The 70478-nt window shown below is 44.8% G+C and overlaps 5 protein-coding genes and 2 long non-coding RNA genes across 7 annotated transcripts; 5 read left to right on the top strand and 2 right to left on the bottom strand.

The window, feature by feature from the left end:
* Positions 1–6801: 6801 nt before the first annotated feature.
* LOC139831360 (uncharacterized) lies at positions 6802–7640 on the top strand. Its single transcript, XR_011746070.1, has 3 exons — positions 6802–6935; positions 7038–7148; positions 7266–7640. It is a non-coding gene; the product is annotated as an uncharacterized lncRNA (long non-coding RNA).
* A 2447-nt stretch (positions 7641–10087) lies between these two features.
* Positions 10088–12259, top strand: LOC127298216 (serine carboxypeptidase 1-like). Its single transcript, XM_051328135.1, has 8 exons — positions 10088–10460; positions 10551–10658; positions 10763–11037; positions 11116–11376; positions 11528–11634; positions 11734–11820; positions 11900–12005; positions 12104–12259. Exons 1-8 carry the CDS (start codon positions 10088–10090, stop codon positions 12257–12259), a joined length of 1473 nt encoding a protein of 490 aa, XP_051184095.1.
* A 10606-nt stretch (positions 12260–22865) lies between these two features.
* On the top strand, positions 22866–38116 carry LOC127301892 (serine carboxypeptidase 1-like). The gene is made up of 9 exons (XM_051332186.1): positions 22866–23247; positions 23377–23484; positions 23605–23662; positions 36701–36920; positions 37018–37278; positions 37395–37501; positions 37608–37694; positions 37785–37890; positions 37976–38116. Exons 1-9 carry the CDS (start codon positions 22866–22868, stop codon positions 38114–38116), a joined length of 1470 nt encoding a protein of 489 aa, XP_051188146.1.
* LOC127301893 (uncharacterized) lies at positions 24287–25197 on the bottom strand. Its single transcript, XR_011745497.1, has 4 exons — positions 24982–25197; positions 24784–24894; positions 24626–24695; positions 24287–24545 (listed from the first exon to the last, which is right to left on the bottom strand). It is a non-coding gene; the product is annotated as an uncharacterized lncRNA (long non-coding RNA).
* Positions 38117–39699: 1583 nt separating the features above from the next.
* On the top strand, positions 39700–42650 carry LOC127301894 (serine carboxypeptidase 1-like). Its single transcript, XM_051332188.1, has 8 exons — positions 39700–40091; positions 40228–40338; positions 40618–40892; positions 40985–41242; positions 41803–41909; positions 42014–42100; positions 42181–42286; positions 42387–42650. Exons 1-8 carry the CDS (start codon positions 39704–39706, stop codon positions 42525–42527), a joined length of 1473 nt encoding a protein of 490 aa, XP_051188148.1. The 5' UTR covers positions 39700–39703; the 3' UTR covers positions 42528–42650.
* Positions 42651–44410: 1760 nt separating this feature from the next.
* LOC127298215 (serine carboxypeptidase 1-like) lies at positions 44411–46591 on the top strand. Its single transcript, XM_051328134.2, has 8 exons — positions 44411–44795; positions 44918–45025; positions 45110–45384; positions 45476–45733; positions 45867–45973; positions 46056–46142; positions 46238–46343; positions 46436–46591. Exons 1-8 carry the CDS (start codon positions 44411–44413, stop codon positions 46589–46591), a joined length of 1482 nt encoding a protein of 493 aa, XP_051184094.1.
* Positions 46592–55820: 9229 nt separating this feature from the next.
* On the bottom strand, positions 55821–56839 carry LOC127301891 (heavy metal-associated isoprenylated plant protein 20). The gene is made up of 3 exons (XM_051332185.2): positions 56679–56839; positions 56436–56511; positions 55821–56336 (listed from the first exon to the last, which is right to left on the bottom strand). Exons 1-3 carry the CDS (start codon positions 56763–56765, stop codon positions 56044–56046), a joined length of 456 nt encoding a protein of 151 aa, XP_051188145.1. The 5' UTR covers positions 56766–56839; the 3' UTR covers positions 55821–56043.
* Positions 56840–70478: the final 13639 nt, after the last annotated feature.

The following is a 70478-nucleotide window of genomic DNA, read 5'->3' as shown; positions in this document are numbered from 1 at the left end:
GGCTATGGAAATGAGGAGGTAATTGAGTTTTGTGTTGACTTTGTTCCTGACCTTAAGCCGATTGGTCTTCCTCAATCGCGGCACGAGGGAGACTAAGTGGAAAAGGCACGATCGGAAGGAAATCAATGATATGTATGGACGGCCATTCTCTGATGAAGCACACCACACGATTCTGACCAATTCCAGCTTGGTTGCTCCGTACTTTGAGAAACACAAGAATATTTTACGCTCGGACAACCCTGGGAAGCCTGAATCCTGGATTAGGAAGGCCCACATGGAGACTTTCGGCAGTTGGTTGAGAAAACATTTAATGAGTGACAATAAGGTTGTAGATCAGCTGTACATGTTGGCCAAGACACCATCTTCGACTATAACGACTTTCCAAGGGTACGAGATAAATGGGAATACATTTTACACGATCGCCCAAGATAAAAAGAGCACCAACCAAAACAGTGGTGTCCGCTTTGATGCAGCAACCGAGAATGGGCAAAAGGTCACATATTATGGTTACATAGAGGAGATATGGGAACTTGACTATGGACCCTCCTTTAGGGTCCCTTTGTTCCGGTGCAAATGGTTCAAGCTAACAGGAGGTGGGGTAAAGGTGGACCAGCAATACGGAATGACAATGGTGGATTTCAACAATCTTGGTTATCTTGACGAACCATTCGTCCTAGCGAAAGATGTCGCTCAGGTTTTCTATGTGAAGGACATGAGTAGCAAACCGAGGAAACGGAAAGATAAGAAAATGATCGGTACATCGTTCGATGATCCAAAGCGCCACATTGTTCTTTCGGGGAAAAGAAACATCGTGGGAGTGGAGGACAAGACAGACATGTCAGAAGATTATAATATGTTTGCTGAAATTCCGCCCTTCAAAGTGAACACCGACCCAAGCATTAAGTTAAATGATGAGGATGCTCCATGGATACGGCACAATCGTAAGCAAGCGGGGACACAAGGGAAGAAATGATGTGTAATAATTTATTGTACCAAACTTTGTTGAATGAATCATGTGAATTATATTACCCGTGATGTGTTTGGTGTCCATTTTCGAATGATTCAATTGACTCGAGATAGCACTGATGATACATGAAATTTGGAGTGACTAAGTCATACTCCTGCATACATGAAATTTGGAGTGACTAAGTCATACTCCTGCATACAGGAAATTTGGAGTGACTAAGTCATACTCCTACATACTTGAAATTTGGAGTGATTTAGTCATACTCCTGCCTAGGCGTATAATATGCATACTCGTAGTCTTCATAGCCGCCGCCATTGTACGGTAGTCGTCGCCTTCTAAGTTCTTGCTGCGTCGTCGTCGCCTCTTGTCGTCGGCTCGTCGGGCGGCGCTCGTGGCTCGAATCGAGGGTAGCGCGGGCGGGGATATCGCCGGCCGTGATGTAGTCCATGACGCTCTGCAGAGTCCGGCCGTACCACCATAGCCGACGGCCGGCCTCGTGGAAGTTTCCGGGAGGCGGACCGTCCTCCTCATACAGCGAGCGCCCTCTCACGCCGATTGATGAAGAAGGCGTCCCAAGTATGCTGGTTATCGGGATGCCAGCGGATTCATCCGCTGCTCCGGCGTGAGGTCGAGGTAGTAGTGGTTCGTGATGGCCGCCGGCGCGCGGTACACGAGGACGGGAGGGACCGGCACGCCGCCGGCGCTTAGGCTCCGGCAGCGGGGGACGCGGTAGCCCGGAGGGCAAGGGTAGTTCGAGGCGCAAAGCTCCTCCACCTGCTGGTAGGTTAGAGTGGGTGCGGTGGAAGCCATGAGAGAGTGATGAGAGATTGTAGAGATGTGATGCTGGCCAAGCCGGGCTACCTATATGTAGTGACAAATGGCGGGAAAAATGGGAGCGGGAAGACAGGAGGCGGGAAGAAAGAGGCGGGGAGAAAGTGGCGGGAAGAAATTGGCGGGAAAAAATTGGCGGGAAGAAAGAGGCCGGAAGAAATTGGCGGGAAACAATTGGTGGGAAGAAAGAGGCGGGAAGACAGGGAAGAAATGGCGGGAAGACGAGGAGGGAAGAGGGGGTCGGCGGAAAGAGGCGGGAAGAGGGGGCCAACGAACTTTTGAATTGAATTAGTTTTATTTTTTTGAATTTTTGATAATTTGTATTTTTAAGATTTTTGAATTGAATTAGTTTTATTTTTCTGAATTTTTTGATATATTATTTGTATTTTTAAGATTTTGAATTGCATTAGTTTTTTTTCTGATTTTTTTGATATATTATTTGTATTTTTAAAATTTTGAATTGAATTAGTTTTATTTTTCTGATTTTTTGATATATTATATGTATTTTTAACATTTTGAAATGAATTAGTTTTATTTTTCTGAATTTTTTGATATATTATTTGTATTTTTAACATTTAGAAATAAATTAGTTTTATTTTTCTGAATTTTTTGATATATTATTTGTATTATTAATATTTTGGAATAAATTAGTTTTATTTTCCTGAATTTTTTGATATATTTTTTGTATTTTTAAGAATTTTGAAAATGATAAGTATTATGAAAAAGACCTTTAGTCGCGGTTGGCCTCGCCAACCGCGACTAAAGGGTATTTCCGCGGGAAATCTCGAAACCGCCGAAAAATGAGCTTTAGTCGCGGTTGGGCTCACCAACCGCGACTAAAAAGGCTACTTTAGTCGCGGTTGGTGACCCCAACCGCGACTAAAGCTCAATGCCTATAAAACGAGCGCGCCCGCGCGCCGGTTCACTTCATCTTCTTCCTCTCGAACGCCGACAGGCTGCGCCGATCGACTCCTCCGCTGCGCCGCGCGCGCCGACTCCACGCGCCGCCGAACGTCTGCGCCCTCCTACCGCCGCCGCTCCTCTCGTCGCTGCGTCTGCGCGCGTCGGCCCCTCCTCCGTGTACGTCAACCGCCAGCCCCGGCCCGCGTACGTGCACGTCGTCTCCACGCCGCGCGCCTCCTCTCCTCTGCGCCGCGCTACACTCCCACAACGCCGCGCGCGCGGCGGCAGCCGCCGAGGCGCGCACACCACGCGCGCCGCCGCCGCCGCGCACACCTTCGCCGACGCGGGCGCACAGATACACGGGATCGAGCGCACAGAGAGAGGGAGAGAGAAGGAAAAAGGACGCCGCCAGTTTTTTTGAGTTTTTTGTCTTTTTAATTTTAACTACTTAATTAATTAACCAAAACTTTGGAATGTTATTAAGTAAAAATAAAAATATAATACTTTGGAATGTTAACTGAAAAATTGACTTAATAAAAAATCTCTCTCTTTTTTTACTTAACAAAAAATTAACTTAACTAAAATTTTGACTTAATAAAATTAAAACTTAACATATTATGACTTAACTAAAATTTTGACTTAATATGACTTAAAATTTTGACTTAATATGACTTAAAATTTTGAGACTTAAAAGAAGACTTAAAATTTGAGACTTAAAAATTTCAGACTTAAAATTTTAGAGTTAAAATTTAAGACTTAAAATTAACTAAATAATTGAGACTTAAAAGTTTGAGCCTTAAAAAACTAAAAGAAGACTTAAAATTTCAGACTTATAAATTTCAGACTTAAAATTTGAGACTTAAAATAGCTAGGGCGGGGGCGCGCGCCACACACGCACACATGCAATAGCTAGGCGGCGCCCGCCGGCGCCCGGCCCCTCAATCTCTCCCGACGCACACACGCGCTCTTCCGCGACACCCTCTCCCACCCCTTCCAGCTCGCCGGCCCCCTCCTTTTGGCACCGCCCTTTCGCCACCGCCACCGCCCCCCTTCTGCACTTAATTAATTTGTTTTGACTACATGTTTTCAGGACTGACATATGGCGGACGATAGAGCTGACCCGATTCTGGACAACTATGATCCGGACGCTGAAGACCATATGTTCGGCATCATAAAAGGCGATATTCCATATGTGCCGACCGGAGAAGAAGAAGATGATATCTCTTCTTATCTGAACCTTGAGGGTGAAGATGAAGGGCATGGTCAGCAAGATGGTGCCGAAGAAACGTCGATAAACGACGATCTTCAGTTGGAAGTAGCAACCACCTCCGGCGCCGAGGTATATATATATATGTACATATTGAGCGTCTGATTTGAATAAATGTGTGTGTACTAACGCGCGCGACTCTCTTTCTTATTTTAGCCCTCGGCCGGATCGTCGAAAAAATCGAGTACGTCGTCAAAGCGTGGCGCAACCAAGACGATGAAAGCAGGAGAAACATGCACCATCGATGTTGTCGATGAAGCAACCGGCAGGCCGCTGGAGCCCAGCAAGAACGCCACCAAGTTTGTCAGCCAATGCGGAGCCGTTGTTAGAGACAACGTCTCGATCACCCGCCGAAGTGGAATGAGCCAAAGAAGGCACGTGTTGGTTTCACTTTTTGTCGATAAGAGAGAAAAAAAGATTGCTTCAACAAGCTTATGGAACATTTCGTTCTACCTCCGGAATACCGCAAATACGATGAGGAGGGTAACAAGATTGCGGAAAACAAGGAGAGGCGCAAGCTAGTCAAACAGTTCGCTCTTTCTAGGATGGCCAACGCATTCCGGAAATACAAGCAAAATCTAGCCCATGACTTTGTCAACCAGGGCAAGACTCCGGATTTCATAGGACAATATGAGAAACCGCAACATGATTGGCCAGAATTTGTGAAGCAAAAGAAATCGGAGCAGTTCCTTGAACTATCGAGAAAAAATAAGGAAAATGCGGCCAAGAAGGAGTACAATCATAAAATGGGGCCAGGAGGGTATCGCTTTTGGCAGCCTAAGTGGGAGAAGATGGAGAACGAGCTGAGGGCGCGAGGAATCCGTCAGTACGGAGGGATGGGACCCAAGGGCCAAAAGCTGGTGGTACGGGCATGGGGGATCGGCTGAACCCGGAGACAGGAGTGTGTTTATCGTGGCAAAATAATTACACCCACCCAAAAGCTTATTGAGGCAATGAGGGAGGCTCAAGAGGGGAGGATCAGGTTCAACGGAGAACGACGCCCCGACAAAAGCCCTCGGGAATCCTGAACACGGAGGACGTATACGAGGCATGGGGCCCATTCCGTGGAAAATAGGGTTCCCCGGAACGATGACCCGTACGGTTCTGAAGCCGTAAGAGAAAGATGGATCGGGATGCGAGATGTTGTGGCGAAGTTGGTAACTGAAATGGATGTGATGAAGAAAACCGTGAGTGTACTAGTCGCCGAAAGAGATGCAGCTCGGGCGCAGCATGCTGAAGATCATCCAATGGATCTCGGAAGCCAGCAGAGAAGAAGCAGCGTGGCTTCCACGGAGGCCTCACCGGCTGGTGCACCGACGATAGAAATTATCGCACCGGAGCCTCTGGTGGTCGAAATTACTGCACCGGAGCCTCCTCGCTACCCCGTGGACGATATAAAGGAGATGAAAGCATGTCATCTCGTATTATCCTATCGGGAACATGTCCATGAAGGTAGCCATCGGCAGTGCTTTACCACAGAGCACTCCACCACAACAACCCCATTCAAGATGGCTATGCTCGTGTGACGGTGGAGGAGATAGTCCAAGGGTTTGAGAACCTGGACATTGACATTGCTACACCTGAAGGGGTGAAAAGACTTGGAGATGTCAAGCGCCAGTTCATTCTATGGCAGAAGAAATTTATCAAGTTTCCAGGCGAGGCGCCAACAAGTCCACCCCCGTACGGTGGTGGTGGTGGCGGTGGCGGTGGCGGTGGCGGTGGCGGTGGCGGTGACGGTGGCGGTGGCGGTGACGGTGGCGGTGGTGCTTCACCTAATACACCTCATTCACGTCAGCCCACGCCGCCGCCCCCGATCCTCGTCCGGCGGGTGATCAGACACCGGTACCGCCCCCCAATCCACCTCCGGCGAAGAAGCAGAAGCAGTCCTGGGTTATTAACCCGGACCCTTACGTACCTAAGAAAACAAAGGTACCGGAGGTATCACTGAAGCCTCTCCCCACGAGGCCTTGGGAAAGTAGTGCCGAGGAAGTCGAGGCGGGCGCGGCTGCTGATTTAGAGAAATGGAAGGCGAGCGTCAAGAGGAAAATAGAGGGCGAGCCCAAGCCAGTATATTCTGACAAGGAAAAGCAGTGGGCTAAGTCATTTTTGAACACACCGTCCCAAGCCGCGAAGAATCTGCCTGACGACTATTTACGTGAACTTCGTGAGGCAAGCACTCGCGTTCAAGAACAGGAAAGAGTTGGCGGAGAAGAAAGCCGTGAAGGACGAGGCCGAGTCAAAATTAGAAAGGGGGAAAGAAGTTGCCCAGCTCGGGGAACAAAGTAAACAATCGATCGCCCGCTCATAGTGCAAGCCGCCGATCCTGATGCCCACGATATCATAGCAGCTGCGTCATGACATGGATTTACTGTAACGAGTGCCAGAGAACAAGCGGCCGAGTTAGGTATCACTCTTAGTGCACTGCTAGGCCTTGATGAGGCGCCAATGAAGTACGTAGTATTTACTTATGTTAAGAATGGACCTCTGGTCGAGGCTGCGCTGGAAGGTGATCTACCTCGACAAATGCTAGGTCTGCTAAATTGGTACAAGGGTTACATAAAACATAAAAACGCCAAAGACTATATCTATGCGGAAGTTAGATATGAGCATCACTTCAAACATTACCGGGTACAAATTCCTCTGAGTGAATTGTTCCAGCTGTTCAATCTGCGCGACCTCGACAAATCTATCATCGGTTGCTACGTTACGTAAGTGATTTATTAATTTCTACCCCATCTCGTTCATTGCACACTTGCTTGTCCTAACTATCTTGTTGTGTACGCTATTATGCAGAATGAAGAAGCGGGAAATGCGAATAAGGAACATCCATGATGTTGGGTTCATTGACCCACACATCGTTAATTCACATGTGTTAGAACACCACCCCGCCGACGTGGAGGATGACCTGTGGCGGTTTATTAGAAAACAGCAACAGAAAAGTGATATTCTATTTCCTTACCATTTTGGGTGAGTGTTTCTGTCTTGAGCACATTCTCTTTTGTTTACTCCATGCATGGTATGTGGCTAATCGATGAGTTATGCATGATCGTGCATGTATCGTGTCCGCAGGTTCCACTGGATTCTTATGGTAATTAAAGTTCAGACCTCCTCAGTTCTCGTCCACGACTCTCTGAATATGGATCCGGCGCTTTGGGGCGACATGAGAAAAATGTTGCAAAAGTAATTATTTTCATTCATTTGCGCTCTATATCGATCGGCCTATTTCGTTCATCATTTCCTAATATCAAGTAACTAATTAATAACTCTCTTGCTTATTTAATTTTCTTTGCCTCGTAGGGTTTGGAGACGGTTCGTAGATACCAAGGTCGGTGAATTCAAAAAAGAGCTATCTTTTAAAATGGCAGTGCGGACGACTGGGGATACTCAGCCACCGGGGACCAATCTATGTGGATACTATGTTTGTGAGAGGATCCGGAGATACTGCAATGAGCGGGACCAGACGTGTGAGAACAACATCCTGAGGAATAACCTCCGGAAGACGCTTAGTCCAGAAGCTCGCTTCCGACCACTTCAAGAGGAACTAGCTGGATGGTTGGCGAGGGAAGTCATCGATCCTAGAGGAGAACACTATTACGATGACGTAGAACTTTATATGCACCAGAATTTGTAACTAACTTGTTCAAAATTGTATATGGTCATCCGATATTGAATATATATTGTATATGGTGATCCGATATTGAATATATATTGTATATTCCTCTTGAATTCTTTTTGGTTCTAATTTCAAATTTGTTTGAAATTGTACATTCATATGCATGTATGTATACAGTACCGTAGAATATGTGAAACTCCTTCAAAATTAAAACCCAAAAGAAATAAAACAATACAAATTAAAAAGAAACCAGATTTAGGGGGAGGGGGGCTAAAACCCTAAACCCTGCGGAGGCCTTTAGTCGCGGTTGGCCAGAAGAACCGCGACTAAAGGTCCTCCGCCCTGGCGCTCGCCTGCGGCCCACGTGGACGGGCCTTTAGTCGCGGTTCGTAAGGAACCGCGACTAAAGGGGGGGGCCTTTAGTCGCGCTGCTTTGGTCGCGGTTGGGCCACCGCGACTAATGGCAGTTGCCAACCGCGACCAAAGCCCTTTTTTCCACCAGTGCGCGGTAAGTTCATACATCAAATTGGCGTTTTCATCTAAATTATATATTTAATTTAACAAAGCGAGTGCCCTTTATTGGTTAAAAAACGAGCCTAGACCTCTTGAAGGCATGGTATTCCTTCGGTGAACTACAATGTGGTGGGGAGGACCTTGACGTTTAGTAATTTGTGCTTTTTTCCAAAAATTTCTGTTAAGTTTTTTTTTTCTCACTCCTCTCTATATCCAGTATTTGAATAAAAGTTCTTGTATTTAGGTCAATAAACCCTCTAACTGTTTCTGCAGATTGTGTGGACTTGCATCTGCGTCCCACATGTTGGAATTAAGTACTGTCTAATGAAAGCGAATCAGGTTGTCCATAAGATAGCTAAGTTATAAAAAAATTTGAATAAAAGTTCCTGTATTTGGGTCGATGAATTCCCTAGCTTTCTGATTAGTAGTATCATAAATGATGTAACAACTTTGTGATCTTGGAGCAGCAAGTTTTAGACATACTTTTTTTCTCACCATGTTACCGAAGGAGATTGGAAGCTTTTTAACGAGACGGCTTACTAGCTTAATATATTATGCTTTTACCTTAAAAAAAGCATTGGAAGCTGATCTAAAAACAATACCACTACATGAGTATGACCTCGTCTAGACTTCCATTTGGCACTCACATATAAACATTATCGAAATGCAAATTTCGTCGCTGTCGTAGGCACAAGGCACGCACAGAAGCTGCCCTTAACGATCTCTCGAAATCATCGTATTAAATAAAAAAAGTGGGCATAAAAAACTGGCTAATAAACCTGTACAATAATGCCATTTCGCTGTCAATTCAACGAGTTGTGGCCGTCTTGACGAAGCACAACACTGGTGGAAGCGACCACGCTGCAGGATTGTGAGTCTAGCAGCTGGGACTCCCTCTCTCGAATCCTCCCATCCTCTTGAGAGTCGTCCATCTCCTCAGTCGCCCGGCTCCTCTGCCCTCCTCCTCCGGCAGCGTTGCTGTCGCGAGTGAGCTTGGGAGAGGCAGCCAGGTCCCCCTGTATAGTAGGATTAGATTTAGGTTTAGAGTTGTGTCTCCCAAAGTGGGGTTTGGCGTCATGCCGATGCGGTGTCCGCCTCGGCTGCCAGCGAGCAGTAGCTGGGGTCTGGTGAGGATCTTTCTTCTCTTTCTCCGGTGGTGGAGGGAGAGGGAAAAGGTCGGATCTAGAAGGACGACTTCAAATAAGCTCGGGAAAGCAGGGATTCTTGCAGATCGGGAGGCTCTGCCTTCTTTTTCTTGCCGTCATGGAGACGGGGGGAAAAGTGAGGGGATCCTCGTGGAGATGCTCGATCCTGTCGCTATGCGGGAAGAAGGAGTACAAATCCTCTTGAGTACTCCTGAAGCACTGATCTACGGCGGAGTTCATCAGCGGAAGCCTCGTTTTGCTGAAGCTATCTATGGCCACGGGAGCCGCTCCGCGCGGTTGCTGGAAGAGCCCGGGCTTCTTCCTCCTTCACTGGAGGATCTTGGATCTCGGCGTAGGGTTTCTTGCTGGCTACACTCCAAGTGGTTACGTCCCCGGAGGTGCTGCCGGTGCCTATGCCTCGAGGTCGTTGGCGATGCGCGGTGAAGAAGAAGCCCTTGATTGCTTTCCTGCTACTTTTTCTAAGGGCTTAGTTGCAAAGTGCATGGACCAAACTGTATTTTCCTTTACATTTAGGGTCCTATATGTAATTGTGTTATCACCGCTGAAGTAATATATGCTTCTGGGCCCTTCGGGGCCTATTCCCGTTCAAAAAAAAAAAAAAAAAAAAAAACACTGGTGGAAGCCGGATTTGACCGAAAACGTGAACGTAATAAACATACAAGAGCACAGCTGCAACCTGCAAGCCGGCAAAACTTGTCCGGCTGTTCGTACGGAAAACATACATAGGGAAGATTCCAATACTCCTCGTTTCAAATCGCATCTGCCCCTATATAAGCCCTTCATACCCATATCTCTCACCTCAGAGATCAACAATCATCTCATCAAAGATGAAGAACATTTCTTTTCTCTCAATGCTTCTCATTTGCCTGGCTGGGCTGCAGCTACACGCCAATGCATCCCAGGAGGCTCAGCTGAGAGCCTTCATCGCGTCTAGGAAGAACACCGCCAGCAGTACCAACGCGTTTAAAGTGCGTAACATAGCTGATAGGGTTTCCAGCAGCCTGAGTGCAGAGATCTCCGTCTCTGACAAAGCTACCGACAAGATCACGGCGTTGCCCGGGCAGCCCGAGGGCGTCGACTTCAATCAGTACGGCGGGTACGTGACCGTCGACGAGGAGAATGGCCGTGCCCTCTTCTACTACCTCGTCGAAGCACCTTCAGGTGCTGCAGAAAAGCCACTCGTCTTGTGGCTCAACGGAGGTTAGAATTTATAAACTTATTACATAATAGTTGGAATTTTTTCTGATGAATTATTAATTAATCGCACTGGGTATGTATGCACACCCACAGGGCCAGGATGCTCGTCGCTAGGCTACGGTGCAATGCAGGAACTCGGCCCATTCCGCGTATCCCAAGACAACAAAACACTCGTTAGGAACCTCAACGCCTGGAACAACGGTAATTCTTTCCCATATTTGGGCTGCCTCCCTTGGCAGAGGTTGGATATATCACTGATAATAGAACAAAAACTCTGATACTTTGGCCATGAAAAACAATGACAGTCGCTAACGTGATCTTCCTGGAGTCGCCCGCCGGCGTGGGATTCTCATACTCGAACACGTCTACTGACTATGATCTCAGCGGAGACGAGAGAACGGCTGATGATGCATACGTTTTTCTGGTGAAATGGCTCGAGAGGTTCCCGGAGTACAAGGACCGTGCCTTCTACATCTCCGGGGAGAGCTTCGCCGGCCACTACGTGCCAGAGCTCGCCGCCACCATCCTGCTCCACAACACTTACAACAACAGAACCATTGTAAACCTGCAGGGCATCCTGGTACGTCAAATTTACATGTTATTGGGAAATATGGTTTAAAAGATCTGTAATGACAGGGAGTTTCCTCTTGTCTTGAAGGTTGGAAATCCGTACCTTGATGCGAATAGGAATATTATGGGGACGGTTGACTTCTTCTGGACCCACGCGGTGATGTCGGACGAGGTCTACGCCAATGTCACCAAGAACTGCAACTTCGACAGCGTGGATGGTAGTACACTCTCAGAGGCAGCATGCAACGGCGCATTAGAACCATTCGAAGAAGGCAATATTGATGACTATAACATATATGCTCCAGTTTGCCTTATCGCGTCCAATGGAACGTATTACCCGAGCGGCTATGTAAGTAAGACAACAACTCTTGTTTTGTTTTTCTTTCAGTTAGACAACAACTCTTGTTTTGTTTTTCTTTCTGTTAGACAACGATTCTTTTCTGTGGACATTAGTCCATGATCCAATTGCTTACCACGCTTCTTTTCTCATCAAATTTCAGCTTCCTGGGTATGATCCATGCAGTGATTATCCGACCAACGCCTACCTCAATGATCCGGCGGTGCAGAATGCTTTCCACGCTAGGGCGACAGAGTGGCAAGGCTGCACGTGAGATTCATGAGATAATTTGGACGCTAACATAGAACTACCCGGTTACCAATTTGTCTTGTTTTCACCCTCACTTAGAAAACTCGTTTCATTTCGCAGGAACTTGAACTGGAAAGATTCGCCAATGTCCATGCTTGCAACCGTCAAATTTTTAATCGAGAACAAGCTTCCGGTTTGGATATTCAGGTAACAAATCATGACTCAATATTCTTACACACTTCACAAGTATTGCAGACTTGCAGTAACAAATTTACATCTTTTGCAGTGGTGATTTCGATTCTGTGTGCCCGCTTCCTGCGACGAGATATACGATCCAAGACCTTGCCCTCCCTGTCACCACTCTATGGCGCCCATGGACAGCAAAGGAGGAGGTAAATTCTATTTTCCAAATAGTATATTCAACTACACATATGATATATTGACGTTTCACCTCTAAATTAGCTCATGACTTCACTGGTTACACTCGCAGATCGGAGGATATGTTCAGCAGTATGCCGGTGGGTTTACATTTCTATCTGTTAGAGGGGCTGGCCATTTGGTTCCATCCTTCCAGCCTGAGAGAGCCTTGACAATGTTGAGCTATTTCCTCCAAGGAGTGCTCCCACCTTACATCGAACAGCAGTGATCCATGACAAGTCCTACGACACTGAAAGGAGTCGATTGAAGTTTACCTTCCATTTTTTTTTTGCTTAATTTTGGTTTAATATTCACATGTACCCAACCGTTGAGTGAGGTTCATGTTCCTGTGAGAGGACATGGATTTTTGTAATGACTCCATGATGTAACTCCTATAAAGAAAAATGCTATGGTTCAACTCTACAATTTATTGGTCACAATCGCAATTTAATTTTAATATTTCAAGAAGACAAATACGGTTACTTGTAAATTATAATTATTTTTTGAACTCACAAACTCTTTTTGGCAAGGAAATAGTAGTTTGATTGATTAAAATAACAAAATTTAAAATAAGATTGATCATTTTGGCAAAAGCATTTTCTATCAAAAGAGAGTGCCTTACAAAACATGTCCAACTCCCAGATAAGGAAGAAAAGATCTAATCTCCCGACATGATATTACCGAAGTCTTCAGCGCCAGCCAACGCCCACATGGACACCTCCTCCTTGATGCGGAAGAAGATGTTACTCCCATATTACTGCAGGGAATCACATCTTCCCGCGGTTCATGTCCCTGTGAGTGGACACGGATTTGTGTAATGACTTCATCTTGTAACTTCAATAAAGAAAAAATGCTATGGTTCATCTCTATTATTTATTTTGCACAATCGTGGTTTGTGATTTTCCTTGAATACAAATACTGTTCCTTATAAGTTTATGATTTTCTGCCGAACTCATAAACGGCTGTTGTAGGTTACGTGACCGTTGTTGAGGACTTCGACTCCACCGGAGCCGAGGAGATTGGATCCGTGATTGATGCGTGTGGTTGGCACGTCCGTTGGGAACCCCAAGAGGAAGGTGTGATGCGCACAGCGGCAAGTTTCCCTCAGTAAGAAACCAAGGTTTAATCGGACCAGTAGGAGTCAAGAAGCACGTTGAAGGTTGATGGCGGCGAGATGTAGTGCGGCGCAACACCAGGGATTCCGGCGCCAACGTGGAACCTGCACAACACAACCAAAGTACTTTGCCCCAACGAAACAGTGAGGTTGTCAATCTCACCGGCTTGCTGTAACAAAGAGTTAACCGTATTGTGTGGAAGATGATTGTTTGCAGAAAACAGTAGAACAAGTATTGCAGTAGATTGTATTTCAGTAAAGAGAATTGGACCGGGGTCCACAGTTCACTAGAGGTGTCTCTCCCATAAGACGAACAGCATGTTGGGTGAACAAATTACAGTTGGGCAATTGACAAATAAAGAGAGCATGACCATGCACATACATATCATGATGAGTATAGTGAGATTTAATTGGGCATTACGACAAAGTACATAGACCGTCATCCAACTGCATCTATGCCTAAAAAGTCCACCTTCAGGTTATCATCCGAACCCCCTCCAGTATTAAGTTGCTAACAACAGACAATTGCATTAAGTATGGTGCGTAATGTAACTAGTGACTACATCCTTGAACATAGCACTAATGTTTTATCCCTAGTGGCAACAGCACATCCGTAACCTTAGTGGTTCTTGTCACTCCTCCAGATTCACGGAGACATGAACCCACTATCGAGCATAAATACTCCCTCTTGGAGTTACTAGCATCAACTTGGCCAGAGCATCTACTAATAACGGAGAGCATGCAAGATCATAAACAACACATAGATATAACTTTGATAATCAACATAACAAGTATTCTCTATTCATCGGATCCCAACAAACGCAACATATAGAATTACAGATAGATGATCTTGATCATGTTAGGCAGCTCACAAGATCCGACAATGATAGCACAATGGGGAGAAGACAACCATCTAGCTACTGCTATGGACCCATAGTCCAGGGGTAGACTACTCACACATCACACCGGAGGCGACCATGGCGGCGTAGAGTCCTCCGGGAGATGATTCCCCTCTCCGGCAGGGTGCCGGAGGCGATCTCGGGGGATCCAGGAGATGGGATCGGCGGCGGCGGCGTCTCTGGAAGGTTTTCCGTATCGTGGCTCTCGGTACTGGGGGTTTCGTCACGGAGACTTTTTATAGGCGGAAGGGCAGGTCAAGAGGCGGCACGGGGGCCCCACACCACAGGGCCGCGCGGCCAAGGGGGGGGCCGCGCCGCCCTAGGGTGTGGCCCCTCCGTGGCCCCTCTTCGTCTCTCCTTCGGACTTCTGGAAGCTTCGTGAGAAAATAGGCCCCTGGGCTTTGATTTCGTCCAATTCCGAGAATATTTCCTTACTAGGATTTCTGAAACCAAAAACAGCAGAAAACAACAACTGGCACTTCGGCATCTTGTTAATAGGTTAGTTCCAGAAAATGCACGAATATGACATAAAGTGTGCATAAAACATGTAGATAACATCAATAATGTGGCATGGAACATAAGAAATTATCGATACGTCGGAGACGTATCAGCATCCCCAAGCTTAGTTCTGCTCGTCCCGAGCAGGTAAAACGATAACACAGTTAATTTCTGGAGTGACATGCCATCATAATCTTGATCATACTATTTGTAAAGCATATGTAGTGAATGCAGCGATCGAAACAATGTATATGACATGAGTAAACAAGTGAATCATATAGCAAAGACTTTTCATGAATAGCACTTCAAGACAAGCATCAATAAGTCTTGCATAAGAGTTAACTCATAAAGCAATAATTCAAAGTAGAGATATTGAAGCAACACAAAAGAAGATTAAGTTTCAGCGGTTGCTTTCAACTTGTAACATGTATATCTCATGGATATTGTCAACATAGAGTAATATAATAAGTGCAATAAGCAAGTATGTAGGAATCAATGCACAGTTCACACAAGTGTTTGCTTCTTGAGGTGGAGAGAGATAGGTGAACTGACTCAACATTGAAAGTAAAAGAATAGTCCTCCATAGAGGAAAAGCATCGATTGCTATATTTGTGCTAGAGCTTTGATTTTGAAAACATGAAACAATTTTGTCAACGGTAGTAATAAAGCATATGCATCATGTAAATTATATCTTATAAGTTGCAAGCCTCATGCATAGTGTACTAATAGTGCCCGCACCTTGTCCTAATTAGCTTGGACTACCGGATCATCACAATGCATTGTTTTTACCAAGTGTCACAAAGGGGTACCTCTATGCCGCCTGTACAAAGGTCTAAGGAGAAAGCTCGCATTGGATTTCTCGCTATTGATTATTCTTCAACTTAGACATCCATACCGGGACAACATAGACAACAGATAATGGACTCCTCTTTTATGCATAAGCATATAACAACAATTAATAATTTTCTCATTTGAGATTTGAGGATTGTTGTCCAAAACTGAAACTTCCACCATGGATCATGGCTTTAGTTAGCGGCCCAATGTTCTTCTCTAACATATGCATGCTTAACCATATGGTGGTAGATCTCTCTTACTTCAGACAAGACGGACATGCATAGCAACTCACATGAAATTCAACAATGAAAAGTTGATGGCGTCCCCAGTGAACATGGTTATCGCACAACAAGCAACTTAATAAGAGATAAAGTGCATAATTACATATTCAATACCACAATAGTTTTTAAGCTATTTGTCCCATGAGCTATATATTGCAAAGGTGAATGATGGAATTTTAAAGGTAGCACTCAAGCAATTTACTTTGGAATGGCGGAAAATACCATGTAGTAGGTAGGTATGGTGGACACAAATGGCATAGTGGTTGGCTCAAGTATTTGGATGCATGAGAAGTATTCCCTCTCGATACAAGGTTTAGGCTAGCAAGGCTTATTTGAAACAAACACAAGGATGAACCGGTGCAGCAAAACTCACATAAAAGACATATTGAAAACATTATAAGACTCTACACCGTCTTCCTTGTTGTTCAAACTCAAAACTAGAAATTATCTAGACCTTAGAGAAACCAAATGTGCAAACCAAATTTTAGCATGCTCTATGTATTTCTTCATTAATGGGTGCAAAGCATATGATGCAAGAGCTTAAACATGAGCACAACAATTGCCAAGTATCACATTACCCAAGACATTTATAGCAATTACTACATGTATCATTTTCCAATTCCAACCATATAACAATTTAACGAAGGAGAAACTTCGCCATGAATACTATGAGTAGAAACCAAGGACATACTTGTCCATATGCTACAGCGGAGCATGTCTCTCTCCCATAAAGTGAATGCTAGGATCCATTTTATTCAAACAAAACAAAAAACAAAAACAAACCGACGCTCCAAGAAAAAGCACATAAGATGTGATGGAATAAAAATATAGTTTGAGGGAGGAACCTGATAATGTTGTCGATGAAGAAGGGGATGCCTTGGGCATCCCCAAGCTTAGACGCTTGAGTCTTCTTGATATATGCAGGGGTGAACCACCGGGTGCATCCCCAAGCTTAGAGCTTTCACTCTCCTTGATCATGTTGCATCATACTCCTCTCTTGATCCTTGAAAACTTCCTCCACACCAAACTCGAAACAACTCATTAGAGGGTTAGTGCACAATATAAATTGACATATTCAGAGGTGACACAATCATTCTTAACACTTCTGGACATTGCATAATGCTACTGGACATTAATGGATCAAAGAAATTCATCCAACATAGCGAAAGAGGCAATGCGAAATAAAAGGCAGAATCTGTCAAAACAGAACAGTTCGTATTGACGAATTTTAAAATGGCACCAGACTTGCTCAAATGAAAATGCTCAAATTGAATGCAAGTTGCGTACATATCTGAGGATCATGCACGTAAATTGGCTTAATTTTCTGAGCTACCTACAGGGAGGTGGACCCAGATTCGTGACAGCAAAGAAATCTGGAACTGTGCAGTAATCCAAATCTAGTACTTACTTTTCTATCAACGGCTTAACTTGGCACAACAAAACACAAAACTAAGATAAGGAGAGGTTGCTACAGTAGTAAACAACTTCCAAGACACAAAATAAAAAAAAATACTGTAGGTAAAAACATGGGTTGTCTCCCATAAGCGCTTTTCTTTAACGCCTTTCAGCTAGGCGCAGAAAGTGTGTATCAAGTATTATCAAGAGATGGTGCATTGTTATCATGAGCTCCCCCATCCATAGTGGTACTAAGGGCTTTGTCAATTTTAGGCCTATAATAATACTTCTTTGGTCTAGGCACTTTAGAGACATACATAAACTTTTGCTCCTTACCCACATAAGCTTTCTCCTTATATTTAAGAGAAGAAAATGTTGAACCCAAGGTTCCCATAGCTTTTTCAAGTTCGTCAATCCTATTGATTTGATCATCATGGACAGCATTAGTTCCTAGGACACTAATTCTTTCATCAATTCCTCCTAAGGATTTATCAAGTTCATCAGTTTTATCAAGTAATATTTCCAATTTAGCTTCAATACTTGGAAAAATTTTCTCTATGGTTTCCAATTTTTTCATAACATCTTCAAGAGAGATTTCAGTTTTAACTTTATCAACAGGGGGTATTCCAAATAAGCTCTCAATAATGCAACTAGCTTCTAATGCAGGAGTACTTAGGAAGTCACCTTTTGCGAGACTATCAAGAACATATCTATTCCAGCTAGAGATACCAACATAAAAATTCCTGAGTAAAATAATGGTGGAGTGCTTCTTAGTGCATCTATTATGAGCATCGCTAATTCTATACCAAGCATCTCTCAAACATTCTCCCCCTCGTTGCTTAAACATGCGAACTTCAACTTCAGGATTACTCATTTTAGTAGTAGTAAATAAAGCAAACTAGATAAAGTAAATGCAAGTAAACTAATTTTTTTTTTGTTTTAGATATAGCAAACAAGATAGCAAATAAAGTAAAACTAGCAACTAATTTTTTGTATTTTGATTTAGTGCAGCAAACAAAGTAGTAAATAAAACTAAGCAAGAAAAAAACAAAGTAAAGAGATTGAGAAGTGGAGACTCCCCTTGCAGCGTGTCTTGATCTCCCCGGCAACGGCGCCAGAAATTTGCTTGATGCGTGTGGTTGGCACGTCCGTTGGGAACCCCAAGAGGAAGGTGTGATGCGCACAGCGGCAAGTTTCCCTCAGTAAGAAACCAAGGTTTAATCGGACCAGTAGGAGTCAAGAAGCACGTTGAAGGTTGATGGCGGCGAGATGTAGTGCGGCGCAACACCAGGGATTCCGGCGCCAACGTGGAACCTGCACAACACAACCAAAGTACTTTGCCCCAACGAAACAGTGAGGTTGTCAATCTCACTGGCTTGCTGTAACAAAGAGTTAACCGTATTGTGTGGAAGATGATTGTTTGCAGAAAACAGTAGAACAAGTATTGCAGTAGATTGTATTTCAGTAAAGAGAATTGGACCGGGGTCCACAGTTCACTAGAGGTGTCTCTCCCATAAGACGAACAGCATGTCGGGTGAACAAATTACAGTTGGGCAATTGACAAATAAAGAGAGCATGACCATGCACATACATATCATGATGAGTATAGTGAGATTTAATTGGGCATTACGACAAAGTACATAGACCGTCATCCAACTGCATCTATGCCTAAAAAGTCCACCTTCAGGTTATCATCCGAACCCCCTCCAGTATTAAGTTGCTAACAACAGACAATTGCATTAAGTATGGTGCGTAATGTAACTAGTGACTACATCCTTGAACATAGCACTAATGTTTTATCCCTAGTGGCAACAGCACATCCGTAACCTTAGTGGTTCTTGTCACTCCTCCAGATTCACGGAGACATGAACCCACTATCGAGCATAAATACTCCCTCTTGGAGTTACTAGCATCAACTTGGCCAGAGCATCTACTAATAACGGAGAGCATGCAAGATCATAAACAACACATAGATATAACTTTGATAATCAACATAACAAGTATTCTCTATTCATCGGATCCCAACAAACGCAACATATAGAATTACAGATAGATGATCTTGATCATGTTAGGCAGCTCACAAGATCCGACAATGATAGCACAATGGGGAGAAGACAACCATCTAGCTACTGCTATGGACCCATAGTCCAGGGGTAGACTACTCACACATCACACCGGAGGCGACCATGGCGGCGTAGAGTCCTCCGGGAGATGATTCCCCTCTCCGGCAGGGTGCCGGAGGCGATCTCCTGGATCCCCCGAGATGGGATCGGCGGCGGCGGCGTCTCTGGAAGGTTTTCCGTATCGTGGCTCTCGGTACTGGGGGTTTCGTCACGGAGACTTTTTATAGGCGGAAGGGCAGGTCAAGAGGCGGCACGGGGGCCCCACACCACAGGGCCGCGCGGCCAAGGGGGGGGCCGCGCCGCCCTAGGGTGTGGCCCCTCCGTGGCCCCTCTTCGTCTCTCCTTCGGACTTCTGGAAGCTTCGTGAGAAAATAGGCCCCTGGGCTTTGATTTCGTCCAATTCCGAGAATATTTCCTTACTAGGATTTCTGAAACCAAAAACAGCAGAAAACAGCAACTGGCACTTCGGCATCTTGTTAATATGTTAGTTCCAGAAAATGCACGAATATGACATAAAGTGTGCATAAAACATGTAGATAACATCAATAATGTGGCATGGAACATAAGAAATTATCGATACGTCGGAGACGTATCAGTGATAAGGATGGAGCCTACTGTGTTGAAGTGGAACCGAAAGCGTCCGAAATCCATCTCTTCTCCCTCGTTGAAGGAAGCAAAAGTTGATCGTGTAGCCAGCCGGTGTGGCCTGAACACCACGGACAGAAGCAGATTGAATCTCTGAGAACCGCCGGGCTGTAGATTGCTGTAACTGAAACCGCAGAAACCATAGATCCAACACGCGATTTTCTCATAGACGGCACCAATTGACGCAGGGTGACCATGGCAATAATGCCCACACTTGATGGACCATTGGTTTAAGGAAATCGGCATGGTGGTGGTTTCGGCGGTGTACAAAAACAAAGCATAGGGAACAACGAGGGTTTTACCCAGTTTCAGACCTCCAAAGAAGAAACCCTACGTGCAACTTGTAGTTTGTATTGATGATGATGTTACAAAGTCGCCGAGATTGGCTATGTCTAGCTAGGCTAGGGTTTATGTTGCGCGGTGTTATGCTCTGGCATTGCTTAGAAGTCCACTCTGGCCTTTATATAGGAGGTCAGGTCTCGGCCCGTACCACGTTATTTGATTCATATAAAAACTAATTGTTCTTTGTACGAACTTTTCTTAGCCTCCACGTCCAAGGTGTGTACGAGCTACATTTCTTGTTATGGGCTTCATGGGCCTCCAGTTGTATAGAACCAGGTATGGTATTATCAGGTACTCGATAAGGTATTCTCAAGACACCGACTCTACTAAAAGGCGAGGACATGTAATATTCTCTTTGAAATTTCTCTTGTAAATAACCATTTGATGATTTTATTATGAATGGTAATAAATTTCCAAGTATTGTCAACTTTTCGTTGTATTTTCTGATTTTTATTTTATTTGTTATGAACTATTGAATTTGAACTCAAGTTTGAATAATTCAAACGTCCATTTTTAATTCAATTTATATGTGATGTATGTGATGGTCTATTTTTTTAGAAACATAGTACAAAAGCACATACACAGGAATACACTCACCCTTATTTGTATTAATAGTTGTATGATTTCATACCAAAGTAGGTCTTGGTTTTAAAATTTTAAGTATTGAATTTCCTCCCTATTTTGAAATGAACAAGGTCTTGTTGAAATTTGAATTCAATTGCTAATGATGACCTTGCTCAATTTCATTACTTTTTTTAGACGGGAGGCTCGAGCAGAGGTCGGTGCTTTAAATCAATGAAGCCTCGACCACACACATATCAAGTCAGGGTACAACATCCAGATCAAAGATCCAAAACAGAAAAAAAAAATGAGAAAAAAGATAGTAGCAAGGATGGCAAGCATGCCACACAAGTCCGAAATAGGCAATGCGCCCCTACACATGCCTAGCTCACAGGATACACACAGGTAGACGACGACCTAGAGCTCTATGAAGACGCCCTAGTAGCAGCATGGAGCATATGAATCCTACCAATCATCAGCTTCACTGTCTTCTGTCTTCTGATCCTGTCTCCTAGCCACTGGCTTCCACACTTGTAGGAGCATTGACATTTTGTATAGGCAGTTAGCAGGATGAGATGGGAAGCACCCCTCGATGGAAAACTTGTTTCGCGTGTTCCATAAGGTCCAGCAGAGCGCCGCACAATTAATCCAGAGGACCTTTTTCGTTTGACCCACGCTCAGTTTCATTAGTATATTTCAAACTCAACACTCGTAACTTAAATAAAAAAAGTTTTAAACTCTCGCTAGTAGTGTTAGTGGCTTTATGTAGATGCAAAAGGTATTTGTTATAGTGGCCTTATATATATAACAGGAAGGAGTAATTAAAGCTGATGTATTTGATTAACAAAAATAAAAAACGTTGATCACAAGGGAAATGATCTCTCCCTTAGCTATACATTTTTTTTTGAAGGAAAGGTGGGCATTAATATCAAATAGAAATGTTTACACAATCATGCTCAGCCAGAACCGACACGCAGGAAGGTACCGCCCCAAGCAAAAGACCACTCAACTCACGCTTTCCCATCTGCGCTAAACCATGCGCAACTTTATTGCTAGATCTCCCGATCTTACAAATTTGAACGTCTGGGACCTCAATCATCATATCCTTGGCTTCTTTGTATAAACTCCAACAGACTGATCTGTCTTCGGTATTTGTTGTAAGCACCTGAACCACTCTCAAGCAATCAGATTGCACGATCGCCGGCTTGTCAATGTGCAGCTCCGCAAGTCTGAGCCCCTCTAGCATGGCCAATACTTCTGCCTCCTCCGCGCTAGCACAAACATCAACACGCTTCCACACAGATAGAAGGACTCTCCCGGTGTGATCACGGGCGACCGCCCCAGTCCAGCAACTCCCTTGGCTATACATTGTTAGGTAGTGTTAGTAACTTTATGTAGATGCAAAACGTATTTTTCACAGTGGCCTTATATATAAAACAAGAAGGAGTAATAAAAGCTGGGATATGTCTTTGATAAACAAAAAGAAAAAAGGTTGATCAACTGGAAAATGATCTCTCCCTTGGCTATACGTTGTTAGGTAGGATGAGACTCTCCCTACGCTAGGATAATAACCCGGTTTAAAAGTTCGTCCCTTCCTGTGATATTACCGTGAGATAGGAATTTGAACCCGGGTGGACTAACTGCGCACTCGCTAGTCTTGCCCAATTGTCAATTAACAAAATGAACATCACTACATAAGTCTGAGGTCTGACCGCAACTAGACTTCCATTTTGTACTCGCATATAATCCCCTAGCTGTCAGTTCAACAAATCTTTAATCTTGACCGTATTCTCTCACGAAGCATAACACCGGTGGAAAGAAATGGTAATCTTCGCAAGATTTTAGCGAAAACGAGAACGTCCACATACAAGCGCACAGTTGTGTAGAAAGATAAGTCTTGTTACTCCCAATCTATACAGCTCACGTACGGATCAACTTGCTATAACAGATGTAACAAGACTGTTGGCATTCCGTATTAGCTAACAACCTTGTAACAACACCAAATAATCTCACCGATTTCCCATCTAGTCAGGGTTCGTCCGTTCTATTCCTTTCCTCCCGAGCCTATATAAACCCCTCGGTGGCTGCATGCCATCGATATCTCTCATCTCATAGATCGACAATCACCATCACCTCATAAAAGATGAAGAACATTTCGTTCTTCTCCCTGCTTCTCTTTTGCCTGGCTGCACTGCAGCTGCACGCCGATGCATCCCAGCAGGAGGATGCGCTGAGGGCCTTCATCTCGTCCAGGAAGAAGGGCGAGATCAGTTCCGGCACTTTCAAAGCGCGTAACATAGGTGACATGGTCGCCAGCAGCCTGGCTGCAAAGAATAGCTCTGCAGTCTCGCACAAGGCGGCCGACAAGATCCGGGCGTTGCCGGGCCAGCCGCAGGGCGTCGACTTCGACCAGTACGGCGGCTACGTGACCGTCGACCAGAAGAACGGCCGCGCGCTCTTCTACTACTTCGTCGAAGCACCTTCCGGTGCTGCCGAAAAGCCCCTCGTCCTGTGGCTCAACGGAGGTTTGATTTAACTGCAGGATTAACTCACAGTCGAACATTTCTTGTCTGCAGGATTAACTGTATTGATACTTGCATATATATATCTACTCCTTAATTGATCACGCTGGAGATGTGTATGTAAATCCACAGGTCCAGGATGCTCCTCACTCGGCTACGGAGCAATGCAAGAACTTGGCCCGTTCCGCGTATCCCAGGACAACAAAACGCTCACCAAGAACCTGAACGCATGGAACACCGGTAACCTATTGCTTCTCTACCAGCTAATTATTCCTTCGTCTTTACCATGTTAGATTGATCACAGCTGGTTATAAGACTAAACTCTCATATATATAGCTTGCTTGTGAAAAATTATGGCAGTGGCTAACGTCCTCTTCCTGGAGTCGCCCGCCGGTGTTGGGTACTCCTACTCCAACACGTCACTAGTAGAAAAACGGTCATCTATACCGGTTCCAGAGGGCCATTCGTACCGGTTTTGCAACCGGTACAAATTATTCGGCACTAAAGCCCCCCCCCCCTTTCGTACCGGTTGCTTACGAACCGGTATAAAACGGGCCTCCACGTGGGCCACCAGGAGAGCTCAGGGCTGAGGATCTTTGGTACCGGTTGGTAATACGAACCGGTACCAAAGGTTCCCCCCGCGGCAGGGAATTTTCCCAAATCTCTGCCGCGGCAGAGAATTGGCTTTTTAGGGTTTTGGAGAGGTTTAGGGATATCGGTTTGATTCATATCGCGTCGATGCACCAGAAACGCGTTTGGGTTTAGGTAGTACATGAAGATCAAGATGATGCATAGCAAGTTGGTGCATATAATATAACACACATGTTATTGCATGAGATCGCAAATTAAGTAGCACTATGCATGAAGATCGATCTTCATGCATAGTGGTGCTCTCCGAGGCGTACTCTATATATGTCTATTACATGTAGCATAGTGGTACTCTTCGAGTCAACGATATATGTAACATGTACATCTTCATTCATTGTGGTGCTCTGCGAGTGGTGGTATGACGTCCCGAAGGAAAAATCCCGCCAATTCCTCGCCTATTGCTATGAAGCGGTCATCGATTGAGAGCTTGTTCCGCTTTCTTGCCAACTATAAAAGAATAAGATACAAATGAATACATGAAACAACTATTACTGAAACTCGGCACAACTTATGATAACAAAACAAATTTGTGAAGATTGTTTTTGTACCTCTTTATTTCTCTCATTATTCGTTCTCTCGTTGACAATTCTGCGGATGAACTCGCAAACGAAGAATCCACAGAGATCGGTCCCCGGAGGTTGTTGCGGGCATTTCTTTACAAGAATATAATTCAATCAAACAATAGTCAAGTATGATAATTGAAAGGTGTGTGGACCTAGGTAGTACTACTTACTTTCGCACGCCATCGCAGCTTCGGTGGCCATTCACGGGACGTATCTTCCTTGATGAAAGTTTGCCATACGCTGCTCGACAAAAGAAAATGCATAAAAGAGTCATCAATTAGTTCAAAGCAGGAAATTAACGAAACAAACCGATAAGAATTCAAATTACCTTCTGAGCATTAAAAAACAAGACACGTATAGATCCTTTTCTTTGGTTAGTGAGTCCAAGACTTCAACTTCTCCAATTTCCAAATTGATGACGAGAAGAATAAAGTGAAACCTACGCACGTTTCAATATGTAGTCATTAGTTAAAATTTTGACATACGGTGAGCAAAATATAATGTGTTATAAGACAGTAAGACTCACTCGAAGTTGTAAGGCCAAAGTATTAGCTTTTTGTCACGTTGTCGCTTCAAAAACCTTAGCAAAGTCTGCGGTGTATCCTTGTTATAGAGGGGATCATCTATGGTTTTGACATGCATTGTGTTCGGGTCAATGAACCCAATGTCTGTGATATCGTCCCTTTTGCATTCGAGCATCTTCGATCTGCATAATATAGCGCACAAAAGATTATAATCTGCAGACAATGAACGACTTCTCAAATTAAATAAATAAATCACTTACAGACAATAGCAACTGATGATTGATTTGTCGAGGGCCCGGAGATTGTATAACTGAAAGAGTTCGGCGAAGTCAACGTTCACACAGTACTCATGGAAGTAGTGCTCTTCCCTAACTCGCACCATGATAGTCTCGATCCCTTCCTTTGAGGCCTTAAGGTACCACGAATGCAAGTTACGCATACATGTTGGTACCTTCCTGAGATTCTCGACCAAATCTTTCCCTTGAACAAACTGATATGCTCGTTCAGCTAAGGCGTAATCAGTTGCGTCTTGTCGAGAACTTTGAACGGTCTTCCCGTCAAACACCTTGAGAGGGGCGACCGATTGAACGGGTTGTTGTCCGAGCTGGTAGACACTGTGTATCCCTTTTATCTCCCTGATACCCGATTTAACGGGTTTTGTCGCCTCGATCATCTTGTCATACGACCTTTCAATAGAACGCGCATAGTCAGATGGCGGCGATGGTACAGGGTCATATAGATTGTCAACGGTACGCACAACTTTCTCCCGATCTAGTGTCTTCTCGAAAGGTATCTCTGGCACTTTCGGTGCAAAAAATTTCTTCACCTCGGCCTTAACGGCCTCCGCGTTTTCCTCTGGAGTTTTTTCCCAAGGTAACTTCTCAGGAGGCGGCAGTTGTTTCTCCTTTCTAGCTTTCTTCCTAGGCGGCGTACCGTTCCGCTTAACGGACGCTGTCTTACGCGGAGGATCTCGAGATGGTGGACTCACGCCTGGGGTCCCTCTCGGTAGGTGTGGACTTGGCTGCTCACCAGGACTGCCACCAGGAGGAGTCGATGGCATTTGCTGCTCATGTGTAGGAGTCGGTGGCCTTTGCAAAAGGACGACGTACTTCTTCGGCCATAGGGCGAAACCGTGCTTGACATCGCCCGGTGTCCTCTCATCTTCACCTCTAGGAATATCAAGCTCCACTTTTTCAAACCCCGAAACAACTTCATCCACCCCGACACGAACACAACCAGGTGGAATGGGCATATGATGGTGCATTGCTCCATCTTCACTTGGGTACACATAGCCGACCGCCACCTTAACGAGACGCGGTCCTGATTAACATATGTAGCTCGCAATCTGTCTTCTCCGTGACATAATCCACGGGGTAGCTTCCTCCACATCCGTCAAGATGCGAGGAACCGACATCGCTTCTTCGCTGAGATGGGGCAGCATCGGCTTGTGGATCCTGTAGAAACAGCGGCTGATCGGGTGCCCTCGATTTCTCTCAAGAGCCTCCACCCTAGATAACAACTCCGTTACAATGTCGGCGTCCTTCTTCTTCTTTCGCGAACGGCTTCTATAAGTGTCAGCGCTGTCCGGCCACGCTTCCTTCATGGTGAGACCTGGGCGAGCTCGTGCCGTCCAACATGTTCGGGGTTCCCCAGGCGAGTGTCAGCTCGTCATTCTCTCGATCGGGAATGTACTCTCCCTTTCGACCTTTTCAATTGCATCTACAAGCTTCGGTACAATTGCCTCAATTTTTTCCTTCCATTTTCCCTTCGCAACGATCAACCCTGTCTTTGGGTCCAACCCTGCCCCATGAGCGAACAACCAGTAACTTGGACCGTTCGGGCCAGTCCCATGTCTGTGGAGTGATTCCATGATCCATCAGTTTATTCTCAAACGCTGTCCACTTCGGAATGGCACTCTTGTAGCCACCTGACCCCAAATGATGCGGAAGTTTCTTCTTTGCAGCATTTTCGGTATTTTTCTTCGATCGGGACACAAACTTAGACGATTTCTTATACTCCTTAAATGCGGCCCAGTGATCTTTTATCTTCACTAGATTATCTTCGCATGGGGGATCTTCATTCTTATATTTGTCCCATAAATTTTTCTTGAAGCTCTGGAATTGTATGGCCATCTTCTTCCATGTCCATTCCTTGACTTTATCCTTCTGGCCTTCCGTCATGTCTTCCGGTAGGCTGAACTTTGTCAGTAGCGTTTCCCAAAGAAATTTTTTCATGCTGTCGTTGACATAAGTAGCACCACTCTCCGGGTTCTTCGGCTTATGCCACTCTTGAATGCTGATCGGTACATGGTCCCTAACAATAACTCCGGATTGACTTGTAAATTTGCGGCAAAACTCCTTGGGCTCCACTGGTTCACCATTAGCCTTGAATGCCGTGAGGGCTAACCTGCCCTCGCCCTTTAGCACCCGCGTCGGGCCTCGTTTTGTTCTAACAGACTTGCTCGATGATCCAGAAGGCTAAAAGAAAAAATTATTCGTTAATAAGTGCAATACAAATAAATGAATGCATCTAGGGATGAACACAGACTAATTGATACATAGATATACACCTCGCCGGAGTTTGTGATGGACACTTCATTGTCTTTTCTAACTTGTTCAGACTCAAGTCCCTCGCCAAAATCATTCAGAAAGTCGGCGTACTCGTTGTCATCTCCATCGTCGGGTTCCGGACCACGGGCACTCTCATAGATCAATCGCTGCACCGCTTCTTCCCCCTCCTCATCTCGGACGAAGGTGCCGTCCTCCATACCTCAATGTCACTGCAAAATTAAGAAAGCAATTGTATTTCATTCATCATGTAATGATCATATAACAGATTGCTAGATGGATAACAATTGAAATGAAGAAAGCAAAAAAAACCCTAACCCTAACACTCGGCGCTCCTCCTCTCGCTCTTCTCTCTTTTTCTCGACCCTAACCCTAACACTCGGCGCTCTTCCTCTCGCTCTTCTCTCTTTTTCTCGACCCTAACCCTAACACTCGGCGCTCTTCCTCTCGCTCTTCTCTCTTTTTCTCGACCCTAACCCTAACACTCGCCGCTCTTCCTCTCGCTCTTCTCTCTTTTTCTCGACCCTAACCCTAACACTCGGCGCTCCTCCTCTCGCTCTTCTCTCTTTTTCTCGACCCTAACCCTAACACTCGGCGCTCTTCCTCTCGCTCTTCTCTCTATTGATGCATAAAAGGGAAAGCTTCAAAGTTACCCATTGAAAACTTGATTTTTTCTCCGCCTAAAATTTTAAAATATGATTAATAATCAAAATCCCTATTTGAAATTTGAACTTCATCAAAATTGGAAAGTAACTGTGTCATTGTGTCATTCTTTCTATGCAAAATTGGAAACAAAATTCGAATGCCTGGCTCTCCTTCACGGCCGGCCCGGCGCCACAGCACACCCTCACCGCCGTCGGCTGCTGCAGCACACGGCGCACACCGCGGGCGCCGCGCTCACGGCCATCTTCCAGGGCCGCCATCGGGCCGGACTTGTGCTTGCCTCGCCTCCAAGGCCGACGCCAAGGCCGTCGCCAAGGCCGTCGCCAAGACCGGGCCGGCTGCGGCTTGGCGACCGGCTGCCGCTGCTGGTCGTCGAGGTGAAGGGGCGGGGTGGCCTGGCCGGCGCCTACCCTCCGCACGGCAGCGCGCGCATTTCGTCGAACATGCCGCAGCGTGCGTGAGGGAGGCCGGCACGAGCTCACCGCGGCGATCGTCGCGCGTGCGCGGGCTCCTCCCGGCGAGCGCGCGGCGGCTAGGGAGGCGACGTGAGGGAGGCGGGGTGAGGGAGGCAAGGCGAGGGAGGGAGAGGGAGGTCCTCACCTCGGTTGCCGGCGCGGGGAAAGGGTGGAGCGGCGGGCGTCGATGCGCGGCGACGACGGCGACCCGGCTCTTGCTGCGGCTTGGCGACCGGCTGCTGCTGCGGGCTACGGCGACGGCGGCGGCGCGTGGAGCTCGGGCGATGGCGACGGCGGCGGCGCGTGGAGCTGCGGGCTACGGCGACGGCGGCGCGTGGGCTCTGTGTGCGCGCGTCGGTGTGTCTGTTTTTTGGCCAAGTTTGGCCACGCCTAAGTGTTATACGTAGGAGTACCCTTTGGTACCGGTTGGTACCACCAACCGGTACGAAAGACCTTTCGTACCGGTTGGTGGTACCAACCGGTACCAAAGGGTTTTTTGTTTTCTTTTTTGTTTCTTGTTTTCTTTTCTTTTCTTGTTTCTTTTCTATTTCTTTTTTATTTTCTGTTTTTTCTTTCTTTTGTTTCTTTTTCTTTTCTCTTTGTGTTTCTTTTCTTTTCTTTTTATTTTTCTATTTCTTTTCTTTTGTATTTGTTTTCTATTTCTTTTTCTATTTCCGTTTGTTTTATTTTCTATTTCTTTTCTATATCCTTTTTTATATTTCTTTTATATTTCTTTTCTATTTATTTTGTTTTCTGTTTCTTCTTTCTTTTCTTTTCTTTTCTGTTTTTTTCTTTTCTTTTGTGTTTCTTTTCTTTTCTTTTTATTTTCTATTTCTTTTCTTTTCTATTTCTTTTCTATTTCTTTTCTATTTCTTTTTCTATTTCCGTTTGTTTTCTTTTCTATTTGTTTTCTATATCCTTTTTTATATTTTTTTTCTATTTTTTTTCTAATTCTTTTCTATATATTATCCATTTCTATTCTTTACTCTTGCCACGACGCCGTCCGCGCGGGAAACTTTCCCGCCACGTACGACGGAAAAAGGCGGGAAAGAAAGGGCGGGAATAAAATTTTATTACGATTGAACTCGAATTAAAAGTACATAGCTTAACTGAAAATTAAAGATAGATGGCCAAATTCTACTGTTGGAGTCATTCTTCGATCATACTCTGCCTAGCCCTGTAGTAGTCGCCATCGTAGTCGTCGTAGTCGCCGTCATCATCGTCGCAGCATCGGGGTCGCGGTACTCTCCGGTCGGCGGGTGAGCACGCGTGGGCTGGGACCGAGGGTAGCGCGAGCGGGGGCCACGGTAGGCCATGACGCCTGGAGAGTCCGGCCGCGCCACCACAGCCGACGGCCGGCCTCGTTGAAGTTCGAAGGAGGCGGACCGCCCTCCTCATGCCTGGAAAGCGCCCTCTCACGCCGATTGATGAAGAAGCTTTCCCAAGTCGGGCTGTAGTCGGGATGCCACTGGGGATGTTTTCTTTTTTCTTTTACTGTTTTCTTTTCTTTTGCTGTTTCTTTTTTCTTTTACTATTTTCTTCTTTCTTTTCTGTTTCTTTTTCCTTTTATTTTGTGTTTCTTTTCTTTTCTTCTCATTTTCTATTTCTTTTCATTTTCATTTTCTATTTCTTTTCTTTTCATTTTCTATTTCTTTTCATTTTCTATTTCTTTTCTTTTCATTTTCGTTCCCCTTTCTTTTGTGTTTCTTTTCTTTTATATTTCTTTTCTATTTATTTTGTTTTCTGTTTCTTCTTTCTTTTCTTTTATGTTTTTTTTCTTTTCTTTTGTGTTTCTTTTCTTTTCTTTTTATTTTCTGTTTCTTTTCTTCTCTATTTCTTTTCTATTTCTTTTTCTATTTCCGTTTGTTTTCTTTTCTATTTGTTTTCTATATCCTTTTTTATATTTCTTTTCTATATATTTTCTAATTCTTTTCTATATATTATCTATTTCTATTCTTTACTCTTGCCACGACGCCGTCCGCTGGAAACTTTCCCGCCACGTACGACGGAAAAAGGCGGAAAGAAAGGGCGGGAATGAAATTTTATTACGATTGAACTCGAATTAAAAGTACATAGCTTAACTGAAAATTAAAGATACATGACCAAATTCTACTGGGAGTCATTCAGTCATACTCCTGCCTAGCCCTGTAGTACTCGCCACCGTAGTCGTCGTAGTCGCCGTCATCATCGTCGGCGCATCGGGGTCGCGGTACTCGAACGTCGGCGGGTGAGCACGCGTGGGCTGGGACCGAGGGTAGCGCAGCGGGGGCCACGGTAGGCCATGACGCTGGAGAGTCCGGCCGCGCCACCACAGCCGACGGCCGGCCTCGTTGAAGTTCGGAGGAGGCGGGCCGCCCTCCTCGTGCTCGGCAAGCGCCCTCTCACGCCGATTGATGAAGAAGCTTTCCCAAGTCGGGCTGTAGTCGGGATGCCACCGGGGATTCCTCCGCTGCTCGGCGTGAGCTCGAAGTAGTAGTGGTTCGTGATGGCCATCTCGCGCGCCACACCTAGAGGGACTGGAGGGACCGGTACGCCTCCGACGCTTAGCAACCAGCCGGTCGGGACGCGGTAGCCCGGCGGGCAGGGTAGTTCGAGGCGCAAAGCGCCTCCGCCTCCCGGGGGTTAGAGATGCGATGGAAGCCATGGGAGAGAATGATGAGGTTTGCGAGATATGAGTCTAGATGTGATATGTAAATGGTGGCCAAGCCTACATATATATAGTGAAAAAATGGCGGGAAGACAGAGGCGGGAACCGGTGGAAAGCGCGGGAAGAAAATAGGCGGGAAGACAGATCGAGGCAAACCTTTAGTACCGGTTGGTGGGTGCAACCGGTACTAAAGCTGTCGGCGGGATAAGGACGCCTGCTCGATGAGATAAAGTATGTAGCGCACGACGCCCTGTCGGTGGGATAAGGACGCGTGGGTAACCTTTAGTACCGGTTGGTGGGTGCAACCGGTACTAAAGCTGTCGGCAGGATAAGGACGCGTGGGTAACCTTTAGTACCGGTTGGTGGGTGCAACCGGTACTAAAGCTGTCGGCAGGATAAGGACGCCCTGCTCGATGAGATAAAGTATGTAGCGCACGACGCTGTCGGTGGGATAAGGACGCGTGGGTAACCTTTAGTACCGGTTCGTGTCTACAACCGGTACTAAAGCTGTCGGCAGATAAGGACGCTCTGCCTATAAAAGGAGCATCGATACACCATGGGAAGCAGCTCAACAAGCCAACATGGATGGAGAGTTTCATCACCATGGATGGAGGAAAGGGTTGGGAAATCTCCCGTGGCGGAACTTGTCGAAGATGCCCTTGGTTCACACGCCCTATGGCATCTTCGGAAGTTCCGCCTCGGAAAAATTTCCACTGCAAGCCCGTGGAAGACTCCATCTCCTCTAACAAATGTTGGGGAAAGGGTTGGGAAATCTCCGTGGCGGAACTTGTCGAAGATGCCCTTGGTGCACACGCCCTATGGCATCTTCGGAAGTTCCGCCTCGGAATTTTTTCCTGCAAGCCCGTGGAAGACTCCATCTCCTCTAACAATGTTGCGGAAAGGGTTGGGAAATCTCCGTGGCGGAACTTCTCGAATATGCCCTTGGTGCACATGCCCTATATATGGCATATTCGGAAGTTCCGCCTCGGAATTTTTTTCCTGCAAGCCCGTGGAAGACTCCATCTCCTCTAACAATGTTGCGGAAAGGGTTGGGAAATCTCCCGTGGCGGAACTTATAGAATATGCCCGTGGTGCACAAGCCCTATATATGGCATATTAGGAAGTTACGCCTCGGAAAAAATTACCTGCAAGCCCGCGTGACTTAAATAGTAAAAAAACCCAACCCTCTCCATTGTTAATATCTTACATACGGTAACATCATTACACAAAAGTGATTTCCATATTGAGATACACAAGTTATGATCCCTATATGTAGCTAGCTAGTCTTCGAGTTTTCTTCGCTCGTTTCCCTTTCTTCTTCTTTGCGACGCAACCATGGACAATCTTCATTGTTTAAGATGATGCTTGGGTCAATTTTTACCTTGAAGGGTGGAATATCGTCAAACTTATTATAATCTTCTGACATGTCTGTCTTGTCCTCTACTCCCACGATGTTTCTTTTTCCTGAAAGAACTATGTGCCGCTTTGGCTCATCGTATGATGTGTCCTCTTGCCTTTCTTTCCTTTTTTTCGGTTTGCTAGACATATCCTTCACATAAAAAACCTGAGCCACTTCACTGGCTAGGACGAATGGTTCGGTGTCGTACCCAAGATTCTTGAAATCCACCGTAGTCATTCCGCATCTGCGGGTCTACTGTACCCGTCTTTCAGGTTGAACCATTTACACCGGAACAAAGGGACCTTGAAATTAGGTCCATAGTCAAGTTCCCATATCTCCTCTATGTACCCATAATATGTGACCTTGTTCCCATTGCCATCTTCTCGCATCAAAGCGGACACCACCGTTTTGGTTGGTGCTCTTTTTGTCTTGGGCGAAAGTGTAAAATGTGTTCCCATTAATCTCGTACCCTTGAAAAGTCGATATAGTAGAAGATGGTTGCTTGGCCAACAAGTACAGCTGCTCGTCATCGGTGACATTCATGAGACGTGTTTGCAACCAACCGCCGAAAGTCTTCATGTGTTCTCCATCAATCCAATCTTCACGTTGCTCCGGGTATTTAGAGCGTAAGATCTCCTTGTGTTCCTCTTTGTACGGAGCCACCAAGATGGAATTAAGTAGAACTGTGTAGTGTGCTTGAGTGAAAGAATGTCCGTCCATACACGTTGCTGATTTCTTTCCTAGCGTGCCTTTTCCACGCAGTCTCCCCTCATAGCGCGATTCAGGAACACCGATCGGCTTAAGGTCAGGAATAAAGTCAACACAAAACTCAATGACCTCCTCTGTTCCATAGCCCTTGGAGATGCTTCCTTCGGCCTAGCACGGTTATGAACGTACTTCTTTAAGACTCCCATGAATCTCTCAAAGGGGAACATGTTGTGTAGAAATACAGACCGAGAACGCCAATCTCTTCGACCAGGTGAACTAGGAGATGTGTCATAATATTGAAGAAGGATGGTGGGAACACCAACTCGAAGCTGACTAGACATTGGACCACATCCTTCTGTAAATTTTGTAGAGTAAGTGGATTGATCACCTTCTGAGAAATTGCATTGAGGAACGCACATAGCTTCACAATGGGTACTCGAACATTTTCCGGCGAAGCCCCCTCAATGCAACCGGAAGTAATTGTGTCATAATCACGTGGCAGTCATGAGACTTTAGGTTTTGAAACTTTTTCTCCGACATGTTTATTATTCCCTTTATATTCGACGAGAAGCCAGACGGGACCTTGATGCTACTCAGACTTCAAAAAGATCTCCTTCTCCTCTTTGGTAAGAGCATAGCTGGCGGGACCTTGATACTTCTCTGGATTCAGGTTGTTTCCTTCGTGGATACTTTGCTGGTCCTGCCGTGCATCCGGTGTATCTTTTGTCTTCCCATACACGCCCAAGAAGTTTAGCAGGTTCACGCAAAGATTTTTCGTCACGTGCATCACGTCGATTGCGAGTGAACCTCTAAGAATTTCCGTAGGGTAGCTCCCAAAATATCGACTTCTTCTTCCACATGGGTACGTGTCCGTCAACATCATGCGGAACAGATTGTCCGCCGGGACCCTTTCCAAAGATCACTTCTAAATCCTTGACCATATCATATATAACTTCCCCATTAGGGCGGGTAGGCTTGGTTCGGTTATCTGCCTCACCTCCGAAATGCTTTCCTCTCTTTCTTACGTGATGTTGTTTTGGAAGAAATCGACGATGCCCAGTACACATTCTTGTTTCCCAAATACATACTATCAGTCTCAGCTACACCGTGTGTGCATGCATTGTATCCCTTGTTTGACTGCCCTGAAATGTTACCAAGAGCAGGCCAATCATTGATGGTTACAAATAACAACGCTCGTAGGTTAAATTCCTTTTGTTCGTGCTCATCCCACACAGGTACACCTTCGTCACGCCACAACTCTAAAAGTTCTTCAACCAATGGCCTCGGGACACATCAATGTCGTTGCCGGGTTGCTTCGGGCCCTGGATGAGCACTGGCATCATAATGAACTTCCGCTTCATGCACAACCAAGGAGGAAGGTTATAGATACATAGAGTCACTGGCCAGGTGCTATGACTGGAGCTCTGCTCCCCGAAAGGATTAAAGCCATCTGTACTTAGACCAAATCTTAAGTTCCTTGCGTCATCTGAAAATGACTTGAACTCTCTGTCGATTTTTCTCCACTGCGACCCGTCGGCGGGGTGTCTCAGATCACATCTTTCTTACGGTCCTCTTTGTGCCATCGCAACAACTTGGCATGCTCTTTGTTCCGGAACAAACGTTTCAACCGTGGTATTATAGGAGCATACCACATCACCTTCGCAGAACCCTCTTCCTGGGGTGGACTCACCCTCAACATCGCCGGGGTCATCTCGCTTTGATCTTATACCTCAATGCACTACATACCGGGCATGCATTCAAATTCTCGTACTCCCGCGGTAGAGGATGCAGATCATTGATGCATGCATGTATCTTTTGCACCTCTAATCCTAGAGGGCAGACAACCTTCTTTGCTTCGTACGTGCTAGAGGGCAACACGTTCTCCCCTGGAAGCATCTTCTTTATTATTTTCAGCAACTTTTCAAATCCCTTGTCGAAGTACCATTCTCTGCCTTCCATCGCAAAGCAATTCCAGCGTGGTACCCAGCTTTTTCTGACCATTTTCGCAATTTGGGTACAACAGTTTGTTGTGATCCTCTAACATTTTCTCCAACTTCAACCTCTCCTTTTCATTTCCGCAGTTCATCTTCGCATCAAGAATGGCCCGACCCAAATCGTCATCCGGGTCATCAAAAATCGGCTCATCGAAAATGAGCTCTTCTTCAGCTTCATCTTCCCCCATTCTACTACCACCGTCTTCGTGAATAAGCTGGGATAGTTGTCACTATCCTCTTCTTCTTCGTTGTCTTCCAATATAACTCCTCTTTCTCCGTGCTTGGTCCAACAATTATAGCTGGGCATGAAACCATTCTCCAGCAGGTGGACGTGAAGGGTCTTCGAGGTAGAGTAATCCATCATATTCTAACAGGAACTACATGGACAATACATGAAACCATTCGATCGCCTGTTTGCCTCAGCCACGTTGAGAAAATAATGCATGCCAGTAATGAACTCGGGATGGCACCGGTCACCGTACATCCATTGTCGACTCATCTGCATTTTATATGTATATCAAAAATCATTAAGTACACAACATCATGGATATATGAGTGACCAACTTAATTAATATTCAAGTTCATCACATAAAACTAAGTTATTTTTATAAAAAAGAAGAGGGGCTCACCGAGGTGGTACCGTGCCGGCTAGGGGACGACGCTAGCGATCGACGGCGGTGAGGACGGGGATGATACTAATTAAAACCTACAAAACATACCATAATTTCAGCTCAAATTGCATATAAAAAAATAAAATCACTAACTTAGGCATTTCATCGAACACCTTGATTGCACTACAAAAATAGTACGAGTTAAAACTACCAAAGAACTGAGCTAAATTAGGAACGCCGGAAGGAAGGATGATATTGCTAACCCTTGGATAGATGTATGCCGTTAATCTTGTTAAAATGGTGGAGAAAAATAAAGATTATTGGAGTGTGTGAGAGGTGGAGAAAAATTTAGAGTGTGAGGAAGATGAGAAAAATGAGAGCCAGCAGGGGGCTCGGGACGATCTGGGCGATTTTGATATGGCTGGGTACCCTTTGGTACCGGTTCGTGTTACGAACCGGTACCAAAGGTCCAGCCCGGGCCCCACCACGCGTTTTAATTTTGGCCGAAGACCTTTCGTACCGGTTCCTAACACGAACCGGTACGAAAGCTCCTAACGAACCGGTATTAAATCTCCTCGCCCGCCAGAGCCAATCAACCGGTATAGATGACCCCATTGGTACCGGTTCGTAAGGGAACCGGTACCAATGGCTTAGATGGATGAGAGGTTTTCTACTAGTGCGTCTTCCGACTACAATCTCAGCGGAGACCAGAGAACGGCTGATGATGCGTACATTTTTCTGTTGAATTGGCTGGAGAGGTTCCCCGAATACAAGGACCGTGCATTCTACATCTCCGGGGAGAGCTTCGCCGGCCACTACGTGCCGGAGCTCGCCGCCACCATCCTGCTCCACAACACCTACAACAACAGAACCATCGTGAATCTGAAGGGTGTCCTGGTACGTAGTCAAATTTGCATGTTGTAGTGACAGAAAATATGGTTGAAAAAAACAGCGATAATAATATAATAATGAGTCTCATTTTGGCATGATGAAGGTTGGAAATCCGTATCTTGATGACAACATAAATATTAAGGGCAGAGTGGACTTCTTCTGGACCCATGGTGTGATGTCAGACGAGGTCTACACTAACGTCACCAAGCACTGCAACTTCGACAGCGCGGTGGAGACGCCCTCTTTAGAGGCGGCATGCAACGGTGCTTTGGATGTGTTCCATGAAGGCGACATTGATGCCTACAACATATACGCTCCGGTTTGCCTTGAAGGGCCTAATGGAAAGTATTACCCAAGTGCCAATGTATGACCGCTAGCAACTTCTGTTTGTTTTTCTTTCTGAACAAAAGGCAATTCTTTTTGGGGGAAATTACTGCACGTTCTGAAATGCTAACCTCATTGTTTATGTTCGAATTGCAGCTTCCTGGGTATGATCCATGCAGTGAGTTTCCTACCAACGCCTACCTCAATGATCCGGCAGTGCAGAACGCTTTCCACGCTAGACCGACAAAGTGGCAAGGCTGCACGTAAGATCTATGAACGAAATAATTTTGATGCTAATGTATATCAGTAGTCAGCTACCAATTCCTCTTGTCTTTAACCCGCATCTACAAACATCTTCTCACTTCGCAGGAGCTTGAACTGGAAAGATGCCCCAATGTCCATGCTTCCAACCATCAAGTTTTTAATCGAGAGCAAGCTTCCCGTTTGGATATTCAGGTACAAAACCTTGACTGAATATTCTCAAGAAAAAACACTTCAGAAGTATTGCAGACTTTGGTACCAAATTAACTAACCGATTTTTTTTAGTGGCGACTTTGATTCCGTGTGCCCGCTTCCGGCGACAAAACACACTGTCCTAGACCTTGCCCTCCCTGTCATGACTCCATGGCGCCCATGGACAGCAAAGGAGGAGGTAAGTTCAAGTTCTAGAATTAGAATATTCAGCTACTTACATGATTCTTCACAACTAGCTGATGGCGTCACCGTTGCACTTGCAGGTGGGAGGATATGTTCAGGAGTACGCCGGTGGATTCACATTTCTTACTGTGCGCGGAGCTGGCCATATGGTTCCATCCTTCCAGCCTGAGAGAGCCTTGATAGTGTTGAGCTCTTTCCTCAACGGGGTGGCACCACCTTAGGGAAATGATCACTAAGAGTCAGATTTGATATAATTAGATCGATAGCAAATAGCAAGAATTAGGATTCTTCATCCCTCTCAATGTCTCTTTCAATTCGAGGATCTAGATAGGTGTTTTTATAGTCTTCTCCAAATATATTTATTTTCAGTTTTCTATGATATATGTCTTTATAAATGAAAATGGGTTCGAACAACACGTGAAAAGGAGTCGCAGTCAGCGGATTTGAATGTTTTCCTTTTGAATGCTTTTTTTCCTTAATTATTTTCTTGTATCCACTTGGACCATAGAGTTTAGCGAGGTTTTCTAAAGGGGGAATACAACACTGTCCACTGCGTCAATACATACACACACAACCCTCTTATTGCATAGTATTAAATTAAAACAAAAATTCTTGTATGGTTTAATCCTAGTATTTATTGGTCGCAGTAAAGGTTTGATATTTTAAGAGTCTTATGCAGTTCCTTGTAAACATATGTTTTTTTTTGCGGGGCGTAAACATATGTTTTTCAACGTAACAAAAGAATAATATTTGTTTCTTTTTTTGCAAGGAAAAAAAGAGATATATTGGTTATAAAGAAACAAAAATAAAACAAGATCGTCCATATGATTTTTACAAGAAAGGTCGTGCACTAAAATTGCTTTGCTATTTGCTCAGAATGTTCCTGAATCCTGATATTTCCAACCTTGCTGCTACTGCCTCCTTTTAGAGCAGGAAGGAAGTTAAAACCACTGCGATAAGTTGACCGTGCACCAGATATTGACTTTAAAACCCCTCATCTCGTAAAAATATGAATTAATTAATGTAATCCCACACAGTGCCAAATTAATTACTTCACCAATGCTGCGTTTCTCTCTCTTCGATTACTGGCCGAAAATCCGTCTCCCTTCCGACTAAGACTAGTCACAATGCATAGTATCATATAGAAGTATCATACGTATGATACTACTACATGTTACTATCTCCACAATGCATGGTATCATATACTAGTATCATAGTCTCCATATATTAATTGTTTTGTAGAATCTCAATGCAAATATGTGTACAAGATTTACTTGATATTATTTCTTCTAGTAGTATGTGCTATGATACTGTATCTACCTATGATACTAGTACACTCTCTCTCATCTTTAATTGCACTGCCACATCAGCATTTTGCATGCATGGAATGCATGATACTACCTATGATACTCCCATTGTGGGTAGTCTAATGAACAGGGACAGAGTTGGAGACAGTTAATATGTACAGGTAAGGAGAGATTTCGAGGAGAATTAATGCGTGCCTTAATCCGCTGGACGTGCGCACGGTCGGTCCTGCATGCGTTCCAGAAATTAAGGGCCCAGGCGGCTGTCCGTCCGTAGATTTCTTTTCTCCTCTTAATTGTGCAGCAAATTAATCCACCGACAGCAAGAATCAGCACTCTAATACATGCACCAATTAAGACCCTTAAAGATTATGTATTACAACACCATATCAATCTCACCGATCTCTATCTACATGCTGAGACCCTATATACATAAACCCCTGCACGGCTGCATGCCATTGATATCTCTCAACATCTCATAGATCAACAATCACCTCACCAAAGATGAAGCACATTTCGTTCTTCTGCCTGCTTCTCGTTTGCCTAGGTGCGCTGCAGCTGCGCGCCCACGCATCCCAGGAGGATGCGCTGAGAGCCTTCATCTCCTCCAGGAAGATGGGCGAGATCAGCTCTTCCGGCGCGTTCAAAGCGCGCAACATAGCTGACAGGGTTGCCAGCAGCCTGAGTGCTGTAAAGACCAGCTCCGCAGTCTCGCACAAGGCGGCTGATAAGATCCGGGCGTTGCCGGGCCAGCCGCAGGGCGTCAACTTCGACCAGTACGGCGGCTACGTCACCGTCGACGAGGTCAACGGCCGCGCGCTCTTCTACTACTTCGTCCAAGCACCTACCTCCGGTGCTGCCGAAAAGCCACTTCTCCTCTGGCTCAGCGGAGGTTAGCTAGAATTATAAACTCATAGTCGGACATTTCTCGTGAAATTTTCTGCAGAATTTTTTTGTATTAATAATTGCATATGTAATTATTCATAATTGATCACTCTTGAGATATATATTTATGTAAATACACACAGGTCCAGGATGCTCTTCACTCGGCTACGGGGCAATGCAAGAACTCGGCCCCTTCCGTGTATCGTCCCAGGACAACAAAACGCTCATGAGGAACCTGAACGCATGGAACTCCGGTAACCTATATATGGCTTCTACCCGTTAATTTTATCCGTCCTCTTTGAGGCGCCTAGCCTCCCTGAATGAGCAGGTTATAGATTGATCTCAACGAATTAGTGCTAGGAGAAACTAGACACTAAATGATATAGTAGAAGCGGGACATCGGCGTGAGAATTCCAGAAATTCGGTCCTGACAGGATTTGAACTCTGGTCGTTTGGGTGCGCCACTGCGACCCCAACCACTTATAAGTTATAACTCAAAACTCTAATACCCTAATTGTCAAACATTATGGCAGTGGCTAACGTCATCTTCCTGGAGTCACCCGCCGGTGTTGGGTACTCCTACTCCAACACGTCTGCCGACTACGATCTCAGCGGAGACCAGAGAACGGCTGATGATGCGTATATTTTTCTGGTGAAATGGCTGGAGAGGTTTCCAGAGTTCAAGAACCGTGCGTTCTACATCTCTGGGGAGAGCTACGCCGGCCATTACGTGCCGGAGCTCGCAGCCACAATCCTGCTCCATAACACCTACAACAACAGGACCATTGTGAACCTGAAGGGCGTCCTGGTACGTCAAATGTACATGGTGTAGTGATAGAAAATAATATGGTTGAAAGCAGCGATGATGATAACATAAATGGGTCTCGTTTTGGCTTGAAGGTTGGAAATCCGTATCTTGACGACAACATTAATAGTAAGGGGAAGATCGACTTCTTCTGGACCCATGGGGTGATGTCGGATGAGGTCTATGCTAATGTCACCAAGCACTGCAACTTTGATAGCGCGGTGGAGACACCCTCAGAGGCGGCATGCAACGACGCTTTCAATGTCTTCGATAAAGGCGAAATTGATTCCTACAACATCTACGCTCCAGTTTGCCTTGAAGGGCCTAATGGAAAGTATTACCCGAGTTCCAATGTAAGACAACCACTCCTGTTTTCTTTTTTCCTTCTTAACAACAAGTATTCTTTTCGGGGCAAACTAGCCCATGTTCTTATTTGCTAGGGAAAAGTGTGGTGGAGCAGGTGCGCTCCACGCACCTTCTCCTTTTTTGTCCTTTTCTTTTTTCTATCTCTTAAATTATATAATATTTTTGATTAGATTTTTTTGCAAATCAGTCAAAAACAACAAATAGAATGGAGGAAAAATAGTTCAGAATTTTTTTGTGCAAATTTAAATTTTAAATTATTTAAAATTCAAAATAAATTCTTGAGATACATATATAAATAATGACATAAAAAATTCAAAATATTTTTCCCACATTCCAATTGTTATGTTTGAGTGATCTGCAAGTTTTTAACTTCAAAAATATGTGATGTGAGAGATACAAAAATAAAAAATTGTTTGAGAGGAGAACAAAAAGAATTAGTACGGATCTTGATGCAGTATACATGGTGTGGATACGGGTGCTCACCAAGCACCTGCTCTAAAAGTCCACTCTCTTTTGCTAACGCCATCTTTTTATCTGCAAATCGCAGTTTCCTGGGTATGATCCATGCAGTGATATTCCTACCGAAGCCTACCTCAATGATCCGGCAGTGCAGAATGCTTTCCACGCTAGAGCGAGAAAGTGGGAAGGCTGCTCGTAAGATCCATGCACGAAATAATTTGTATGCCAATGTATATCAGTAATTAGTAACCAGATCGACTTGTTTTTCACCGACAAGTTCGATCCTTATAACTTCGCAGGACCTTGCGTTGGAAAGATGCGCCAATGTCCATGCTCCCCACCGTCAAATTTTTAGTCGACAGCAAGCTTCCCGTTTGGATATTCAGGTAAGAAATCATGACGTAATATTCTCTACCATACACTTCAGAAGTATTGCAGACTTGCCAACTTACTGACATTTTTGCAGTGGTGATTTTGATTCTGTGTGCCCGCTTCATGCGACGAGACACGCTGTCCTAGACCTCGCCCTTCCCGTCACGATTCCATGGCGCCCATGGACTGCAAAGGAGGAGGTAATTCCGAGTTTTACAATTAGGATATTCATCTGCATACATGCATGATTCTTCACAGCTAGCCATCAACTAGCTGATGGCTTCACCGTTGCACTTGCAGGTGGGAGGATATGTTCAGCAGTATGCCGGTGGATTCACATTTCTTACTGTGCGAGGAGCTGGTCATATGGTTCCATCCTTCCAGCCAGAGAGAGCCTTGATAATGTTGAGCTCTTTCCTCAATGGGCCGCTACCAGCTTAGAGAAAAACCATCACTCTAAGTCATATTAGATAGAATTAGCTCCATCCCAGATAGGCAGAATTAGGATTCTTCATCCCTCTCAATGTCTCTTTCCTTTGAGGTTCTTGATAGGTTTTTTCATAGTCTTCTCCAAATATTTTCAATTTTATTTTTCTATGATAGGTCTATCTATGTGAAAACATGTTCGAACAACATGTTAAAAGGAGTCGCAATCTGCTGATTAATGTTCTCTTTTTAAATGCTTATTTGCTTAATTTCGGTCCTTGAGCGAGGTTAATGAATTCCTCTTTTTTTAAAGGGGAATATAACCCAATCCTTTGCATCAATAGATGCACACATCCATTTTGTTGCAGAGTACTAAATTCAAATGAAGAAAATATCATGATTTAGTTTTTGTGCTTATGTTAGTTATAATTAATTTGAATTTAACCTATAAGTATTCCAAATAAGGCTGAAGATAATAAAAAAAAATGTGATGGCATATGTACATGTTTTGATCATATGGTGACATAAATGTAAAAAATGAAATTTTCATTTGAAAAAAAAAATCAAACTTGTGTTTGCAAGTCATTCTCAATTAATTAAAATATTGAAATGTCGTAAAAAAAACTGAAACTTCGTATGGAGTCCTATTATAGTATAGGCACAATATTCATTTGAAAAAAAATCAAACTTGTGTTTGCAAGTCATTCTCAATTAATAAAAATATTGAAATGTCGTAAAAAAAAACTGAAACTTCCTATGGAGTCCTATTATAGTATAGGCACAATAACTTAGCAGGCAAAGCTTAAAACTTCATGCAAAATTTCAACTCTACATTGTTCACAAATGGACACATCTCCTGAATGTTTCCTAAACTTCAACTTAAAGTTCCTAGTTTGTACTTGGCTTAATATTTTCATAATTGTTTCCACTTTAATTTGGACTGCACCTTCCTTTGAATTTTTTATTAAAGAATGTGAATTTGGATTTCCATTTTTTGCATTAAGTTTTTTTAGTTTCAATAACTAAATAAGGCACCCTAATGAAGCAACTTGTAATATTCTTCTATTATTATATCTACATTATGTCGTTGTATATCAGTTTAAAACTTTTATTAGCTATTTTACCAGTTTATAGAAATTTATTTTTCCTTGTTAGAATTAATTCTGGTTTGAACTATCGTTATCCCAGACAAGGTCCAAAAAACCAAGCTTGGCATAAAAATATGAGGTTTGCTTCGCATGAAATTTTCCTGGGTACAAAAGTCAGCTAACCCCTAAAAGAATTATTACTTAACACTAAAGACTGATGCCCCGCATTTGCTCGGCCACCGTTCTAGTAGATTGAATAATAAGAAAATCACCGCATGAAGTGTGTGTGTATGTTGCATGACCCTCCCACAATCTTCCATTTGTCACTCGTATCTAAAAATGGAAATTTCCTCGCTATACCATATATCTCTCCAAAGCATAGATCTAGTGGCAAAGAGCACACAGTACATACACGAATTGCCATTGGTTAACTTCCAAATTGTCGTTGTAAACAAGACTAGTCCCGATAAATTACAGGCTAAAACTCTACATTACAAGGATAACTAACGGCTTAAGCGCCCCCTTCGCTCTCAATACCCGGCTGCATGCCTGCATGTCAATTCAACCAATCATGGCCGTTTTGACGGATCAAAGCATTGGTGCAAATAAGCAGTGATCCTCCTCGCAATGTAAAAGCGGAAACAAGAACATAAGCATATCCACCGTTTTTACCTGAAATATACAAATGCAAGAATCCAAAAGTCCTTGTTGCAAACTGCTCCGTTCCCTTTCTTCTGCGCCTATATAAGCCCTGCATGTGTATGATATATATCATCTCAGAGTCAGAGATCAACAATCATCTCATCAAAGATGAAGACCATTTCATTTTTGTCTCTGCTTCTCATTTCCCTGGCTGCGCTGCCGATGCACGCCAATGCATCCCAGGAGGCTCAGTTGAAAGCCTTCATTTCTTCTAGGAAGAACAGCGTTAGCAGTACGGATACATTCAAAGTCCGTAACATAGCTGACAGGGTTGCCGCCAGCCTGAGTACAGAGAGCTCTCTCTCTGACCAGAGTTCCCTGAAGGCAGCCGACAAGATCACGGCGTTGCCGGGGCAGCCACAAGGAGTCGACTTCGACCAGTACGGTGGGTACGTGACCGTCGATGAGGAGAACGGCCGCGCGCTTTTCTACTACCTCGTGGAAGCGCCTTCCGGTGCTGCAGAAAAGCCGCTCGTCCTGTGGCTCAACGGAGGTTAGAATTATAAACTCATAGTCGTAATCTATCTCTTGTGAAGATTTCTGCATTGCTTAGTTGGGGAATTTTGTTGCTCGTTGTTAATTGTTCATGCGCTGGATATGTATGTCTCTCGACAGGTCCAGGATGCTCATCGCTCGGCTACGGGGCAATGCAGGAGCTCGGCCCGTTCCGCGTATCTGAAGACAACAAAACGCTCACTAGGAACGTGAACGCCTGGAACAACGGTAACCGAAGGCTTAACCCTTCCCTTTTGGGAATCACTTAGCCGGCTCGGTAGAGCACTGATTTTTTTTTTCTGAAAATGGTAGTCGCTAATGTGATCTTCCTGGAGTCGCCTGCCGGTGTGGGATTCTCCTATTCGAACACATCTTCGGACTACAATCTCAGCGGAGACGAGAGAACAGCTGATGACGCATATGTCTTTCTGGTGAAATGGCTGGAGAGGTTCCCGGAATACAAGGGCCGCGCATTCTACATCTCTGGCGAGAGCTTCGCCGGCCACTATGTGCCAGAGCTCGCCGCCACCATCCTGCTCCACAACACCTACAACAACAGAACCATCGTGAACCTGCAGGGCGTCCTGGTACGTAAAATTTACACAATAAAATGCTGTAGATGAAATATTCATGTTTCTCCTTTTTCACTCTGAATAATCGGCGTCTTCGGTGTTGAAGGTTGGAAATCCATACCTTGATGCGAACAGGAACATTAAGGGAGGGCTTGACTTCCTCTGGACCCATGCAATGATGTCCGACGAGGTGTACCAGAATGTCACTAAAAACTGCGACTTCGACAACCTGAATGGTACACTCTCGGAGCCAGCATGCCGTGGCGCTTTGGATGGGTTCCACTCAGGTCATGTTAGTGCCTACAACATATACGCTCCAGTTTGTCTCCGCGCGTCTAATGGAGCGTACTACCCCAGCAGCTACGTAAGAAAACAACTCCTATATATGTTTCCTTCCAACAGACAACAAATGTTTCTGAGAAAGGCCTAAATATTTATTTGCCCAATAAAATTTGTCATATTATAACGGTTGTGGTTTTCTGATCATCAAATTGCAGTTACCGGGGTATGATCCATGTAGCGACTATCCTACCACCGCCTACCTCAATGACCCGGCGGTGCAGAGCGCCTTCCACGCTAGAACAACTAAGTGGGCAGGCTGCGCGTAAGATCTTTGATTTGTGCTAATGTTTTTGCCTGAACTTTTCATCCACAAGCATATAACTCATCTGATTGTTTTCCTCCAGAGACTTGGACTGGAACGATTCGCCGATGTCCATGCTCCCAACAATCAAATTTTTAATCGAGCACAAGCTCCCAGTTTGGATATTCAGGTACATACTGAACCACCAGTCCACCACACCCGGTATTCTCACACACTTGAAAAGAGTATGTAGCGGTAAAAATCTAACTTCCTATTATTTCGCAGTGGTGACTTTGATTATGTGTGCTCGCTTCCGGGCACGAGGTATACTATCCAAGACCTTGGCCTCCCTGTCACCACTTCATGGCGCCCATGGACTGCAAAAGAGGAGGTACGAAATTCCTAATTTCCGAACATTTATATGCATCTAAATAGATGATGCTTCACCGTGAAAGCTGACGGCTTCCGTGGTTGCACTTGAAGGTCGGTGGCTATGTTCAGCAGTACTCCGGTGGATTCACATTTCTCTCTGTGAGGGGAGCTGGCCATATGGTTCCATCCTTCCAGCCCGAGCGAGCCCTGACAATGTTGAGCTATTTCCTCCAAGGAGTGCTCCCACCTTACATTGAGCAACAGTGATTCATGTCAAGTGCCACGGGGTTGAAAAGGAGTTACAGCTCGCTTTGCTTTGATTAATGTTTTCCTTTCAAAGAAATGTTGCTTAATTTTGGTTTAATATTCACTTGTATCCAATAACAGTTGAGTGAGGTTCATGTCCCTGTGAGTGAAAATTGTAATGTTATATGCATGGAAACTTCATATTTGAGTACTTCCATAACTTTTTAGCTCATATATCCTATAAATATATGAGAAATTTAAAACTTGTTGTGAATATCTCTAGTATTATAAAACGTGGCTTTGAGCTGGATGGTAAAACCGTCCGAAGGAAGTGGCGTGGAACCGACTCTACACTTGGTTTTGTACTAGTATGCTGCAGTGAGCTCAGTCATATCCCCAACATGGGCAATCTTGTCGGAAGTGATCTCCTTCAGGAGTGCAAATATCCATCTTGCTAGATGTAAGTATCTTGCTAGATGACGAATATGGCTTTGTTTTTAGTATCGCTTCGATGTAAGTATCGCTGATTGTATTGGAAGCTATGAGATAAAAAAAGATTCAATATTATGCATGGCATTTTCTTTGAGAAAGTCACATGAGAGGTTAAGTACACTAGATAATATCAAATGCTCTGTGATGAGCCTAACACATCAAATCATTTGTAAGATAGTTTTAGATTTTATAATATTTTTATAACACGTAGTGATGGGAGTACAAGTGATAATATTTCAATATCAAGTATGTAGAATGAATGCATCGTAGGATTATTGTTGAACAAACTGTAACTTCTAAGACATATTTTGAGCATGAAAAAACTATGAGAGATTCTAGTTAACTGTTCAATTTTGACCATGTAAGTTTCTATAAATTTGTTTCTCACAACCGGTGCAAACTAGCATCCTTCATCTCCCTCGGCTTGAAGTTTTGGTCCGAGCAAGACACACTCATGGTGGCTAAGAGTTGCCGGGACGAAGAGGAGGGGTAGGAGCCCTTGTTCATCAAATCATACCAATACCTGTTTTTATAGAGAGAAACGACGGGAGAATGTGGCGGAGCATGGGGTGTAATTGTGGGAGAATGAAGCGGGAGAATGTGGCGGGAAACGACGAGGAATGGCGGAAAATGGTGGCGGGAAACCGCAGCAAAAAGTGGTGCCTAACGAATTAATTTTTGGGTAAACACGGATCGTGTTGCATTGATCATGCAAAGTCAGCCTAAACATCGGCGATCACAGCCTAGCAGCCACGTCTATGCCGAGTAGGTGCTATCGGCGTCCTGCAAGCCAATAAGGGCCAGCGCCGCCAGACAATAGCCCCCGGCAGAGGCCGTATTATTTTCAAAATTCCCGACATTTGCGTATTGTTACTGAAAATTTAAAAATGTATTATTTTAAAATTATCCTTATTTGCTCCACAAATACTTATGAAAAATAAAAATCCTACTTAAGATAAGATGACACGATGTCTCGATCAAAAAATCCTACCCACCAAGGACAAACTAGCTAAAATAAATTGGAATTAGTGTCAAAGTGTTGTTTTTGCGAGTGACCACGGAGCATATGTTTTATCTAACGTTCTTTTGCTTGTGGCGTGTTGTTCATATCACATATGTTCAAGAATTTGTTTAGATGGTTTCAATAATAGAACTAAGGGTAGGGTTAGCATATGTGTTTCAGCTTTCTGTTGATTGGTATGGAACTGCAAAAATTATAATATCGTTTCTAATAAGACGGTACCTTTTAACTTATCCTAGGTTACCTTTTTGGTGATTCACTAGATCCAGCAGTGGTATTTTCCCCTGCTACCGCACCAGCAGGAATCTATTACGTCTGGATATATCCGATTGTTGATGGTTCAGGAAGCGAGTTTTTCTTTGGCCAAAAGAAAAGGTACTTCGAACTTGGAACGGGCATGAATAGATTAATGAGACTTCTTTCTCTTTTTCGTTTTTCTGGCGGACCTGCCGCGCAAGATCTTTGGTCTTCCCCTGGCCTGGAACCGATGAAAAAAAGTGGATCGCTTCTTATGTACTTGCTCAGAATGATTCTTCTCTATCTATAGTTCATGGCCTATTAGAAGTAGAAGGTGCTCTGGTGCAATCCTTACCGACAGAAAAAGATTGCAGCCAGTTTGATAAATATCTACAGCCGGTCTGACTGGCGGCGTACTAGTAGACTTCATGATGCTTAGTTGATATATGCTCGTTGTTTTCAGACGGTTGCTATATTCACTTTTTTGATCTGTGAGATATAATAAATTGGATGATGAACTTCTTAATAAAAGATGTGTGCATCGATGCAGAGACGGGTACTATTCCCCATTTTGAAAAAGAAAATATTTACATATCAGACCAAATCTTACTAACCTCTAACTGATCATATCTTCAAGTAACATCACATGAGTACATTTTGGGATATTCACTTTAACTGCATGGTCAAATACTACTATAGATTGAAAGAGTTGTAAGATTGTTTTGTGTCTTTTCTGTCAATAATTCCAAGATTCTTTTGTTTCTTCAGTCAAGAGTTGCAAGATTCATTTTGTTTGCTTTCACATTATGAAAATAAGGAAAGACAATGTGATGAGGTAGGATAAAAGAGCTGTCGAGACTGAGAGTGATGTACCGCGCGTTTGGTAGGCTAGACGTCCCTTGGCTCGCATCCGCCCAGAAATTTTCAGCCTGTTTGGTTATCTGGGCTCACTCACGTTCTTGCATAGCACGGGTCTTAAAACATCCCTAGGACAGGTCCTGGAGGAAGGCCCGGTTCGGCAGTTCCTAGGGGGCATGTCCCATTCTCGCCACTCCTTGTCTCGACCGATGCCATGGCTGCATGTGCTCTTGCTTAGGCTCACTCTCGCTTGCACTACTCCACTCACCCTCTCTTCAAATCAACACAAACATACCCCGAATCAAAATAAGTTATCCACGAAAAAGATGTGTGTCAATGATATGAATTAATTTCCACAATCGGTTTCGAGTTTCGTCAGTCGTAAATCGTCAATTTCGTGTATGAATATTTAAGAGAATTTTGCCAAATTCATCGCACATGCTCAACCGTTTGAAATTTCCTTTGAGGAGTAGATTCACCTCACCATTCCGCATGACTTTCATGTTGACAGTTTTTGTTTTGGTGTACATACACGGATAGATAAATGACTCGCTAGTATATTGTAATGTGTATGTATGTGTGAGTATAGTTTGGATTACTCTTTCTCAACTTCTCACTTGCCATCTTCATGAACGGCGACATGGATGATGTGTGAGAAGTGAGAGGTGATAATCCATGGTGGAGGCAGCTTGGTGGTGTTTGTCTTTGTGGTCGGTGACGTGGTGATGCTTGTAACCGGCGTGACCGAAGGTGTCATGTTGGTATTCAGCTTCGTCGTCGGCGACATGGTTATGCTCGTGACGAGTGTAAACGGTGGTGTCATGGTGGTGTTTGTCTTCATTGTCGGCGACGAGGTGATGCTTGTGACCGGCGTGACCGACAGTGTCATGGTGGTATTCAGCTTCATCGTCGGCGACATGGTTATGCTTGTAACGAGCGTGAACATCGGTGTCATGGTGGTGTTTGCCTTCGTGGTTGGCGACGCGGTGATGCTTGTGACCTGCGTGCACCGGCGGTGTCCTGGTGGTCTTTGTCTTCGTGGTCGACGATATGGTGATGCTTGTGACGGGCGTGAACAGCAGTGGCATGGTGGTGTTCAACTTCATCGTCGGCGACATGGTTATGCTTGTGAGGAGCGTGAACATCGGTGTCATGGTGGTGTTTGCCTTCGTGGTTGGCGACGTGGTGATGCCTGTGACCTGTGTGGACCGGCAGTGTCCTGGTGGTCTTTGTCTTCATGGTCGACGACATGGTGATGCTTGTGACAGGCGTGAACAGCAGTGGCATGGTGGTGTTCATCTTCGTGGTCAGCAACGTGGTGATGCTTGTGACCGGTGTGAACGATGGTGCCATGGTGGTCTTCATCTTCGTGATCGGTGATGTGCCCATGCTTGTGACCGGCGTGACCGACGGTGCCATCGCCGACGTGCCGAAGCTTGTGAACGGCGGTGCCATAGTGGTCTTATGATAGGTGAGGTAGGGTCACCATGTTGTCATATAGATGAGGCTAGGAAAATTATGCGACCAACCAATCAAAGTGTCACTTGGGTACCAACCGATGAAACCCAGGCTATCAAAACGCCTGATGAGCCACCTATAAAGAAATCGCTGCGCTTCAACACTCCTGAGGGCAGCGTGAATTCTTCCTCGCTTGGGATACCGAAGAGTGCTGGCAATGGCGCACGTACTACCCCTATAGCCATACCGACTGAAATCCCACCAGCGGTCGACGCTCAGGATGGTTTTGAAGAAAGGGAGCAGAGGACGGAGGATGCAGTAGAAAATGCCCTGGTAAACACTGTCAGCAATATGAGGCTCCAGATCAACCAGGAACAAGGTTCTCTGGGACAAGCTGTGGATGCAACGGGGAAAGATGGACTGTCTAGCCTTGTGCAAGGAAGTGGCAGCACGTTGGCTGGGGCTGTGCTGGCACCTAATGCTATGCATGTCTTGCAACAGACTCATGGTCTCGCAAATGGGAGCCACGGTACTCCATCTAGACCAAATTCGAGCGACATGATCCCACCTCTTCGGGGCCTGTCCCATCTGGAAATATCCCAGGGTACTGAGTCTGATGTCTCTATGACAATGGCTGATTCACTGCTTGGTAAGAGGACAGCTGTAGAGGACGAAGCCATAGGCCAGAAGTTGGACTTGTCTCTAGCTCTCCACTATAGTGCCCCGACTGGTGGCAAGCCAAAGAAAGGACGGAAGATGGCAGCAGCCGACGAACAAGGTGTGAAGGAGGACACGAAGGCGGACAGCGTGGCGGCAAGGACAAGGAGGAAGATTGCAACCGGACATCGGGCGCCGGGTAACCTGACGAGATCAACTGAGGGGTCTCGTCAGGAGAAATGAATTGTGTATCTTTCAACTGTCGGGGAGCCGGGAATGCCCCGACAGTGCGAGAATTGGCTACTATTTCCCAAGTTTGGAGTCCTCGTTTATTTTTTCTTTGTGAAACTAGACAACATAAGAATAAAATTCGTCGGTTGCGTCATAGGTTAGGTCTTAAGGGTTTTGTTGGTTTTAGTAGCAATGGTTTGAGTGGTGGCTTAGCGTTATTTTGGCATGAACAACTCTGTGTTGAAGTCCAAAGTGTTAATGAACGATTTATCGATGCTTATATCCGGTTGTCTCCTACTGCACCGCAATGGCGGGTGACTTGTGTCTATGGGGAACCACGTGTGGAAAATCGACATCTCATGTGGGACACCATTAGAGACTTGAAAACCCAATCTGATCTTCCCTGGCTACTAATGGGTGATTTTAATGAAGTACTTTGGCAGGAGGAACACCTCTCTCAACACCAAAGACCCGTTAATCAAATGGAGGCTTTTAGAGAGGTTTTGTTTGACTGTAATTTATCTGACCTTGGCTTTGCAGGGGTGCCATACACATATGATAATCGCCGTCAAGGAAGGGCCAATGTCAAAGTCCGTCTGGATAGGGCACTAGCGTGTCCCCGGTGGCGCGATATTTTTGCTGACTCCCAGGTGCAACACCTTACATCCCCTGTCTCTGACCACTGTCCTATTCTACTGAACATAATGCGTGAGGAAAGGGTTGCTAACCGACAGCAGCGGCGGCAATACGAAATTTTTTGGGAGCGAGAGGCAGATCTACCGGAGAGGGTGGCCAATGCTTGGAGAGAAGCTGGTGGGAAGAGGGACCTGGGGGATATTATGCATGGACTTGATAATGTGATGGTCACGTTGCAGGACTGGAGCAAGAAGCGGTTTGGCAATATTCTAAAAGAGCTTGGGAAGGCACGTAAGCATCTGGAGGTTTTGCAGCTTAGCAATGCAGATCAACATACAATACGACAGGCTACTGACCATATGAACGAGCTACTATATAAGGAAGAAATGTTGTGGATACAACGATCGCGCATAACCTGGCTCAAAGAAGGGGATCGCAACACGAGATTTTTTCACCAAAAAGCAGTGTGGCGTGCAAGGAAAAACAAGATCAAAAAATTAAAAGATGATGCAGGGCTGTGGAAGGATGCGCCAAGTGACATGGAAAGAATGGCAACGTCCTACTTTCAAGAATTATTCACACGTGATCCCTCCCTCAATTCAGATGTGTTAATTGGTTTAATGCAGGAAAAGGTCACGACGGAAATGAATGATGAGCTGTGTAAGGAGTTTACAGATGAAGAGATAGGAGATGCTTTGTTCCAAATTGGTCCACTCAAGGCACCTGGGGTGGATGGCTTCCCTGCTAGATTTTATCAAAGAAATTGGGGAACTATAAAGGATGAGGTAATAAACGCTGTTAAACTGTTCTTTTCAACGGGTCGGATGCCAGTAGATGTCAATGATACAGCTATAGTGCTCATACCAAAGGTAGACCAGCCAGAAACACTGAAAGAATTTCGCCCCATTAGTTTATGTACAGTCCTTTACAAAGTTATTGCCAAATGCTTGGTTAATAGATTAAGACCTATGCTTGGAGAAATTATATCTGTTAACCAGAGTGCTTTTGTCCCGGGTAGACTTATCACTGATAATGCATTGGTAGCTTTCGAGTGCTTACATTTCATTGAGCAGAATACAAATCAAGAGAAAAACTTTTGTGCTTACAAGTTAGACCTGTCAAAGGCTTATGACAGGGTGGATTGGGACTTCCTTCGGAAAGTGATGCAAAGGATGGGTTTTGCTCGCCGATGGGTTGACTGGATAATGTCATGCGTCACCTCGGTAAGTTATAAGGTAAAATTTAACGGCACCCTCCTAGATTCATTTTCGCCTTCTCGGGGCCTCCGACAAGGTGATCCCTTATCTCCATTCCTGTTTTTGTTTGTCGCTGATGGGTTATCGACTCTTCTTCAACGAGAGGTTGCCACAAATAATATTGTACCGCTACAGATTTGCCGTCGTGCCCCTGGTATATCACACCTCTTATTTGCAGATGATAGCTTGTTATTTTTTAAGGCACAAGTGGACCAGGCAAATAAAATCAAGGAGGTACTTGACACCTATGCAATGAGTACTGGACAGTTGATAAATCCGGCCAAATGCTCTATCATGTTCGGTGACTCGTGCCCGATTGACCGCCGTACGGAGATAAAATCTTGTCTACAGATTACACAGGAAACCTTTGAGACCAAATACCTTGGGCTGCCCACACCCGAAGGAAGGATGCATAAGGGGAAGTTCCAAAGCTTCCAGGCCAAATTGGCTAAGTGCTTGGTCGAATGGGACGACAACCATAAGTCACAGGCAGCCAAAGAGATTTTGATCAAGTCTGTTGCCCAAGCTCTCACGGTTTATGTTATGGGGGTCTTCAAACTCCCAATGGCCCTATGCGACGAACTCACAAAAATGATCAGAAGATATTGGTGGGGGGCTGAGAATGGCAAGAGGAAAACACATTGGCTCGGTTGGGATAGTATGCTTCGACCCAAGTCTCAAGGTGGCGTTGGCTTCCGGGATATGCGCCTGTTCAATCAAGCGCTGCTTGCTAGACAAGCGTGGAGGCTCATACAATTTCCACACACCTTGTGTGCTCAGCTACTAAAGGCGAAATATTACCCTAATGGTTCTTTAATTGATACTGTTTTTACAGGGAATGGATCCACTACGTGGCATGCCATTGAGTATGGTCTGGAGCTACTAAAACATGGCGTTATTTGGCGGGTGGGAAATGGAGCGCAAATCCGTGCATGGCGAGACCCATGGATACCCCGTGACACAACCCTCCTTACTCGGCCTCCTCAGCGTCGATGTCGCTATCGCTGGGTAGCTGATTTCATGCTGCCAGATGGTACATGGAATGAAGAGCGCATCAGGTACTACTTTGCGGAGGAGGATGTAACAGACATTTTAAAAATACAGACGTCAAGGCGGAATGAGAGTGATTTTGTTGCGTGGCATCCAGAGAAGCGGGGCATTTTCACGGTAAGAAGTGCCTACTGGTTGGCCTTTGATGTGGCGAATAGAGGGCAACAATGGGGAGCCTCGAGCCACAGACCTGATGGTGAGCGTCCCTGTTGGAAACTGATATGGAATAGTCCAGTACCTCCCAAAGTCAAAATCCTAATCTGGCGTATATGCCGCAATGGACTAGCAACGCAGAAGAACATGGCGTCTAGAAGGATGGCGACAACTAGCTTATGTCAGATCTGTGGCTGTGAGGATGAAGACACATTCCACATATTCGTTAGGTGCCCACAAGCTCGTGCCCTCTGGCTAGCGATGAAGGAAGACTGGGAGCTCCCGGAAGATGATTTGCTCCAGCCGACGGGGAAGGAATGGCTATTCCAGGTGATCACTAACATACCAGAACCCCAGCGTGCAAGAACAATGCTGGTTCTATGGCGGATTTGGCATAATCATAATGAGATGACGCATAACAAGCCGTGTCCCTCAATTGAAGGCTCGCGCCGTTTTCTGCTAAGCTACCTTAATTCTTTGCTTCTCATCAAACAATTTCCTGCTGCTGACGTGGTGAAGGGTAAGATGGTTGTTGTCCCTGACGCAGGTTTTCGAGCCAAAACCAAGGACCAGGATGGTAGACACAAGATGCGGCAAGGATGGACTGCTCCAGGCCAGGGCAGCGCTAAGCTGAATACTGATGGTTCATTCCTAAACAATACTGAAGCTGGAACGGGCATGGTGCTGAGGGATCATCAGGGAGCCGTCGTCGCTGCGGCGTGCCGCGAGGTCACTCGCTGTAGAGATGCAACAGAAGCCGAACTGATGGCGATCGAGGAGGGAGTGCAACTGAGCCTCTTGTGGACGACGCAGCCGTTCACCGTCGAGACAGATTGCTCTGAAGCAGTTGAACTCCTCAAAGAGTCTACACCAAATACATCCATATATGCGTTCAGAGTTTCTTTCATTCGTGATTTATTGAAGGAAAGGGATATAACTGTAGTCAAAATTAGCCGTGAGGCCAATATGGTCAGCCACGAGCTAGCAAAGATAGGCAGGGTTAGTCATAGATCAGATGTTTGGTTTGTGAATTTCCCCTCGGCAGTAGGTCGGGCGCTATACCATGATTGTAATCCTCCTATCAATTAATATATGTCCTTTCCCCCGCAAAAAAAAAAAAACGAAGTACGTTTTGTACGTGTATCGGAGCTCGTCCCAAGTGAGATGTGAGTCTCATCTCATTGACGCGGTGAGCCAGAAATTGCATGCAACCTACCAAACACGCTCGTATAGAAGATCATAGAGTTAGTAATAGTAGTAACACTAAATTTGTCTATCGGTAGCTAGCGTACACAAGCACAAGCTCAGCTCCTTGGTACCATTTTTCCTAGCGAGAACAAATATACAGAGATATATCTAGCTCAGGGATGTCGTCGCTAGGTGGCTGTCTGGATCCGCAGATGCAGATGATCGTCAGCACAAGATCACATGACGGTGCAGGAGTTGACGTTCTCGTCGTTGAACATGTTCATGTACTGCAGCTCCGGCGCGGCGTCGTCGCCCATGGCCTGTGGCACGTTGCGAACCATGCCTGCCGGCGCCTTCTTGTCGTAGGCACCGCCGACGTACGGGTAGGTGGGTACCGTGTACGGCACATACGGCCACATCTCCGCCCCCTTCCCCGTGCTCTTCACCCGCGCCAGCACCTTCCGCGGCTCAACGTACCCTGTTACCGTTACCTTGCTTATCTTCCGGATCACTGTCACGCTCGTCACACCTTTTATATGAAAGTTCACCAGATGGATTTACATTTACACAAGATTCTTTCCGAAAGGAAATTATTGAGGTATTTATCATTCTGTACATATATATGTACCCCGAATTGATTTGACGGCGTTCTTGACCCTCCTCTCGCAGCCCTCGCAGTCCATCTTCACCTTGATGTTCACTGTCTGCAAAAGATTAAAAACACTCGAGTAACAACTTATCTAGCACCTTGATAGGATCGGAAGTTCCTAAACCCTTGATAGGATCGGAAGTTGATATGTTTTTCGGATGAACAGACCTAGTCGACAAAAGAGAGAACACATCATGGACACCTGAACTCCACAAACCTCACCTGCAGTGGCCGCCTTTTCCTTGGCCTGAAGGCTTCCCTTGTCTCTGTAAAGCTGCACAAACCAGAGAGGTGATCCAAGGCGCCCATGAATGATAAGACACAGCAATTGTTTCAAGCAAGAAGGAGAGCTCTTGTTCTTGTCTTGAGCGAACGGAAGAGCCATATATATACAAAGGGAGAAAGAAGACAAACAAGGGGAATATATACCCAATTATGTACGGTTAGGGTGGATGAAAGTCAATATAGACTACGGGCCGAGCGATAAGGCCAGTGAGCTTCCAGATTAAATGACTGTGTTGGGCAAACATCCCTGTTCCCAAGATGGGACATGCACGCACTGCTTCATCCAACGCAAGGCATCTTGAGCGTGGCACTCCAATCATGCAATCAATCAAAGGGGATAAAAAGTCTTTACCGATAAATAGATTTGCTTTTCTATCGGATCATGTTCTTTTGGATCATCCTGAAAGGTCTACATACCTAATCCGGATTTCAATCTTGATCCATCTTTTACTTGCCAAAATAGTCTATAGCGTGGATGGTGAATGATAGGTAAGTATGTTCTTGATTGACGGACCGGGTCAGTCTGTCACATTATACCAGTACAATGGTTGCTTTGTTCCTTCTTGGATTTGTGTCACACCTCAGTTTTCAGCCGCGTGCAAGGTTCTCTCTGCTTTTAGTTTGCGGTGGCTTGGTACATCTGTCCCACTTTATACTTTGCATCTACTTTTTGACTTTCCTCTTAATAGTTCAACGCTAATGAATTTTGTAGCGTGTCTAAATCTTTAGTTGTTTCTTAATGAATGACCATGTTTACGAATAGAAGCGGTCTATTCGTAACTTAGCTAAACATTTATATATTGTTGATTATGTTCGAGAACCACTGTTGGAAAAAAAGCGATGATTAAGCACACATGGGCACTAAACGGTAGGTAAACGTCTTGTCTAGGAAGTCTAGGTAGGGCTACTACAAAATTTCCATCTCCAAAAAAAAATCATGCCATATTTTCACAGGCGACTCAGATGGATCATATTAAAATGATATTTCTTGGTAAGTAACTCATTTACTCACTAAAGGAATGGAGCCAGACGCCGACGGCCAAGCTCTACGCCGAGGGCTTTTTATCGGGGCCGTCGGCGTACCTCCTCGCCAGGGCACCGCCGGAACACGACCGTCGGTGTACACATACCGTCGGCGTAGAGGAGGCTACGCCGAGGGCAGCCGTCGGCGTCAACTTGGCCCTCGGCGTAGCACCGGCATCGCCCCTGCCCCAGTCCGCGCCGTCACCGCCCGCTCACGGCGTCAGCCAGACGCCGAGGGCCACCCTCGGCATAGGGCATGGCCACCCTATGCCGACGGCCACCCTCGGCATATAGGGTTTTTTTTAAATTTTTTTCTCTCTCATATTACTTTATAATATGTTTCTATTATTTATTTACTAGTATGAATTATGTAAAAAATGGTTCTATTTTTTAAGAATTCGTAGATGGCATATGTAGGTCCCACGGGTGACGCTCTTCGCAGATGGGTCAACCGGAGCCACTAGGCCCAACATTTGCTATCGATGTACATATGGGTAGATCCGCGGGGTCCCCGCCCTACGGTTTCCCTAACCCTAACTCTAACCCTAACCCTAACCCTAACCCTAACTCTAACCCTAACTCTAACCCTAACTCTAACCCTAACCCTAACTCTAGCCCTAACCCTAACCCTAGGGTTTCCACATACATTGCTAACTCTAACTCTAACCCTAACCCTAGGGTTTCCACATACATTGCTAACTCTAACCCTAACCCTAACCCTAACTCTAACCCTAACCCTAGGGTTTCCACATACATTGCTAACCCTAACTATAACCCTAACCCTAACCCTAGGGGTAGATCTGCGGGGTCCCGCCCTAGGGTTTCCCAAGAAACAGATCACCGGAGCGTCAGAATTGTTGGAAAACTTGCATCTGCCCCTAACATATATGTACAAGTGTGATGTAAGGTTTGGCTAACCTTGGATGTACCCGGCGTTGACGATTTCCGCATAATGGGCTACCACTTGGTAAAATCCAGGATCTGTATGTGGAAACCCCCGCCATGGCTCAAACGGAGCCTATTTTATGGTAAAGTATGCCCAACCTATGGTTTCCATGTACATATGTCCTAAACAAAGCAAAATAAATAAAAAAGTCCACTGGTAAACCCTCGCACGGAGGAAGCTATAGGGGTAGATCTGTGGGGTCCCCGCCCTAGGGTTTTCCAAGATACAGACCACCGGAGCGTCGGAATCGCTGGAAAACTTGTGTGTGCCCACATGGCATGCACAAAAGTGATTTGAGATGGTTTTATATCCAAGGATACCCCCCCCCCCCCAAGGTGTGTCCGGCTTCTCGGACAAGGGGTTCCTACACTTAGGCAGATTCTGGATGTATAGGGGGAACTCCCTCGGAGGTGAACTAGAGAGAAAAGTGATACATTTAAGAACTTAAGACCCACACACGATACAAAACACTTAAATAACTAGACCCACACACATACCAAAGCGCTTAAAGTACTAGACCCACACACGAACCGAAACACTTAAAGAACTACACCCACACACAGGAACCAAAACACTTAAAGAAACTACACCCACACAGGAACCAAAACACTTAAAGAACTAGACCCACACACAAACCAAAACATTTAAAGAAACTACACCCACACACGAACAAAACACTTAACACTGGGTCGACGCATGACCCGCTAGACACACGGACTCGACATATACACATATTAATCAGAGAAGTCGAAATCTTCATCCTCGCTGGGGGTGTCCTCTGAAGCGGTGGTTGTGAGGTTCCACGACCACCGTTCATCATTCTCCCCCCATGTCGACGCCTCTCCTTTGGCGTACTCTGCTTCAACCTCGGCCTTCCTCTGCCGCTTTCCCGCCCTCCTCTCTCTCCTGTACGCCTGCTTGTCCTTCCAGAATGCGCGCATTGCCTCGATGTCTCCGGGATGGTCTCTGCGCCACTGTGCCATGAACTGCTCGTCCGCCTCGGTGGTATCAATCCGCCGCTGGCCAGCCCTGTACCACCGCGCTTCACCCTGTGAGCGAAGTAGCGGCTCAGTAGAGAGACTCTGAGCTTCCGTCAGAGACCTGACCTCCGGGAAGTTCATTTCGTGGCGCGGCCGGCCAAACCTCCAAGCCGCAACGTCGTATGCGCGGGCAGCAGCCTCCTTCGTGTAGAAGGTGCCGAGCCACACACGCGTTCCACCGGCGGTGATTTCAGCCGCGAAATGCCCCGCAGGCCGCAGGCGAACGCCGATGAAGCCCGTGTTGCTACGGCGACGAGGAGCCATCTCAGCGGCAGCTCAGCTCAGAGGATTTTGTGGTGCTGTTGGATGAGAAAAGTGATGAGGGGAGAAATGTTGCTGGTGCTGTTAGTGGAGAAGACATGGCTATATATAGGCCGACGAGGGGCTGAAACGGCAGGAAAACTTGGCGGGAGAGAATGGGCGGGAAAGGGTGGGCGGGAAAACTTGGCGGGAGAGAATGAGCGGGAAAGGGTGGGCGGGAAAACTTGGCGGGAAATCATGGTGGGAAAAAAGGGCGGGAGAGAAGCAGCGGGAAAGGGTGGGCGGGAAAAAAGGGCGGGATTCCTACACTTAGGCAGATTCTGCATGTATAGGGGGGAACTCCCTCGGAGTTGAACCGGAGAGAAACTTGAGATCATATGGGATGATCCTTGTTTCCACATGTACCTATGACCTAACCAAGCTCAAATGGAGGCATATGCCCACCGGGGGACCCCCGATGGGATGCAGTCAAAGGGGTAGACCGCGCGGTCAACAGAACTAGGGTTTCATCGGAAATCGAGCATCGGATCTAGGGAATGGCCCCAAAACTTGTGTGTGTCCACATGGAATGCACAAAAGTGATTTGAGATGGTTTTATATCCAAGGCTACCCCCCCAGGTGTGTCCGTCTTCTCGGACAGGGGGTTCCTACACTTAGGCAGATTCTGCATGTATAGGGGGGAACTCCCTCGGAGTTGAACCGGAGAGAAACTTGAGATCATATGGGATGATCCTTGTTTCCACATGTACCTATGAACTAACCAAGCTCAAATGGAGGCATATGCCCACCGGGGGACCCCCGATGGGTTGCAGTCAAAGGGGTAGACCGCGCGGTCAACAGAACTAGGGTTTCGTCAGAAATCGAGCATCGGATCTAGGGAATGGCCCCAAAACTTGTGTGTGTCCACATGGAATGCACAAAAGTGATTTGAGATGGTTTTATATCCAAGGCTACCCCCCAGGTGTGTCCGGCTTCTCGGACAGGGGGTTCCTACACTTAGGCAGATTCTGCATGTATAGGGGGGAACTCCCTCGGAGTTGAACCGGAGAGAAACTTGAGATCATATGGGATGATCCTTGTTTTCACATGTACCTATGACCTAACCAAGCTCAAATGGAGGCATATGCCCACCGGGGACCCCCGATGGGATGCAGTCAAAGGGGTAGACCGCGTGATGAGGACATCCCTACTACACCACTACCTTCGTCATTGATAAATGAAGATGAACCTGCTGTGGAGCTCAAGTCCAATGAAGTTCGGATTGGACCAATTACAAGGGCTCGTGCGAAGCTACTTAAACAACAGGTGAACTTGTTTCTAAACGGTACTTTGATTGATGAGAACTTTATACTGCCTAAGTCCTATTACTTATGTATCATCAGGTATCAAGAGGAGACGAGCATCACACAAGGAGGAGAGGAGCAGCTGGATATGAAGACGGACGTCAAGATGGACGTGAAGCTGGACATGGAGCTGGAAATGAAGATATCTCATGGACGCGCGAGGGAGGAGCGGGAGGCATGCGCGAGAGGAGAAGAAGACGTCCAGGCCGGTCCAGCACCCGGTCCGACCGGCCGCCAGACCGGCCAACCCGGTCACTGACCCGGTCGACCGGGCGCCAACCGAACGGGATTTATCGTACCGGGTGAAAACCGAAAAACCTCGCAACTATCCGGTTGCCGCCCGGTTGACCGGACCCCAGACCGGCCAACCCGGTTGCCGCCCGGTTGACCGGACCCCAGACCGGCCGATCCGGTCCCTGGCCCGGTTGACCGGATTCCAGACCGGACTTGTCCGAGTCTGTCTCGACAAGATCTATTCTGGGTCGGTTATTTTTGTATCTTTTCGACCAGAACTCGTCCCGGACGCCTATATAAGTGCCCAGGACGCCCCCCTAGCTGCTTTAGACCACGTTTAAGATAAACCCTAGTTCTTAGTTGTTTGCTCTAGCAAAACTATTGAATCCCTACACCATATTGCTTAATATCGTGTAGATCCTGAAAAACTCTTGTGTGATCTGCTGTTCCATTGGGAATTAGACGGTTGCAACTTACCGCTTCGTGGTCGGCGGCTACGTGCGCAAGTGTGTGGAGTTGCGAATATCTTGCAGGGTTGAGAGTTGTTGCATTGGCGACAGGGACCAATCGAGAGATCTTGATGCTTCATACAAGTTATCATCCACTTCATCGTCGTGTTTCTCCGCTGCCATCACCCCGTGATCATCATCACCACCGTTGCTTACTGAGAAGATCGGGACACCCCTTATCATCTTGGTATCAGATTTCCAGTTTTCCTCGGTAAGCTGATACGTCTCCAACGTATCCATAATTTCTGATGTTCCATGCTTGTTTTATGACAATACTTACATGTTTTGCTTGCACTTTATAATGTTTTTATGCGTTTTCCGGAACTAACCTATTAACAAGATGCCACAGTACCAGTTCCTGTTTTCTGCTGTTTTTGGTTCCAGAAAGGCTGTTCGGGCAATATTCTCGGAATTGGACGAAATCAACGCCAAAGATCTTATTTTTCCCGGAAGGCTCCAGAACACCGAAGGGGAGTCGGAGGAGAGCCAGGGGGCCACCACACATGTGGGCCGCACGGGCCAGCCCCTGGCCACGCCGGCCTGGTGTGGGGCCACCCTGTCGCCCCTCCTGCGCCGCCTCTTTGCCTATATAAGCCCTTTCGACCTAAAAACTCGATACCAATTGACGAAACTCCAGAAAGACTCCAGGGGCGCCGCCGCCATCGCGAAACTCCAATTCGGGGGACAGAAGTCTCTGTTCCGGCACCCTGCCGGGACGGGAAAGTCCCCCCGGAAGCCATCTCCATCGACGCCATCGCCTCCATCATGCTCCGTGAGTAGTTCCCCCATGGACTACGGGTTCTAGCATTAGCTAGTTGGTACTCTCTATCATATGTACTTCAATACAATGATCTCATGAGCTGCCTTACATGATTGAGATTCATATGATGTAATCGGTGTTGTGTTTGTTGGGATCCGATGGATGATACATTATGATTAGTCTATCTATAAAGTTTGTGAAGTTATTGTTGCTGCAATCTTGTTATGCTTAATGCTTGTCACTACGGCCCGAGTGGCATGATCTTAGATTTACGCTCTATACTTATTGCTTAGATTGTATCTACAAGTTGTATGCACATGTCACTGTCCGGAACCAAAGGCCCCGAAGTGACAGAAATCAGGACAACCGGAGGGGATGGCGGTGATGTGAGGATCACATGTTTTCACCAAGTGTTAATGCTTTGCTCCGGTGCTCTATTAAAAGGAGTACCTTAATATCCAGTAGATTCCCTTGAGGCTCGGCTGCCACCGGCTGGTAGGACAAAAGATGTTGTGCAAGTTTCTCATTGCGAGCACGTACGACTATATATGGAAAACATGCCTACATGATTAATGAATTGATGTTCTGTCTTAAAGCTTTATCAATCCTGTCAATTGCCCAACTATAATTTGTTCACCTAACACTTGTCACTTGTTATTGGAGAGTTACCACTAGTGTAGATCGCTGGGAACCCCGGTCCATCTCTCATCATCATATACTCGTTCTACATGTCATTGGAAGTAGTATCAACTATTTTCTGGTGCCATTGCTCCTGTGTTACTATTATTGTTGCTGTGTTACTGTTACTATTGCTCTCATATTACTGCTACTTTCACATCACCCCTGTTACTAGTGCTTTTCCAGGTGCAGCTGAATTGACAACTCAGTTGTTAAGGCTTATAAGTATTCTTTACCTCCCCTTGTGTCGAATCAATAAATTTGGGTTTTACTTCCCTCGAAGACTGCCGCGATCCCCTATACTTGTGGGTTATCAAGACTGTTTTCTGGCGCCGTTGCCGGGGAGGCATAGCTCTACTCATAAGTTCACCTGGGGAGTACACTCTACCTCTCTCTCTGTTTTTATTTTGTTTTATTTTGTTTTGCTTAGTTTACTTTCGTCTAGTTTCTTTGTGCTTAGTTTATTTCTATCTAGTTTTATTTTGCTTAGTTTACTTTTGCTTAGTTTCTTTTTGTCTTGTTTTACTTTTCTCATATACCCAAAAATCCATAAAAATTTGAAAAATCTAAAAATTAAAAATTGCTGTTATGGGAGAACCTACAACCTACTTGGAGCTTATAGAATATTATAATAATTATAGAGAATCAAGAACTGGTAAAGTAATGAGTGCTACGATAGAAAAATTGAATACAATTGCTAAAATTTTGCTTAAATGCCATGATATAAATTGTTGCTCTAAAGAGGATACTAAACATCTGAAATTTCAATGTGGCTTTAGTGAAGAAGTTTTAATTAAGAACTATAATTGGAATAACTATATTCATCTTGGGTTCGAAGAGGTAGAACAATTTGTCATATTTATGGGAGCCTCTGAGATAGAATCCTTCATGGCTAAAAATTATGAAACTTGTGTTGTTTGTAAGGACCTTAAAGATTATGTCTCTTCTATCCTTAATTTTTGCAATGAAAGTTACACTGATAATCCTTATATCATTGATTATAAAGAGAGACTCATTAATGCACAAGAATGCACTCACAATTTGCAGGAACCTGTGGAAGAAGAAATTGATGAACCTGAAAGCTCATTGGATGAAAAAGAGGAGGAAATTGATGAACCTGAAAGCTCATTGGATGAAAAAGAAGAGGAGAGTGATGAACAAAAGGAGGAAGAATGGATTAGCTACCCATGCCAACCTTCTAATGAGAGTAACTCTTTATCTCTTACACTATTTGATTGTCCTCCATGCTTACCGAAGGAGGTTGAATATTATCTTCCTGTGGATTCTCTTGAAATATTACCTATGAGTAAAACTTGTGAGAATAATTATGCTACTGTTATCTATGATAATCCATGCTACTTTGATAAATCTTATGATAATGCTTTGTTTGTGCCTGATGTCGAAATGCATGGTACTAAAGAATTTTGCTTAGCAAATATTTATGATAAATCTCTAGATGATGGTCCTATGTTTCTTGATAATATTAATTGTACTACTAATGAAAATGGGATTGGAGAGTTCTTGACTTTATCTATGAGTCCCATATCTCTTGAGAATGATCAATCACCTTGTTATATTATTGATAAAAGTGGGTTCGAAAGTTTTAATCCCACTATTTTTGAACTTGATAAAAAATATATGTTTATGGATCATGAAAAACATGCTTTATGTGATAGTTATATTGTTGAGTTTGTTCATGAAGCTACTGAAAATTATTATGAGAGAGGAAAATATGGTGGTAGAAATTTTCATGGTACTAAAACACCTCTCTATATGCTGAAATTGTTGAGGTTACTCTTGTTTTATCTTCCTACGCTTGTCACTTTGTTCTTCATGAATTTATTTGTGTACAAGATTCCTATGCATAGGAAGTGGGTGAGACTTAAATGTGTTTTGAATTTGCTTTTTGACGCTCTCTTTTGCTTCAACTCTTATTTCTTGCGAGTGCATCATTAAAACTGCTGAGCCCATCTTAATGGCTATAAAGAAAGAACTTCTTGGGAGATAACCCATGTGTTTATTTTGCTACTGTTTTGTTGTGTTTTGGAAGTTATTACTACTGTAGAAACCTCTCCTTATCTTTATTTTATTGCATTGTTGTGCCAAGTGAAGCCTCTAATCGAAGGTTGATACTAGATTTGGATTTCTGCGCAGAAACAGATTTCTATCTGTCACGAATCTGGGCTGTGTTCTCTGTAGGTAACTCAGAAAAATCTGCCAATTTACGTGCGTGTTCCCCAGATATGTACGCAACTTTAATTAGTTTTGAGTTTTCTGATTTGAGCAACGTAAGTACCTCTTTAAAATTCGTCTTTACTGGTTGTTCTGTTTTGGCAGATTCTGTCTCTGTTTTTTGCATTGTCTCTTGTGGACTTTAAGCAAGGCTTTCTAGACGTGGAGAGCTGTAGATAATATTTTATTGAGTTCTTGCAATGTGTCACTACAGGACCAAGGTGGATTCAATTTTTTTGAGTACTAACCCCTCTAATGAAGTTTATGAGAAGTTTGGTGTGAAGGAAGTTTTCAAGGGTCAAGAGAGGAGGATGATATATGATTGAGAAGAGTGAAAAGTCTAAGCTTGGGGATGCCCCCGTGGTTCATCCCTGCATATTTCAAGAAGACTCAAGCGTCTAAGCTTGGGGATGCCCAAGGCATCCCCTTCTTCATCAACTTATCAGGTTTCTTCTATTGAAACTATATTTTTATTCGGTCACATCATATGTGCTTTACTTGGAGCGTCTGTGTGCTTTTATTTTTGTTTTTGTTTGAATAAGATGGATCCTAGCAATCCTTGTTTGGGAGAGAGACACGCTCCGCTTTTTCATATGAACACTTGTTCTTCGTTTTACTTTTAATGTTCAATGATAAAAGTTGGAAGCTGTTGCATTTATGGTTATTTGGTTGAAAACAGAAAATGCCTCATAATGTCTTGGATAATTTGATACTTAGCAATTGTTTTGAGCTCTCAAGTAGATCATGATTAATTTCATGCATCATGTAGTTTAAACCTATTAGTGGAGAACTACTGTAGAGCTTGTTAAAACTGGTTTGCATGATTGGTCTCTCTTAAGGTCTAGATATTTTCTGGTAAAAGTGTTTGAGCAACAAGGAAGACAGTGTAGAGTATTATAATGCTTGCAATATGTTTTTATGTAAGTTTTGCTGTACCGGTTCATACTTGTGTTTGCTTCAAATAGCCTTGCTAGCCTAAGCCTTGTATCGAGAGGGAATACTTCTCATGCATCCAAAATCCTTGAGCCAACCACTATGCCATTTGTGTCCACCATACCTACCTACTACATGGTATTTCTCCACCATTCCAAAGTAAATTGCTTGAGTGCTACCATTAAACAATTCAAAATTTATTACCTCTGATTTGTGTCAATGTTTTATAGCTCATGAGGAAGTATGTGGTGTTTATCTTTCATTCTTGTTGGGCAACTTTCACCAATGGACTAGTGGCTTCATCCGCTTATCCAATAATTTTGCAAAAAGAGCTGGCAATGGGATTCCCAGTCCCAAATTAATTAACCAAAATAAACACTCCTCCATGGTATGTGATTGTTGGACGGCACCCGAAGGATTCGGTTAGCCATGGCTTGAGAAAGCAAAAGTGGGGAGGAGTGTCATCATGATAAAACTAAAATAAAAGGGCACTCCTTCATGGTATGAGATTGTTGGCAGGCACCCGAGGATTCGGTTAGCCATGGTTTGTGAAAGAAAGGTTGGAAGGAGTGCCACCCAAAAATAAAATAAAATGGAGCCGCTCTTTGAAGGTTTGTCTGGCAAGGGGGTTAGAGTGCCCACTACCATTCGTTGACAACAACAAACACCTCTCAAAACTTTACTTTTATGCTCTCTTTATGTTTTCAAAACCAAAGCTCTAGCACAAATATAGCAATCAATGCTTCCCTCTGCGAAGGGCCATTCTTTTACTTTTATGTTGAGTCAGTTTACCTACTTCCTTCCATCTTAGAAGCAAACACTTGTGTCAACTGTGCATTGATTCTTACATGCTTGCTTATTTGCATTCATCATATTACTCTATGTTGACAATTATCCATGAGATATGCATGTTGAAAGTTGAAAGCAACCGCTGAAACTTATATCTTCCTTTGTGTTGCTTCAATGCTTTTACTTTGAATTTATTGCTTTATGAGTTAACTCTTATGCAAGACTTTTGTTGCTTGTCTTGAAAGTAATATTCATGAAAAGTTTTGCTATATGTTACCTATTTGTTAGCAACTATAGATCATTGCCTTGAGTCACTTCATTCATTTCATATGCTTTGTAATAGTATGATCAAGGTTATGTAAGTAGCATGTCACTACAGAAATTATTCTTTTTATCGTTTACCTACTCGAGGACGAGTAGGAACTAAGCTTGGGGATGCTGATACGTCTCGAACGTATCCATAATTTCTGATGTTCCATGCTTGTTTTATGACAATACTTACATGTTTTGCTTGCACTTTATAATGTTTTTATGCGTTTTCCGGAACTAACCTATTAACAAGATGCCACAGTGCCAGTTCCTGTTTTCTGCTGTTTTTGGTTCCAGAAAGGCTGTTCGGGCAATATTCTCAGAATTGGACGAAATCAACGCCAAAGATCTTATTTTTCCCGGAAGGCTCCAGAACACCGAAGGGGAGTCGGAGGAGAGCCAGGGGGCCACCACACATGTGGGCCGCGCGGGCCAGCCCCTGGCCGTGCCGGCCTGGTGTGGGGCCACCCTGTCGCCCCTCCTGCGCCGCCTCTTCGCCTATATAAGCCCTTTCGACCTAAAAACTCGATACCAATTGACGAAACTCCAGAAAGACTCCAGGGGCGCCGTCGCCATCGCGAAACTCGAATTCGGGGGACAGAAGTCTCTGTTCCGGCACCCTGTCGGGACGGGGAAGTGCCCCCGGAAGCCATCTCCATCGACGCCATCGCCTCCATCATGCTCCGTGAGTAGTTCCCCCATGGACTACGGGTTCTAGCAGTAGCTAGTTGGTACTCTCTATCCTATGTACTTCAATACAATGATCTCATGAGCTGCCTTACATGATTGAGATTCATATGATGTAATCGGTGTTGTGTTTGTTGGGATCCGATGGATGATACATTATGATTAGTCTATCTATAAAGTTTGTGAAGTTATTGTTGCTGCAATCTTGTTATGCTTAATGCTTGTCACTACGGCCCGAGTGGCATGATCTTAGATTTACGCTCTATACTTATTGCTTAGATTGTATCTACAAGTTGTATGCACATGTCACTGTCCGGAACCAAAGGCCCCGAAGTGACAGAAATCGGGACAACCGGAGGGGATGGCGGTGATGTGAGGATCACATGTTTTCACCAAGTGTTAATGCTTTGCTCCGGTGCTCTATTAAAAGGAGTACCTTAATATCCAGTAGATTCCCTTGAGGCCCGGCTGCCACCGGCTGGTAGGACAAAAGATGTTGTGCAAGTTTCTCATTGCGAGCACGTACGACTATATATGGAAAACATGCCTACATGATTAATGAATTGATGTTCTGTCTTAATGCTTTATCAATCCTGTCAATTGCCCAACTGTAATTTGTTCACCCAACACTTGTCACTTGTTATTGGAGAGTTACCACTAGTGTAGATCGCTGGGAACCCCGGTCCATCTCTCATCATCATATACTCGTTCTACATGTCATTGGAAGTAGTATCAACTATTTTCTGGTGCCATTGCTCCTGTGTTACTATTATTGTTGATGTGTTACTGTTACTATTGCTCTCATATTACTGCTACTTTCACATCACCCCTGTTACTAGTGCTTTTCCAGGTGTAGCTGAATTGACAACTCAGTTGTTAAGGCTTATAAGTATTCTTTACCTCCCCTTGTGTCGAATCAATAAATTTGGGTTTTACTTCCCTCGAAGACTGCCGTGATCCCCTATACTTGTGGGTTATCATAAGCCATCCACAATCCACCCCATAGTTGAGTTGTGAGTGTTTCCTATCCAGAAAAAGCCAAAAAAATTAGGGTTAGGGTTTGCCATAGCCTTAGATTGCACTAATTTCAAGTTTTAGTTGTTTTTCGTAGTTGTTTTTGCGTATCTTTTCTTTCCGTCTAGTCTTTTAGGGTTTGAGTTTACTCTATCATCTTGTGTTATGTTATCTTGTGGTGTCAGTTTTTGTTGCTCCGAGTCCACATAGTGTACAGTGTGCTCGTTCCCAACCATAGACACAGCCTTTCGATATAACGTGACTAGGAACTTCCCCAGAAGAGACTAGTTTTACCGCTCGACAGGCTGCTCGTTAGGTTATCGGTGCTTTGCATATTTCTGTTGGCCGTGTTATCAAGGAGTTGTGTCAGAAAATCAAAAAAAATTTTTGAAAAGAAGCAAAAAGAGCTACATAGCTGCGTGTGTTATATAAAAGAAAATTCCAAAAAGAAAAGTGTCGTGCTAGTTGAATCAAGTGAAGGCCTAAGTTTACTTTACTGCACCTGTAGTTGAGCAATCTTGTGCCTGTCTCGTTGAGCTTTGCTAGCGTCTCTCGTGTGCATTGCAACTTTTCCCACATATAGTTGCATTGCCCCATTATATCGCCTTGTGTGAGTATCATTGGTTGTCTACGGTCAGCGCTAGAGCTTGTTATTGGTGCGAATAGGTAGCCTACCTACAGCCCCACATATACCCTGCTTTGTCGTGTGATTTGTTCTTATACCCTTGATATTCGCTTCGCTACATCCGTGCACTAGTTGTTACTACAAGTGGTAAGCAACACTAATTTACTTTAGAACGGTAAGATCTTCTTTTCTTATCAGTTTTGAGTGAGGTGTGAGAGTACCACCATATCTTTTTGATTTAGTGCACTAATCTACTAACGATGTCTGCTAGTGATCATAGAATTGTTAACCAGGAAAACAAGAGTGCTGCAGATATCATCACATGGAGGGAGTATGAGGCTCTTCGTAATGAGA

The sequence above is a fragment of the Lolium perenne genome, chromosome 5 (assembly GCF_019359855.2).
Source record: "Lolium perenne isolate Kyuss_39 chromosome 5, Kyuss_2.0, whole genome shotgun sequence".
NCBI lineage: Eukaryota > Viridiplantae > Streptophyta > Magnoliopsida > Poales > Poaceae > Lolium > Lolium perenne.
This window is presented reverse-complemented; position numbering and strand designations above follow the sequence as displayed.

Bases quoted from the DNA above. Each gene is read 5' to 3' on its own strand.
- LOC127298216 (XM_051328135.1), top strand. From the start codon at position 10,088: ATGAAGAACATTTCTTTTCTCTCAATGCTTCTCATTTGCCTGGCTGGG. The intron at 10,461-10,550 runs GTTAGAATTTAT...GCACACCCACAG, and splicing joins CGTCTTGTGGCTCAACGGAG to GGCCAGGATGCTCGTCGCTA. The intron at 11,038-11,115 runs GTACGTCAAATT...CTTGTCTTGAAG, and splicing joins TAAACCTGCAGGGCATCCTG to GTTGGAAATCCGTACCTTGA.
- LOC127301892 (XM_051332186.1), top strand. From the start codon at position 22,866: ATGAAGAACATTTCGTTCTTCTCCCTGCTTCTCTTTTGCCTGGCTGCA. The intron at 23,663-36,700 runs GTCACTAGTAGA...GTTTTCTACTAG, and splicing joins GGGTACTCCTACTCCAACAC to TGCGTCTTCCGACTACAATC. The intron at 36,921-37,017 runs GTACGTAGTCAA...GGCATGATGAAG, and splicing joins TGAATCTGAAGGGTGTCCTG to GTTGGAAATCCGTATCTTGA.
- LOC127301894 (XM_051332188.1), top strand. From the start codon at position 39,704: ATGAAGCACATTTCGTTCTTCTGCCTGCTTCTCGTTTGCCTAGGTGCG. The intron at 40,092-40,227 runs GTTAGCTAGAAT...AAATACACACAG, and splicing joins TCTCCTCTGGCTCAGCGGAG to GTCCAGGATGCTCTTCACTC. The intron at 42,287-42,386 runs GTAATTCCGAGT...TTGCACTTGCAG, and splicing joins CATGGACTGCAAAGGAGGAG to GTGGGAGGATATGTTCAGCA.
- LOC127298215 (XM_051328134.2), top strand. From the start codon at position 44,411: ATGAAGACCATTTCATTTTTGTCTCTGCTTCTCATTTCCCTGGCTGCG. The intron at 45,385-45,475 runs GTACGTAAAATT...TCGGTGTTGAAG, and splicing joins TGAACCTGCAGGGCGTCCTG to GTTGGAAATCCATACCTTGA. The intron at 45,734-45,866 runs GTAAGAAAACAA...ATCAAATTGCAG, and splicing joins CGTACTACCCCAGCAGCTAC to TTACCGGGGTATGATCCATG.
- LOC127301891 (XM_051332185.2), bottom strand. From the start codon at position 56,765: ATGGGCGCCTTGGATCACCTCTCTGGTTTGTGCAGCTTTACAGAGACA. The intron at 56,512-56,678 runs GTGAGGTTTGTG...AATCTTTTGCAG, and splicing joins GGAAAAGGCGGCCACTGCAG to ACAGTGAACATCAAGGTGAA. The intron at 56,337-56,435 runs GTACATATATAT...TTCATATAAAAG, and splicing joins CGCCGTCAAATCAATTCGGG to GTGTGACGAGCGTGACAGTG.